At 48.8% G+C, this 69,880-nt stretch overlaps 2 protein-coding genes across 6 annotated transcripts; both read left to right on the forward strand.

Moving 5' to 3' along the window:
• Positions 1–3,108: 3,108 nt before the first annotated feature.
• On the forward strand, positions 3,109–35,871 carry CSPG5 (chondroitin sulfate proteoglycan 5). Of its 4 annotated transcripts, none has more exons than XM_082705200.1 (6): positions 3,109–3,321; positions 3,983–5,090; positions 7,865–8,053; positions 9,904–9,979; positions 20,627–20,721; positions 35,743–35,871. In XM_082705200.1, exons 1-6 carry the CDS (start codon positions 3,222–3,224, stop codon positions 35,801–35,803), a joined length of 1,629 nt encoding a protein of 542 aa, XP_082561326.1. In that variant the 5' UTR covers positions 3,109–3,221; the 3' UTR covers positions 35,804–35,871. The 4 variants fall into 4 exon arrangements, with proteins under 4 accessions (XP_082561326.1, XP_082561327.1, XP_082561328.1 ...); XM_082705201.1 differs by lacking the exon at positions 35,743–35,871 and adding an exon at positions 29,390–29,408 and having other exon boundaries at positions 3,110–3,321; XM_082705202.1 differs by lacking the exons at positions 20,627–20,721; positions 35,743–35,871 and adding an exon at positions 10,105–10,194 and having other exon boundaries at positions 3,110–3,321.
• Positions 35,872–53,813: 17,942 nt separating this feature from the next.
• On the forward strand, positions 53,814–65,933 carry ELP6 (elongator acetyltransferase complex subunit 6). Of its 2 annotated transcripts, XM_082749074.1 has the most exons (7): positions 53,814–53,995; positions 55,520–55,598; positions 56,988–57,058; positions 59,738–59,856; positions 61,457–61,658; positions 63,637–63,783; positions 64,906–65,933. In XM_082749074.1, exons 1-7 carry the CDS (start codon positions 53,942–53,944, stop codon positions 65,032–65,034), a joined length of 801 nt encoding a protein of 266 aa, XP_082605200.1. In that variant the 5' UTR covers positions 53,814–53,941; the 3' UTR covers positions 65,035–65,933. The 2 variants fall into 2 exon arrangements, with proteins under 2 accessions (XP_082605200.1, XP_082605201.1); XM_082749075.1 differs by lacking the exon at positions 56,988–57,058.
• Positions 65,934–69,880: the final 3,947 nt, after the last annotated feature.

Raw genomic sequence — 69,880 nt, forward strand, 5'->3', positions numbered from 1 at the left:
TGGGACATGAGTTGGGGTTATTGCCATCTTGTACCCCGTAAGAAATCATAGCATTGACTTAAATGCCCAGGTGTAGGTAGGTGCAGGGGGTTGGGGAGGGAGGCTAGGCTTCCATTCTGCCAAGTGAGGCCTGACCTCTGCATCCTGATTCCTCTTGAAACTAAGAAGCAAGGATGAAAACGTTTGAAATCAAGATCTTGGCTCAAGTCCTGGCCTTACCACATCATTAGCATGATCTCAGTGTCAGTTTGCAAATGTGCAAAATGGTTACGAGATTTGACAAATCAGAGTACTAGAAAGACTAAAAACTCACGGAAATGTTAGTAGTTACTACTAAGGACTTAAATCCTGGAACCACACAGCTTCCTGTTCAGACTGAAGTATGCCCCAACCATGGTAACTGGAGCAGCTCCTGCCCTGGACAGCAGCCCCTCGTTAAGCTAGAGGCTTTCTGTGCCCAAGGAGGCAGGCTGTAGCCATGGCAATGGGCCTTGTGCCTGCCTTGGTGCTGGAGGCAGGTTGCCAAACCCAATAGGAACCTCAGAGGCATGTGGAAGCCATTGCCTCACAAAAGCATCCTTGATGCCCAAATGCACAAGACTTGGATGTGGGGACATGGGTGTGGGCTCTGGACAGGGGTTAATCTCCCTTTCTTCGACTCTCTAGTTCCTACGTCTTAGATCTCTTATTTGGTCCACTCTAACCCCTGTGCCCAGAAAAAGTAATGCAGTCCCTGGACACTGTGGCTACCACTATCTCATAAAGGAGATGGGTTACTGACTCCCAAGGTCATGCAGAGCTGATGCTGTATCCTGCTTTTCCTGTCACATTCCATTGCCTGATGAGTTTCCCCATTCATCTCGAGGCGTTTCCAAACCTGGTGTGCTGTGCTCCGTTCTGAGGTCTAGGGGGAATCAGCGGATAAGTGGTTAAAAGAATTTGCCCCCAAGTTAGGGAAGGGGGTCATTGAGGAAGGGGACATTTCATATTTTATTTTATATAATATGCGTGTTATAATTCAAAAATTAAATTGAAGCCAGCCTGGCCGGTTGAGAGGGTGGGGCATGTGACTTGATCTCAGGGTGGGGAGTGCAGACCCCACATTGGCATGGACCCTACCTAAAAATTGTTTTTTTAATTGAACTTAAAAGAATATATTTAAATATTCAATAAAATACATTAAAATGAGAAAGTGGAGTAGCTGGGGTTTTAACAGAGAAATGGGAGAAGGGTCCCGTTCAGAACTTCCTAGTGAAAAACAAGGGAGTGGTCCTCATGCCCCAGCTGTCAAGGCCCCATTGGTGAGGCCTTACTCCAGACAGACCTGCCTGGGGAAGGAGGAGGTAGGCACGTCTCCACTCTCACAACCACCACGCAAGAGTCAGACCCAAATAGAGGAACACAGACTTGTACATAGGCCAAAAAAGAAAATACAGATGTAAGCCACAGACCAGGGAAGCAGAGATGGGGTTGGAGGGTGCGTTAGTGCCTCTGTGGCCAGCCAGCAAGTGCAAAGCCCAGCCTGGCCCTCTGCTCAGAGAAGACTGTATTCCAAACCGGTATTAACTGTCCCCAGAGGCAGCATGAAGCCATGGAAAGAACCTCACGAAGTCAGCCCCTTTGCAGGAAGCTCCAGACCCACGTTCTGTGGTGGGAGTATCTGGTGGGAGTTGTCTGGTTGGTGCATGTTTGCTTCTGCCGCCCTTCCAGAACCTCCCAGCGCCTGGTCCTGTGCACTCAGTGTAGACAGGCGATATCACCGGGAGGCTGGGGAGGCTTTGCAGAAGGGACAGGTAATGGAACCAAGCTTTCTGAGCCCGTTTTCCAGGCAGACTTGGAGGGCAGGGAACACCAGCCTGCCTAAGAGGCTGCTGTCACAGGACTGTCTGTGAAAGGAACACACTTTGAACCAAGGGAATGCCATCCAGAAACACGCACTAGGACATGAGGAGGTAGATACGCCAACTTGGTTACCTATGTGGCTCCCTAGAGACAGAAATGGGAGTGTCTCACAAATACCACGGTTGTCACATCTAAGGTGGTGACCCCGAATGTCATTTGGGTCAATAACACACCGGGAGGTGGGCCGTTGCTTTGCGGGATAAGCTACCAGGACTAGGTCACAACTCCCCACCAAGCATGTCTCCGGGGATGAGGGGTCCCTGGCTGAACACCGAGCTTCGGTCAGCCCGCACACTAGTCTGACACCGCTCCTGCAGCCCGCGCGTCCCTAGGCTGCGATCTTGGCTCCTTGGTTCAGCCCAGGACCTTGAGTTTGCTGGTCTGGGACACGTGTGTTGGGAGGGTGGTGGTGATGGATCCTGGGAGGAAGGAGCCAGGATTAAAGGGCGCTGCCTGGGCTACCCCGAGGAGAGAAGAAAGACGGGAGTCGCTGTAGTCTCAGAAGGGTCTTGCCCCCTGCCCCTGGGATGCGTTGTGGAGGGCCTGGCTGTGCGAGGTCTGAGCTTTGGCTGTGGACGGATTAGGTCTGATCCGATTAGAGCCTGGGCGGTCGGCTTCGCCCCCTTGCCTGGCGCTGCCGGCGCCTGCCCCGCCCCCGTGGGCACCCGCAGACGTCCCCGAGACCCTTCCCCGCCCCGAACACGGCATTGGCGCAGAAATCCGAGAGGCTCCGTGCGCCCCGGACTCGGCTTATTTCCACACCGCGAGCTCGGGCTTCCGCCCCCTGCGGCCCTCCCGAGCCCCGCCCCGAAGTTGCGGGTGTCTGGGCCCCCGCCTCCGTGCTCGCCGCGTGGCGGGTGGGTTCCTCGCAGGTGGGGGGGAGCCCGTACCAGCCCTCCACGGGGAGGGCTGGCCCGCCCCGCAGCTCTCCCGCCCGTGCACCTGTCGGCTAACGCCACGCGCGGCGCTGTGCTCCGCACCCACCCGCGCTACTCCACGTCCGTTTGTCTCGGCGACCAGAGCCGGGGGTCTGTCTGTCCACGGCAGGCGGACGGAGCAGGGCAGGCGTCAGAGCTACGTGCGGCGGGGCGGGCGCGGCGGGCGGGGTGGGGGCGGCGCTGAGAGCGGCAGCGGCGGCGCGGGAGGCGGGGAGGCGCGGCGCGCCGGGGACAGCGGCGGACGGCGGCGGCGGCATGCGGCTTCTCGCGCTGCCCACCGTGGGCTGAGACGGCCGCAGCGCGGGCGGGAGGCGCGGCGGCCGGCGAGCCGAGGGCGCAGCCAGCCGGGCAGACCGTGGACAGCGGTCGGCGCGCCGCGCCATGGGCCGAGCCGGGGGCGGGGGCCCGGGCCGGGGACCGCCGCCGCTGCTGCTGCTGCTTCTGGGGGCCACGCTGGTCCTCGCCGCCGGGGCCGCGCCGGGTAGGTACCCACTGCGACCGGGACCCCAGTGACTCTCGCACCTCACCCTGGGCCAGGGTCCCGCTGGCCTCGGGTACAGGCGGAGTTCGCGAGCTATGGCAAGGGGGCGGGGCAGCGCCTTGCTCGCGACGGGGGCGAGGGAAGGGGCGCGCGAGGAGGTGGGGTACTTGAAGGAGGCCGAGGGGTGGGGGTCGGCCCCGACCCGGGTGGGTGGGCAGAGGTGCCGGCTGGGGGGAGGGGACTGAGTGGGCGGGGCGTGAGGGTGCGACTTCGAGGCGGGACCTGGAGGTGATGGGGGCCCTGAGGATGCGACCTTAGGGCGGGGCCTGGAGTGGGGCGGGGCCTTGAGGGTGCAACTTCGGGGCGGGGTTTGGCGGTGGGGTGGAGTCCTGAGGGTCAAACCTCTGCCTGGGGCCGAAGGTGGGGGCTGCCCCGTTCACACTATGGGCCTTGTCGGGGGCGGGGCATGACGCCTGAGGGGCGGGGCCTGAGCGGGAAACGTCGGGCCGGGTGTGTTTCCCCTTGGGGGCGTGGCCTAGACGGTGGGGCGTGGCTTTGGGAAACCTGGTCCTGGCGTCTTCGGGTGGGCGGGGAGGCCGGGAGAGCTAGCGGCAGCGGGGGGCGGGGCCCTGACGTCGTGCCCCCTCCCTCCCGCCCACAGCGCGTGAGGCGGGCAGCGCCGTCGAGGCTGAGGAGCAGGTGAAAAGCGTCCTGGAGTGGGAGCCGCGTGCCAACAGCACGCGGGAGAAGGCCGGCCCACCAGCTGCTGGGGAGGATGAGACCTCATGGACTGCACCTGGCGGCCAGCCGGCTGTGGTGGGGCCTGGGGCCAGGCCAGAGGAGGCACTGGAGGCGTCCGCGGCAGTGACCGGCACCGCCTGGCTGGAGGCCGACAGCCCGGGCCTGGGTGGAGTGACCGCAGAGGCGGGCAGCGGCGACACCCAGGCCCTTCCAGCCACGCCCTCGGCTCCTGAGGAGGCCCTGGGACAGTCATCGATGCCCACTGTTACCCCCGAGGCTACAGAGGCAAGCGGACCACCCTCCCCCACTCCTGACGACAAGCTGAGCCCAGGCCCCGAGCTCCCCAAGGAGAGCCCCTTAGAGGTTTGGCTGAACCTGGGAGGCAGCACACATGACCCACATGGGCCAGAGCCCACATTCCCCGTTCAGGGCACACTGGAGCCCCAGCCGGCGTCAGATATAATTGACATCGACTACTTCGAAGGATTGGATGGTGAGGGCCGTGGCGCCGACCTGGAGAGCTTCCCAGGGTCGCCAGGAACCTCAGAGCACCACCCCGATAGCGGGGGAGAGACCCCTTCCTGGAGCCTGCTTGACTTATACGATGACTTCACCCCCTTTGATGAATCTGACTTCTACCCTACTACATCCTTCTATGATGACTTGGAGGAAGAGGAAGAGGAGGATGACAAGGATGCAGCAGGAGGTGGAGACCTGGAAGATGAAAGTGACCTTCTGGTGCCCACTGAGAAGCCTGGTCTGGGGCCCGGGACTGGCCAGCCCACCAGTCGGTGGCATGCCGTCCCCCCACAGCATACTCTGGGGATGGTCCCTGGCAGCAGCATCGCCCTCAGGCCCCGCCCAGGAGAGCCAGGCAGGGACCTGGCCCCAAGTGAGAATGGCACCGAGTGCCGCAGCGGCTTTGTGCGGCATAATGGCTCCTGCCGGTCAGTGTGCGACCTCTTCCCAAGTTACTGTCACAATGGCGGCCAGTGCTACCTGGTGGAGAACATAGGGGCCTTCTGCAGGTAAGGGTGTGGCAGGCAGGTGCACAGGGACTTATAAAAGAACTGAAAAGCATATGTGAGGCCTACTCAGCAAAGAGGAGGACATGATGGGCACAACTTCCAAGAGGTAGTGAGTTGCCAAGCCAAGAGGCTCCTGGGATTCCCAGGTCAAGAGATGTTCACGTGATATCTTCCACAGGAAGTTACTTCTTAAATGTACTTCCTGTGACCTCACTAGGAAAGACTCCCCAGAAGTAAGATTTTGTATTTCCTCCAAGTGTGTGCCCTATACCAAAGCACTAAACTATAAAGACAAAATGAAGGGACTTCTCTGAGGGTTTTGGAAAGCAGCCTTTACTGGCTCAAGGGGTCCCACTGGAGAGTTTTGGCTACAGTGGCACAAAGAGTAGGCTTATAAGCCTGCTCTGGAGGAAAGAAGGCCTCTGAGCATGCCCTCTGAGACACATGTGTGGTAGGAGGTGGACTCTGTCTACCCACAGGGCACCTGTTAGGGGGTGGACGTACAGAGTCACAGTGAGGAGCAGACCCCAAGAGGAGCCACTTAAGTAGGTCAAGTGAGGCAGAGTATCTTTCCTGGCATAGCAGATATGGGGTTCCTTGACTTTGGGTAGTGGCTTTTCCCTTTCTACTTGATCTTTTTCCTCCAGCGCAGAATGTTTTAAAGACTCAGAGAGTTTAGTGTCTCTAAGGACGTCTTCTGCAGCCAGCATCCCATGCCTCATCAGGAATACATCATACACCCGCCCTCGTGGCAAGGTCATTAACCTGCTGGGGAGCTCACTGGCTTATTCTGGAAGAATCCCAAGTCAGCAGTGATCTGGGTAGTTTGCTTGTCTCTGTCCTTTACAGACCCTGGAAGTGGGGTGGGACCCCCAGATTGCTCAGGGACTTGTTTCTGTTGGTCCTAGGAGGAACATTTCTGGAATCTAGGTGTTTCTCTAAGTGTCATTCCTGATGTTTCTTTTTCTTGGTCTTTTTGGAGGTATGTGAAGAATTCAAATTCTACAGGTCTTGATGTTCCGATAGAAAAATAATATATAGAAAATGTAAATGTTGTGCCTTTGGCATTAAAGCTGGCTTCCAGTTCCTTCTTTCCTATAAGCAATCATGAAATGATTAAGGTCAGTCATATAGAATGTGTCCACACAATTGAGATTGGAGTTGTCCAGTCATTGCTAAAAGAAGGATCTGCCATCAAGACATTATGGCAATAGTACCTTGCTAGTTGGCTAAGGGCTACCAGAAGCTACCCTGTGATTTTGCTCCTCAAGCTTTGGTTAGTGGGATGATAGTGATGCTTAGTGGGATTTACCCTGGGAGCTCTGAAATCTCTGTGTGAAATCATTGTCTTTCATCCTGCTGGAGGCCTGGGCTTTTCACCTTCAAAGTAGTCTTGCCATCACCGCATGAAATGGAGAGCCCACGATGCTTCTGGAGAGCTAGCAAAGTTCCCAGAAGCTCCTGGAGCTCTAGGGACTCCCGAGTGAGAAAGCAAGCTTGTCCTCAGTAAGCTGCCTGGCTGTGCTGACAGGGGATCCTCCAGTGGGGCCCGCTTCAGAGGACTTTTCCACAAGTCCCCCCACCAGCTCCCCTAGCTCACCTTCCCTCCCAGGGGCACACTCGGTCCTCCCTCCCAAAGATCCCTCCTCAGGCTGTGCATGCCCAGGCTCTGCTCTGGCTCAGAAACTGTTTTGCATTCCACTCACAGGAGACTCCGTTGCAGACTGCAGCACGCCTTTGTCTCTGTCACCCTGACCCACTGCAGGGAAATGAGCAGAGCGATGGCAGAACTTTTCTAGAACCATGGGTTAGTGGGATCGTCTTTGCTCACTGCGCTCAGACAGATAGCCTCCCAGGACTGCAGAGCGTCCGTTGGAAAAGAAAGACTTTCCTGTTAGTCATGTCTCTGCGCACTATTTCGGGCGTGGAGTAGTCAATTCTCCGAGGCGAGGCATAATTTCCCCTTTTCTGGACCCCTTTCTCTTGTCTGTCATTCACCCTGAGGTTCATGTCCTCCCTCCTTTGCCTGCCTCTGTATCCTTCCACATCTTTCCTCTTTGAAGCAGCCTGGTTCCCATGGAAACAGCAATGTCATTGGAAGAGTTGGAGCCTGGGAATGTCCCCAAGGGCAAGAGAAAGTCACTCAACAAAAGGACTGAAACCCACCCAGAGGGTTGATTCTCACTGTGCTTTCATGACCGTTCTCATGGTAATAGGACAGGAAGCTTTAGGGGCAGAATTTGGGGGGCTGCAGAGACAGGAGGAGACTACACATCCATCTTCGTGTTCGTCCTTGTCTGTCACTTCCTTCTATTTCAGCATCTGGGGAGCCTCATGAACTAGACGGGACTGCAGAACACCAGGAGAGGTTTTCCCGGGTAGAGTGGGTTGACTACTTTTGGAGCCAGAGGTCCCATTAATCTTGTTTTTCACCCAGAGCCAAGGGCAGGGGATGCTGAGAGAATCCTATGATTGTCCTCCTTGAGGCTGCGAGGTAGAAAACCAGGGTTCCCACCCCCCCTTCCACACAGTCCCTTAACAGTCACGTGAGCAACCTGTTCACTCCGTCCCTCGGCACTCTGGTTGTCTCATTTATGTCCTGGACTCCAGTGCTGTCCTGCCCACTGCGTGGGGGTGGTCACGCAGAACCTCCACCCCAGTTGTTCTAGACCCTCATGGGAGTGGGCTGCTGAGGTGAATGCGGGGCGAAGGGGCCAGGCCCTTGCTGTGGCTGCCAGCCTGTCCGCTCAGTCTCACTCTGTCGCTGCCCCCAGGTGCAACACGCAGGACTACATCTGGCACAAGGGGATGCGCTGCGAGTCCATCATCACCGACTTCCAGGTGATGTGCGTGGCCGTCGGCTCAGCCGCCCTCGTCCTGCTCCTGCTCTTCATGATGACTGTGTTCTTCGCCAAGAAGCTCTATCTGCTCAAGACGGAGAACACGAAGCTGCGAAGGACCAAGTGAGTCTGAGTCCGCCAGCCGCACCCTGCCCCTGCGGCTGCCCCCGCCATCTGACCCCGGGGACCTGGCCACGGGGGTTCCTGGCACCTGCTGTGCCTCCCTAGTTGTGTTTTCTATCCCAGAGGCTCCCCCAGGTTGATCCCTTCCTGCACGGAACATGCTGGCATTGTGGCAGAGCCTGAGCCCCTGGGGCACACCGTCCAGCGCCGTGCCCAGTGTCCTCTGCCCCATGACAGAGGGCGCTTAAGGAAAAGACACCCAGCACCCTCCTGGCCGTGGTCCCCCATGTACGTAACTGCGCTCAGTCCTCCCACGGCGGACTGCACCTGCTCCATGGCTCTTTGCCGGGCACGGCCAGTGTGAGGATCTCGCTCACGAACTGCGAGGAGTAACCCCAGCTCCCTCAGACCTGCCGTCTCCCAGGCCCGACTCCTCCTGACTGAACGCTGGAGAGAAGAGCTTGGGCAGCGCATCGCCATGCCCAGCTTGTCGGTGCCTGGTCCAGACAGAAGTGCAAGGGATTTAGGGAAGTCCTCTTGACCTCTCCTAAGTAAAGTTTTGGGGGTGGAGGGGCCTAGGCTAGGCTTCCTCTGTGGTGGATTTTCAGGGCCCCATGGGAATAGAGTCTCCTTCCAGCTTCTCTCTTAGCAGACGAGTGACTTCTGTGTGCATGTGAGATCCACATGTGTTTCCCTCTAAGTCCAGGCCTTGCACACTTGGCCGTGGCCTTATGCACTGTGAGAGAGTCACTCTGTCCCTGAGCAAAGTAAGGAATGCTCTGAAGTGTCACGGGAGTCCCAAAAGGAGGAGGTTGCGGTTCAGCTTCCTGGAGGCCTGAGAGACAGTTGATGCAGAACTGTCCCCCACTTTCGACCTGTTGCCCCCTCACTCCCCTCCCCCGCTAACCCGAGACTCCCTCCAGAGAATGCTCCTGAAGTACTTTCCCTGGGATCCTGGGAAAAGGACAAAAGGCCATCTGTTGCTCCTTTGCTGGGTAAACTCCTGCACTGTGCAGATGCGGGCGGCCGCCGGGAGCCTTTCAGTGACCCGTCCCGACGCTGCAGGGGCCTCTCCATTGTGTCTGTGCGCTGAGGCGGGCCGGATCCGTGCATGTCCTCATCAGCCAGGACCCTGGGTGGCAGGGGGAGGAGAGGGCCATGCTGCGACCACCTACCAGGGTAGCTGCTGAGGAGGCCAGGGGAGAGAAGGAGCAGCTGGCAGGGCAGTGGAGAAGCAAGAGTAGTGGCCAGGGACAGTACCACGTTCTAGGCCTTCCTCCATCAACAGGCTTTGTGTTCTGCACAGAGCCTGACCCCCGGGGCACCGTCAGCTCCCAGCATGCCACCCTCACTTCCTGCACGTTTTTGCTTGCTTTTGGGATCACGCTCCCCGTCCTCCGTGTGCAACAGATACTGCTGCGGTGTACTGCCTCTGAGATGTGCATCCCCCCCCCCGCCCCCACATATTAGCGTCTCTGAAACTGGACTGCGTCTCACAATCACTGGCATCTTATCATCACGGTTGGCCAGATGGCAGTCACGATGCGGTTGTAAACGCCTGGCAGTCACAGTCCTGGCCAGAGCTGTTCATATCGTTGTCAGTGCTTTATCTGAAGTCTCCGTGAGCCACTTCCAGTCTAGAATAAAAACTCTAGGTGATAAGAAAGTTTCTGGGTCACGCTTTTAAGGGGCAGAAGTTTTTTTTTTCCTCTGCGGTGCATCGAATAATGGCACTCCTTATTACGGTCCGCGGTGTCTGATGAAATATGCGTTTGACCTGCGACGCTTTGGGCAGGCTTGGCCGTGATCGTCGCACTCACGTTTTCCCTGCTCTCTTCCGTCCCAACCAGCAAATTCCGGACCCCGTCGGAGCTCCACAACGATAACTTCTCCCTCTCCACCATTGCCGAAGGCTCTCACCCAAACGTAAGGAAACTTCACCACAGTCCCTGTACCTCCTTTCCCCCCTACACATGCCCGCACCTTGGCTCCCCGTGATGACTTGTCTGTCACCTGTGACTTGTCTTTCCCACCCTCTCCCTTATCCATAGGCCCTGCCCAGGCCACTGCCCTTGTCTTTGGGCTACTTCCGAGCTGGGGACGGCTCCTCCCAGCTCTGGAGATGAGCGTGGGGAGACCAGTTTGGGTGGCGACGTGGGACTAGGACAGGGACGGTGCGCCGCTTCCTTGACAGACAGCTCTAGGGGGTACCAAAGATCTTTTTTCCAGGATGACTCGGGATTTTTAGCTTTATCTAGACTTTAGAAGTTTGATTTTTCCTTCCCAGGGTCTTTCTGCTCTCTGTATGGAGAAGAAAGACTGTTTTCGTCGTGAGGGAATGTCCTCGTGGTCACTGAAGTGAATGGCGGTTGCTCTTCGGAATGGCTAGACCAGTGTCCTTTACACTGTCCAAGGAGGCATATTTACGCTGGTTAAAGCTGAGGGGGGCACAGAGCACTGGTGTAATAGTAAGTCTAGGGGTAAATTCTGTTCTTGGGAGGATGGGCTCGTAAGTATCAGTTGAGACTTAAGAGAAGGTCTCAGTCGAGCAGTTTCTAAAGATCCTGGCCTTCTAGTGTGTCTTCTGGACCACACTAACCAGTAAAGAAAGTACTGGATACTGTGAGAGAAAATCTCATAAATAAAGCAGAAACCGCCCAAGCTCCAGATCATGTCACATCCGAACCCGGGACTTCGGCATGTGACACAGGCCCCGTACCACACAATGAAGGCATCAATACACAGATAAGGGAGCGAAACTCAGACTCACAACCTGCCTGCAGCTGGGAAGCTTGCGGAAGAGCGGCTTGTGCTGCTGTGGGGACAGCATGGAACTAGACCACTGTTTTCCTCTGATAGATGGGGATGGTGCAGCCCCAGGAAGGGAAAGAGAGAATAACAGTAAATGTGACCTTGTTCACCAAACCCCAGGGAAGAACTTGGCCTGGTGGAGAAGGAGGAAAGGGGTCGACTTTAAAGAAGAAATCAAAGAGGTTAGTTTAGGATAATTTGTTAGTCTTTGATACAAAGGGTAGAGAAGCAGATACGATTTTACTGGGTATGCACCAAGATACTAATACGTTCAAGACCATCTAATAACCCAGGACGCCAGATGTCTTATAAACGTTCAGATTGATAAGCACTTTAACCAGCCCTTGAGATAGGCACTTTGAGGGCAGGAAGAGCCTCCCTCGTCTCCATACACTCCATCCCTACCTTGTTTGGCCCCACACAGTGGTACATGTGTGGTCGCCATTTGTGGAACGCTGGCAAAAGATGGCCTAGCGGGGCCTTCTGGTTCCACTGTATGTGTGGGGCAGCCCACCAGACCTGTGCGGTGGTTCCTGGTTCCACTGTACGTGTGAGGTCACCTGCCAGACCTGTATGGTGGTTCCTGGTTCCACTGTACACGTGGGGCAGCCCGCCAGACCTGTCCGGTGGCTTCTGCAGGCAGGGTATTCCTTGTCCAGAGAGCAAGGGTCCTTAGGAAAGTTTCTGATGCATACATTGTCCATTGTTCTGGCATCCCAGGTGTAGACAGACAACTTTCCTCTTCCCGAAAAGGGAGAGGAAGGAAATAGCTCCTCTTGAAGGTCTCGGTGGCATGAACCAATACCGAGGCTTCCTTGGCCGACCTGACTTTGTAGAAGGTACGGCGTTTGTCCAGTAAGGCTCCCACTGACCTTGAGTTCAGAATACCACAAGGCTTAAAACTGGAGCCGCACACGGGCTGGTCCACCATGGGGGACTCCGCCTGAGAAGGGGCGGTCGGGGTAGTGCTCAGGACATCCCTCAGTGGAGGGGCAAGATGAGGCTCTGGGGGTCTCCCGCCCCTCCTGGATCTTGCAGGTTGTGTCAGCCTGGCATTTTGCGCTCCACTTGTGCCCCAGGGGACATCCTGTCCCTTCTGCCAAGGCTCTGAGTGTGAGAGGGGCCGAATCTCCTGTCCAGCAGGGCGTGTACCCCCCGATCTCCTCCCTTCAGCTCTTCGTTCTCTCCACCCAGCCTGCAAGTCAGACTTGATCGTATTCAAGACCTTGTGGGCACTGACGGTCCAGACAGTTGCCACTTCAGTTCGAAGTGAAGCCCGGTCGGGCACTTCCTTCCCCACCTGCAGTCATCCAGTGCTACTTACTCCTCACCTGGGCTCTGCAGCAGGCGAGCCGGTGGCGGCGTGAGCCCGTGAGCCTGCGTGCAGCCAAACAGCCAGCCCCTGGAAGGAGCATCGGGAGGGAAGGGAGAGCCTGTTCTCCTCTGCCTGTGCTATGGAGACCTGCGAGTTCTCCAGGAGCAATGGCCAGTGTGTGGGAAGCTCAGCGTGGCTAATGTCACCTGAAATCCACAGGCCAATGCCGTGCACCGCCCCGTTGGATCTCACAGCCGTGCTGTCCACGGAATGTCACGGATATGACACGGTCTTCCCAAGATTCCACAGACCTTCCGGATTTCAGTTTATTCCTTACTAGCGCATCTCTGTGGTGTCCCTTAGTGCTTCTGTGCACTCTCTCCCCATTTCAATCTTTCTTCCTTCCGAGGCTCTATTTCATGCCCCCTGCTGAGGGAGGTTTGTGTCTGGACAAGTGGGACTCCAGGCCTGAACCCACACCACTCCTGGCCTGAGGGATCCCCATTTGGCTGGAGTGGAATGCCAGGAAGGGGAACACGGAGCAGTTCCCAGGACTTAGGCCAACTAGAGGGCCAGCTCCCTTGCCCTGAGGGATTTCTGGCACTTCAAAGGCAGATGGACCTTCTGCTGAGGAATCAGCAACCCTAGGCTTGCTAGGATCCAGTTCTGGCAGAGACACTTGGGCTAGCACAGCTCTGTCTTGGTTCAGACACTCCCTCACCTGCCCTGTTTGTTGGAAGTACTTAGCTTGTCTAATAGCATTGTTTGGATACCTGTATTCCTTATTTTTAGAATATACTCATCCCACCTGTTGGCCCAGAAGTCCATTTTCTCATCTGTCTAGATCCCAGGAGCCACGCTTGGGCCCCCACCTTCAAGGCCTCACAGCTTTGATGCCCATGTCTGTAGGCACCCCTAAATATACTTTTCTTTTTCTTTTTTTTTTTTTTTAATTTTCTTTATTTATTTGACAGACAGAGATCACAAGTAGGCAGAGAGGCAGGCAGAGAGAAAGGAGGAAGCAGGCTCATCACGGAGCAGAGAACCCGATGAGGGCCTCGATCCCAGGACCCTGGGATCATGACCTGAGCTGAAGGCAGAGGCTTTAACCCACTGAGCCACCCAGGCGCCCCTAAATATACATTTCCTCACACGAATCCTATTTGCCTCCAAAGACTGTGTGATGGTGGTGGGTGGGGCAGTCAGAGGGAGGTGGTATTGAACAACATGAAAATGAGTCCCGTCTTTGTAAGAGGCCTGGCAAGTACCGGCCATCCTGTCCTACTCCAGATTTGCTATGATGCAAAGTCTGCTCTGCCTGGGATCTTTAAAGGCATAGCTCTCAAGCTTCCGAGCCCATTGTCTCTCACCAGACAACACGGAAGTACGCGGCATGAAAAGTACAGTTCTTCCTCATCCCGCTTCCCTCTCCATACAGCCTGTGTATGTGTGTGTGTGTGTATGAGTGCATATACATACTTAACATATCAGGGAGATTGTTCCATCTCATTACATCTATATGTGTGTCATTGACATTTTTTTTCTAAATCTCTCCCAGCAATAATAGAAAATGCCAAGGGCCTGAAATCTGCCTCAGTACCGTATGAAGTTCATTTCTTCTGGCCCTTGTGGCATTGGGAATGGGGAACATGTGTTCCCCTGTGGTCTGGAAATCATTCCTGAGGTCTTTGAAACTCTACCATACTGCTCGGTTCAAGATAGTCTTCTGGAAAAGTGCCAAGTGAGGCTGGGGACAGGGAGAGGCGATAGTGAGTTCTGTATGCACACGGTCCTTTTGAATACCTGTAGTGTCCTGTGTAAGCCTGGAGACTTTCTCCGCTTGCTTTCCAACCAGTCACTACCCCAACCCAGTGCCATAATGGGTCAAACTCGGTAGCAGTCAGCATGGGCAAGAACTCACCACAGTTGTACGGAGTAGGCCCTGCTCCCAAAGCATGATGATCGCCTTCGATTTCAGAAGTAGTTAAAGTCAGAAAAGTCTGAGCTATCTGGTCAGCAAGATACCCTATCCTTCTCACCACCCGTGCCTGTGGTCAGCAGACCTCCAAGCACTCACAGTAGCTCTCTGGGGTGCCTGAGAAAGAGCTGAGGCCCACCGATCACATGGGTGTGCAGGCCCATCTCCAAGATACGGTGGGCCCCATTCCAGACCACCACAATAAATAAATAGCAAAATTAAGCGAATAAAAGGAAAGTTGTTGTTTTGCGGTGCATGCAGAAGTCAGGTTTACACCATACTATAGTGTAGTAAGTGACCAACAAAACAGTGTACATACCTTCATTTAAAACCACGTTCTTGCTAAGGAATGCTAACCATCATCTGAGCAGAATTCCAGCGAGTCCTAATGACTGGTCACAGATCACATAACAATAGTAATGAAAAAGTTTAAGATATTGTGAGAATCACCAAAGTGTGACACAGAGACAGGAAATGAGCAAACGGCGTTGGAAAACGATGCCGATAGACTTGCTCAACCCAGGGTTACCACTGACCTTCAATTTGTATTAAAAAAAAAATTGCGGTGTCTACGAAGCACAAGAAAATGAGGCGTGCCTGTAAGGCCCGAACGGCCCTAAAGGAAGAGAGCCGTGGGAAAGCAGGGCATGGCTCAGAATGCCCAGAATGCAGAACTGGGGGACTGTGGACTGCTGTGGGTTTCCTGAAAGCCTGCAACAAGCAAATTCAGGTCCGGGTCCGGAGCTGGTCCGAGGGCTGAGGGCAGCACACACACCCAGGTAGGCAGGAACGGATGGTGAACCAGCAGTGCGAGTCCCATCCGACACGAAGGACGACAGGCCTGTTGAGGCAGCGGGACTCACCCGGGCGTGGGTTGAGGAAACACCTTTCAAGTTAGCATCTCTTGGTAGATAAACCCCTGCCGGGAAGGGGCACACATATCTCTGTCCTCTCGTCAGAGGGCGTGTAGTTTTCAGGGTGACCTTCCTAGAAAGCGGCTGCAAAGGCATCCGTTTGGTTCCTTTGAGTCTTAGAGTCTCTTTCTTTCTTCTCTCCAAAGCCTGGGGGGGTTCTTTGACCCCCTCTATCCGCCGTCTCCTTCCCGCCCCTCCCTCACCCTTTTCCCTCTTCCAGGATGATCCCAGTGCTCCCCACAAAATCCAGGAAGCTCTCAAGTCCTGCCTGAAAGAGGAGGAGTCATTTAACATCCAGAACTCCATGTCACCCAAGCTCGAGGGTGGCAAAGGTGACCAGGCGGACTTGGAGGTGAACTGTCTTCAGAATGACCTCACCTGAAGCAGAGCAAGAAGAGAGGGCATGGGGGGCGGGGGGCAGGGGAAGAAACGTGACCTCCTCTTGTACAGAGTCTATTTCTTGTAACCATTTGTTAAACGCTTTCTTTCTCTGGTCTCATGGCATGCCTTGATGTATTTTGTACAGGAGGGAGAAAACACAAAATAAGCAAAGAACCTGAACAGAACCGCATACGTTGGGTTGTTTTGTCTGTGCTGTCTGTACATTGCTTCTGCCGCTGTGATTTCTAAACCTACGCTTTTATTTCAACTGACTTTTTTTTTGTACTTTGACCCACCTTTTTTTGAAATAAGAGTAAACAACAAAGTTCTTGAAATAAAACTTTTTAAAAAGCCATTTTCTGGAAGTCATTGTGTCCACTCCCTACCCATCCTTGTCAGTCTGTGTTGAGTTCTTTTTTTTTTTTAAGAGGTTTTATTTATTTATTTGACAGAGAGAGAGATCACAAGCAGGCAGAGAGGCAGGCAGAGAGAGAGGGGGGAGGCAGGCTCCCTGCTGAGCAGAGAGCCCGATGCGGGGCTCGATCCTAGGACCCTGAGATCGTGACCCGAGCCAAAGGCAGAGGCTTAACCCACTGAGCCACCCAGGTGCCCCTCTGTGTTGAATTCTTAATAAGAATTCCTAATACGAATAAGAAATAAGAATAAATAACTTCTAATTTATACATGTTTGAAATCCCAGAGGTGCTCCATGCATCGCTTGGATTGCCATAACAAAAACACCACAGACTAGGTGGCTTCAACAATAGAAATTTATTTTCTAATGGTTTTGGAGGCTGGGTGGATGTCCAAGATCAAGGTACCAACAGAGCTGGTTTCTGACGGGGATCTCTGCCCGGCTTGCACACAGCCACCTTCTTGCTGTTTGCCTTTTTTCTGTGCACACGTGAAGAGAGGGAGAGGTCTCTGGTATCTCTTCCTCTTCTGAGAAGGACCCCAGTCCTATTGGATTAGGAAGACCCTGTCTCCAGATACAGTCACACTAGGGGTTAGGGCTTCAACATATGACTTTTGGGGTGACACGATTCAGTCCATGAGTCTGTAGTGCCTTATATATTAAGAATACCCTTTTCTAGGGGCACCTGGGTGGCTCGGTGGCTTAAGCCTCTGCCTTTGGCTCAGATCATGATCTCAGGGTCCTGGGATCAAGCCTGCATCGGGCTCTCTGCTCAGCAGGGAGGCTTCTTCCCCCTCTCTCTGCCTGCCTCTCTGCCTATTTGTGATCTCTGTCAAATAAATAAATAAAATCTTAAAAAAAAAAAAAAAAAGAATACCCTTTCCTCGGGGTGCCTGGCTGGCCCAGTCAGTAGCACACGTGACTCTTGATCTCAGGGTTGTGAATTCAAGCCCTACTAGGGATATAGAGCTTACTTTAAAAAAAAAAAAAAAAGAAGAAGAAGAAGAAAGAAAGAGAAAGAATACCCTTCCCTTCTTTCATAAACAGATGTTGAGCACTTAGCATGATGCTAAATGCCAGGAACTCTGGATAAATAAAACAGACCCTAATCTCAGGAAATTAACAATGTAACTTGAGAAACAGAATTATAAACAAATAATTATAGGGGCACCTCAGTGGATCAGTCAGTTGAGCGTCCCACCAGCTCAGGTCTGAATTTCAGGGTCCTGGATTGAGCCCCGCATAGGGTTCCACGCTCAGCAGGGGATCGGCTGGGGATCCTCTCGCTCTCCCTCTGCCCCTCCTACCCTATGTTAACAATCTCTCTCTCTCAAATAAATAAATAAATCTTTAAAAAATAAATATAATACATGGTGTCAACATATATTACAAAACTGGAAGCGAGAGTTTCGAATTCAGAAAGGCTTCCAGGAAAGAGCTTTAAATTGGACTTTGAAGGATGAGGAGGCGTTTTTCAGGATAACATGGGAAGAGAGGGTGTTCCAGGTAGAGGGAGGATATTCATGGAAAAGTCTTGCCATATGACCAGAAACTGTGAGAGGGAGGGGTCCTGAGTGATGAGGTTGGAAAGGGCAAGTTAGGACAGATTGCAAAGGGCCTTGAATACCATTAAACACAGCTAAGGCGAGGTCAGATTTGTTTTCTAAGAAGATAGCTCTGGAGACGGTGGTGAATGCAGACAGAATGGAGATCGTAAATGCAAGCAATAAATGAGGAGGGATTAGAGAGAAAATTAGGGAGTCCAAATGGCCAGAATTACTACTGGAAGAGTTTTCTAGAACTTTGCTTGTGTTCAGTCTGTGATAATTCCAGTAAATGGAATCTCTGTGAACGTGTTTCTGTTGCCTTGGTTTTGGCTAGTTCTCCCTGATCAGTCTTCCCCAGTGCCTCATTCTTTTTTATTTTGTGCTGGACATGGTATTTATAAAATACATTATTTATTTATTTATTTATTTATTTATTGAAAGATTTATATTTATTGAAATATTTTGCCTAGGATGATTTCTTCCTTTAGAGAGGGGTTTTTTGTTTGCCTCTGTCAAGTGCCCAGGGGCACTAGACTTCTGGAATCACATTTATTATTATTCCAGATCAAGGTTGGAAAGTCCCAGGTCACCGAAACCAGTCTGTAGACTTATCAGACTATGCAAGAGCTGGTTTGCTTTTGGTTCATCCTTACCTTTAAGGGCACAATTCTCTGGGGTCACAGCCCCAAACAGGCAGTGGTTTACCAGCTTTCCACCTTTGGTAGGCCCTGTACTCCAACGCTGCTGCCCACCCCGCAAGTCCCCAGACATTCAGAAACACAACTTAGTGTTCTAGCCCCCTCTTCCAAATGGGTAAGTGCCTCTGGGGAAGAAGTGGCCCTGAATGCTGGGCTCTCCTGTCTGAGTACCTCTCCTCTCTGGGATGTCAGCCTTGTAATTCTGCAGTATTTTGTTAGCTCTTTGATGCTTTTCAGATATTTGTACATCTTTTGGTGTCCTTAGTGAAAGGGTTGGTCTAAATTTACCTAGTCTCCCATTTCCTAACAACAGAAGTCCTCTGTTTTCATCTTGGGACTTTTGCCCAGATGACATTCAGCTGCTTCTGTGAGCTCAGTCTGCTCTTTGCTATCGGATAGGGCTGCAAATTAGGATGTTGGGTTACGGCCTGTGTGTATTACGGTTTCCTAACCTGATGCTTATCCACTTTGCGGGGGGGTGGGGGGGGGTTGGCATGGTTTTACTTAGGATTTCCTGTACTCTCTGAATCAGGGGACAGACCCGTCTTTCATGGCTAGGCACCTCTGGCTCCTTTCATAAGGAGGCCCAATCAAGAGGGATTGTATGTGAAAGTACTTTGTAAATTCTAAATCCCATCCAGACCTAAGGGTTTGTTAGTATCATGGTTTGTTTGTTTTTTTTTTCCGCACAACAGTATTATGGGATGCAGATCACCACCCTTGGCTCTATCCCATCTTCACCACACATGCAGGAGGGATAGGAAAACCCAGATCAGAAGGGGAGCAGGAGACAATGCAGGCCTATGGAGTTACCAGATGTCGCCAAGAGTCTTTGGCCCTGGGAGGAGGCCACCATGTTGGAATCAGATATATCGATGTCTCTCTGTGCTGGCCCTCTTTCCTGCCAGGGCGTTTGTGCCTCTCAGTGACTGTGCTCCGTGAGCCCAGCCAGCATCCTCTCTGGAGACCTCAGCTCTGCCCCTCAGGGATTACCTATGATTGACAGGTCCCTCTTCAGCACCCCGGCACTCTCAGGTGACGTTCCCCAGACGTCTTCTGTCTGCTTTTTCCACACCACTCCATAGCCCATCTTGTGTCCTCCTCTCTAAAGAAAGGGCAAACCAAAAATGTGGGAAACACAGGCATCGCGGAAGAAAGTTCATTTGTCTGGGGGCCTTCCGGCACTGACGGATCACTTCACTTTGGAGAAGTGTCCATGCGGTGCTGAGCCATCTGTCTCCACAAGGCATTTCCTTGACACATACGCCACACCTGTGTTTGTGTCCCGGGGCTGCTATAACAAATGAGCCCAGGCTCCATGGCTAAAACAACAGAGATGTGCTGAAAGCCACCGTTCTAAACTCAAAGTGTCAGTAGGGCCAACCTCCCTCTGACTGCTCCAGGGAAAAATCATTCCTCATCTCTTCCCAGCTTCCGAGAGCTGCCAGTAATCCCCAGCATTCTTTGGCTTATACTTACATCACTCTGGTTTCTGCCTCTATCTTCACATGGCCATCTTCCCTTTGCCTGTGTCTGTGTCTCTGTGACCTTCTTATAAGGACCCCCAGTCACTGGGTTGAAGGCCCACCCTCATCCAGTAGGACCTCCTCTCAACTTGATTACAGCTGCAAAGACCCTATTTCCACACGAGACCACCCTTACAGATAGTGGGAGTTAGGACTTCAATATCTGTTTTTGATGAGATGCAGCTGTGAACACACCTTTCTATTTAGAATACATTTCACATCCATGCTCTTCTCACAGGCTCACCGGAGCCGGGAGTTGGGGTCTTAAGACTGGAAAGCATCAGTGACAATATTAGAACCCAGACTTTAGGGGCGCCTGGGTGGCTTGGTGGGTTAAGCCTCTGCCTTCGGCTCAGGTCATGATCTCAGGGTCCTGGGATCGAGCCCCGCATCGGGCTCTCTGCTCAGCAGGGAGCCCGCTTCCTCCTCTCTCTCTGCCTGCCTCTCTGTCTACTTGTGATCTCTGTATGTCAAATAAATAAATAAATAATCTTAAAAAAAAAAAAAACCCAGATTTTAAACTTCTATTTCGGTGTCCTTTCCTCTGTGTGACATCACACCACAGACACAGTCCCTTGTCCTTTCTCATATAATTTATAGGAATGAAAGGTTAGTCTGGGCTCTGAAAGCTTGTTTGGAGGTTCTAGCAGGGGAGCGCAGCTACTCGTATACCCTTGACCGAAGAACGGTCCTCTTCTCTATCGGGGAAGGTCGTCCTCTTCGACCGAGCGCGCAGCTTCGGGAGGGACGCACATGGAGCGGTGAGGGAGGAAGGGGACACCCGCCTAGCCAGCCAGATCAGCCGAATCAACCCTGGCGATCAATGGGGTGACAGATGTCGCAGCCAGATCGCCCTCACATCCAGTCTGGGCTCTGAAAAGCAGCCCTAACACTGGACTCAGAGCTAGAAGGCCTCTCCATTGAGGGAGTCAAAAGAACTCTCGGAACCTCAGGTTCTTCATCTGTAAAAATCCTTACCTCTTCACAGGACTACCTAGGCACCAGGGATAAAGCGAAGAACAGAATGGACCAAAAGCCCAGCCTGATGGCGCTTACTTCCCAGTGTCATGATGTTCATACAAGGTATGTGAACATATTCTGAGAAGTGGAAGGGGCTGTACCGACCCACCCTCCAAACCTAAGGGAAAGGGGTATAAGGGCTACTTTATTGGTCAAGCAAGCAGTGAGTTGTGTGAACACCACCACTGCTGAGAATGACCTCGTAGCTTCTCCCCTAGCTCTGGGGCTCCCACAGGTACGTGAGAGGCTTTGGGGGAAGTGAGGGTCTCTGCCAGTTTGAACATGGAAGTTATAATGCCTCCTGGGTGTGTAACCATGAGATTACACAAAGTACGTGGGAGCAAAGAAGATAGGCCAAGTCACCCTGAGGGATCTGATGGCCAACCAGCCTCAGCAACACCTTGGCCAAGGGCTTATCAAAGCCAAAGGCAGAAATGTGTCTGTCACCACGGTCGGCCCCTGTACCTACACTGCGTGCAGTGCAGAGGTTTGTATCGAGGAGCAGAATTGCTAGGATGTAATTCAGCCTATCTCAACCTTTCCAAGATAATGTCCCAAGTGGCTCAGTCAATGAACAGCTCCCACCAACAACGGATGAGAGTTGCTTTTGCTGCACCGCCTCATCAGCACTTAGAGCCCCACGTTAGGAATAGAAATTACTTAAAGTCTTAAAAAATAATAATAATAGTAATAAAGAAAGAAAGAAGGGGTGCCTGGGTGGCTCAGTGGGTTAAGCTTCTGCCTTCAGCTCAGGTCATAATCTCAGGGTCCTGGGATCGAGCCCCACATTGGGCTCTCTGCTCAACGGGGAGCCTACTTCCCCCTACCTCTCTGCCTACTTGTGATTTCTCTCTGTCAAATAAATAAATAAATAAAATCTTTTAAAAAGAGAGAGAGAGATTCTCACATTTTTAAAAATATTTTATTTATTTATTTGACAGAGATCACAAGTAGGCAGAGAGACAGACAGAGAGAGAGAGGAGGAAGCAGGCTCCCTGCTGAGCAGAGAGCCCAATGCGGGACTCATATTAGGACCCTGGGATCATGACCTGAGCCGAAGGCAGAGGTTTTAACCCATTGAGCCACTCAGGCACCCCAGATTCTCACATTTTCAATTCTAGCCATTCTTAAGGCATGTAATGGTATATAATTGTGATTTTAATTGGCATTCTCTAGTGATCAGTGATTGCGTCCCTCCCCATATGTTTATTAGTCATCTACATTTCTACTTTTGTGAAGCATCTGCTTAACCCTTTAGACTGTTTTTCTATTTGACTATCTTCTATCACATTTATGAGCTGTTTTATAGGTCATATGTGTCACAGATATCTTTTCATCCTCTGTGGCTTGCAGTTTCGTACACCTGATGTTAAAGTAACATTAAACTTAATTTTTATGTAGTCAAACTTATCAATCCTCCTTTCCCATTACAAAATCCTTCCCAAAGAGCTTTGCCACCTAGGGTGCTCAAAGTCACATGAAGACACCGCTTATATCTTAATAGCAAGAAAAACGTCAGATAACCTGCACAATCGCAATTTTTTGGCCTCCTCTGGGAGCTGAGGTCACAAGGCAGCCAGATAAATTGAATTCCAAAGGGCGACAAGCCCCTTCCCAGAGACTCAGCACAGAGCCCTGGAGGGGGCGGCAGCACCATAAAAATGGGAAAGGAGACAGCCATATGTTAATGAATTCACAAAAGCAAAGTTTAGCCAGTCTGACAGTTCAGAATCTCAGAAAGATCTAGACACAAGGGTTGTCTATGGCCATTCACACGCTCTTTTCCACAAGCCTCAATTGGGTGCTCACAAGAAACACTGGGGGCGGGAAGCACGAGACCCGAGAGCACCCCAGTTCGTGGTGCACCGGAACAACACGACACCCACTTTCCAGACTCCTCTATCACTCAAAGCAAAAGCTTTAAGCTTCTGGAAACCTTGCTGTTCCCACAGCCAGGAAAAATGAACTGCCTCTGAGAGAGGGTAAAAGCAAAGCCACCTGCCTGGGCACCTGCCTGGGCAGGTGGGGCAGGAAGCCCTTTTCCCCACTCTAAGGTATCATTTCTGATACCTGTCGAGGGAAAAAGGAAGGAAACCCCACCCTGAGACTCCGGAGTTGCAAGATCTATCTACGAGTGTTGCTGAACTGGGAAAAATGAGAAAAACTGCCCCCATCACGGGTCTCTCTGTGATTAAGCCACAGCAGTTTGCTGCTGGCAAAATGGGAAAAGCATGAAGAGACCCTCCTTCTCTGAGGTTCAGGCACACAGGGCTTGCTGAAAGTGGAACTCAGAAATGCTGAGAAAAACATTCTAGCATCCCAGGCTTCACATGAATCAAAAGGTAGCAGCTGTTTGCCATTGAAGAAGTTAGAGCAAAAGCAAAATTCGAACTCAGCTGTACTGCTGAGTTGACTGCCCCAGTCCCTCTATGAACAACCCCACAGAAAAAGAGACATGCCCATATTTAGGCATCAACACTATTTACTTAAATCTCTACCATTCTTTTACACACAATATCTGGCATTTATTCCATACCTAGAAACAAAAAGAAGAAAAGAGAAACAAGCCACTGTCAAATGATAAAGGGGTCAAAACAACCAGACCCAGAGATGACCCAGGTAATGGAACTATGGGAGACTAATCTGTTAAAGGATGTGGTGGAAAAGGTGAGCTGTATGCATAAACAGATGGAGAATTTAAGCAGGAACATGAATATGAAAAAAAAAAGGAATCATAAAAATGCTAGTAGTAAACAGCAAAAAGATCACCACAAAACCAGAAATGAAGAGTCCCTTCGTGTATATTATTAATAACATAGAAAATAAACTTCAGAACAAGGAATTTTACAGGGATAAAGAGGGGCATCACATAATGACAAAGATGGTTTATCAAGAAGACATGACAATTTTAAAAGTGTATAAAACCTAATGACAGCTTCAAAATGTATAAAACAAAACCTGGTTGAAACCAAAGAAGAAATAACTAAACTCCACTTACAGTTGGAGTTTTCAGCACTCCTCCCTCAATATGTGGAAACCAAAATCACTGAAGGTACGAAAGACCTAAATAACACTATCAACTTGATCTAATTGGCCTTTCTATAGTCCTCCCCACAACTGCAGAATACACAATATTTCAAGTGTGCATAGATAGTGCATAGATAATGTTCATAGTCAAGATAGATGATATTCTGGGCTATAAGGATTCCTGGCTGGCTCAGCTAGTAGAGCATACAACTTTTGATCTCTGGGTTGTAAGACCCATGCTGGGTGTAGACATTACTTAAAAATATATATATATTTTAAAAAGAAAAAAAAGCTTTTAAGATGATATTCTGGGCTATAAAATAAATCTTGAAATGTAAATATATTGCAATCATACAAAGCATGTCCTGACTAAAATAGAATTAAACTAATAATCAGTAATAAGATATCTGGAAACACCCAGGTCCAAGAATTTGAAAATTAAACCCCACATTTTGACCCACCATTCAAAATCACAAGTGAAATAAAATATTTTTAATTGAATGAAAATGAAAACACAGCAGATCAAAATTTGAGGAGCACAGGTAAAGCAGTACTTAGAGGGAGATTTTTTAAAATTTTTTAAAAGATTTTATTTATTTATTTGACAGACAGAGATCACAAGTAGGCAGAGAGAGAGGAGGGGAAGCAAGCTGGCTGCTGAATGGAGAGCCTGATGCAGTGCTTGGTCCCAGGACCCTGGGATCATGACCTGAGCCAAAGGCAGAAGCTTTAGCCCACTGAGCCACCCAGGTACCTATGTCCTGTCAAGCCCCTGTGTCTGGCTCTCTGCTTATCAGGGAGCCTGCTTCTTTCTCTCCCTCTGCCACTTCCCCCCACTTGTGCTCTCTTGCACACACACACTCTCTCTCTCAAATAAATAAATAAAATCTTTTAAAAATATGAAATTCAATTAAGTTTAAAATACTGTCAATACCAAGTGCAGGAGAGGCTGTTGGAACCACTAGAACTCTCAAACATTGCTTCTGGGAAAGCACTCTGGAAAACAGGGTGGTGGTTTCTTATAAAGGTAAGTGTACTTACAACCTATGAATTGCATTCCTAGATACTCAACAGAAATAAAATATATGTCCGTAGATAGACCTGTGTATGTATGTACATAGCAGCTTTATTCACAATCACCAAAACTAGAAAACAACAAAAATGTACACCCACCATGAACAGATTAAGTGACATACAGTGGGATACTCTTCAGCCACAGAAAGGAATGAACTACTCATACACACAGTATGGATCAATCTGAAAAACAACAGGCTGAGTTGAAGCTAGAATCAAAAGGCTACATCCTGGGGCAGCTGGTGGCTCAACCAGTAGAGCACGTGACTGTTGATCTCAGGATTGTGAGTTTGAGCCCACACTGAGGGTAGAGTTCACTTTAAAAAAAAGAGAGAGAGAGAGCCTACATATTTGATCTGTTTATTTTACATTCTGGAAAAGGTAACAGTGTAGGGACAGAAAATACATCAGTGGCTGCCAAGATCTGAGGATAGAGGGAGAGAATTGACCGCTCAGGAATAAGGAAACTCACCCCAATGGAAATGTTCTGTAATTTGCTTGTGCTGGTGGCCGCACAACTTGCACATGCGTTAAATCCCATCAAACTGTATATTTTAAAAAGGTGAGGGGCACCTGGGAGGCTCAGTGTGTTAAAACCTCTGCCTTCGGCTCAGGTCATGATCCCAGGGTCCTGGGATGGAGCCCCTCATCGGGCTCTCTGCTCAGCGGGGAGCCTGCTTCCCCCTCTCTCTGTCTCTGCCTGCCTCTCTGCCTACTTGTGACCTCTGTCAAATAAAATTTTTTTTTTTAATTTTTAAAAAATCTTAAAAAGGTGAATTTTATACCGTGTGTTGGGAGTCCCCAAGATCACACCCAGTCATAAGGATTCACTAGCAGGATTTCTAAGATTCATCAGGTAGTCCTACCCACAGCTAAGATTTATGACAGAGATAGCATACAAAGCAAAATCAGCCAAGAGCAAAGGCATGGGGAGGGAGGTCCAGAGAGAACAAGGAGCAAGCTTCCAAGAATCCTTTCCCAGTGGAGTCAACAGAGCACATACTTAATTCCTCCGGCAATGAATTGTGACAAGAGATTTGAAACGTCGTCTATCAGGGATGCTCAAAGAGATTCAGTGGCCAGAGTTGTTACCGAGACCTGGTTATGTAGGCACCCACTGCTTAGCACATACCAAGATTCCAGTCTCCCAGAAAGCAAGCAGGTGTTCAGCGTAAACCACATTGTTTGCAGAAACCCTGTAGGCACAGTGAGCCACTTACTGGAGCACGTAGTAAGAACCCTTCTGAAATCTGGAACTCGGAGATGCCCACCACGGAACAACCCTGTAAGCAGTCCTTTCTTGGCGCGGCTATATTAACTCTTTTCTACACATATCTCAACAAACCTAACCCCAAAAAAGAAAGAAAAAAAAGAAAAAAAATTGTTCTCTTCCTTGAGATGATGAAAGCACTTTCCTGGGGTGCATGGCTGGTTCAGCAGGTGAAACATGCGACTCTTGATCTCAGGGGAGGTGAGTTTGAGCCCCTTGTCGAGTGTAGAGATTACTTAAAAGTAAATCTTAAGAAAAACTTTTTTTTTTTTAGATTTTATTTATTTATTTGACAGAGCGAGATCACAAGTAGGCAGAGAGGCAGGCAGAGAGAAAGGAAGGGAAGCAGGCTCTCTGCTGAGCAGAGAGCCCGATGCGGGACTCGATCCCAGGACCCTGAGATCATGACCTGAGCCGAAGGCAGCGGCTTAACCCACTGAGCCACCCAGGCGCCCAAGAAAAACTTTTTAAGGGCGCCTGGGTGGCTCAGTGGGTTAAGCCGCTGCCTTTGGCTCAGGTCATGACCCCAGGGTCCTGGGATTGAGCCCTAAGTCGGGCTCTCTGCTCAGCAGGGAGCCTGCTTCTCTCTCTCTCTCTCTCTCTCTGCCTGCCTCTCTGCCTACTTGTGATCTCTCTGTCAAATAAGTAAATAAAATCTTTTTTAAAAAAACTTTTTAAAATTATGGAATAATTCCATATTTTTAAATAAAAACTATGTGTTGTCTTTCACATCCAGGTCTGTAATCAGTGGTATGCCAGAGGTGACTGATACTAGTTTGGAATAAAGTGTTTCACTTTTCATGTATTTTGTGAGCCAATTGTTAAATACAGTGATTATTAAAAATTAACCTGTATAAACTTCAGTTAAATAGATTATGTTAAAAACAAGTGTAGTAACTGAGTGGCTCAGTTGGTTGAGCAACTGCCTTTGGCTCAGGTCATGATCCCGGAGTCCTGGGATCGAGTCCCACATCGGGCTCCCAGCTCCAGGGGGAGTCTGATTCTCCTTCTGACCTCCTCCCCTCTCATGCTCTCTCTCACTCTTTCTCTCTCAAATAAATCAAATCTTTTTAAAAAATGTAATAAAAAAAAAAACCCAAATACTCAAAACTCATCACTCCCTACTCACTTTACTATTATCTCTGCTCTTGGGGTTATTAGTGTCAATTGACTCTACATGTCAGAAATGCCGTCTGTACTGCTACCGCACATTTTCTTTCCTCTTCTTTTCTTTTTTTAAGATTTTATTTTTTTATTTGACAGAGAGATCACAAGTAGGCAGAGAGGCAGGCAGAGAGAGGGGAAAGCAGGCTCCCCGCTGAGCAGAGAGCCCGATGCAGGGCTCGATCCCTAGACCCTGAGATCATGACCCAAGCCAAAGGCAGAGGCTTAACCCACTGAGGCACACAGGCACCACTCCTCCTTGTCTGCATTCAGTGCCGTTACATTGGTTACTTAGTGTCAGCCGGGGTTGGAGTATTTACACCATGGAACTCACTAAACATGGACAATCCTGAGTCAGGCTTCCCACTCAGTGGGGAGTCTGCCTGTTCTCCTTCCGCCCCTCTCCCTGCTCGTGCTCTCTTTATCTCTGTCTCTGTCTCTCTCAAATAAATAAATAAAATATTTAAAAAGATAATGTTTTCCATAGGCGTTTTGCAGACATCATTTACCAAATTAAAGAAGATTCCTTCTATTTATATTTTGCTGGGAGTTTTTATGTTGAATGGATGTTAAATTTTATCAAAAGCTTTTTGGCATCTATTGAGATAATCATGTGATTTTTGTCTTTTATCCTCTAAATACATAAAATTACATTGCCTTTTCAAAGGTCGAACCAATTTTGGAATTTTGGAGTAACTACAATTTGGTTGGATGCATTAACCTTTCAATTTGTTGCCAGGCTGTCTTTTCTAACATATTTTTAGAAATTTCACATATAGATTCCTGAGTTAGATTGGCTTGTAACTTTCCTTTCCTTGTTAGGTGTTTGCTATCAGGGTTATTTCAGCCTTATAAAATGTATTGGGTAGTCTTCTAGAGATCCCAGACCTAATTCTTTTTTTTTTTTTTTTAAGATTTTATTTATTTATTTGACACACAGAGAGAGATCACAAGTAGGCAAAGAGGCAGGCAGAGAGAGGGGGAAGCAGGCTCCCCATTGAGCAGAGAGCCCGATGCAGGACTCGATCCCGGGATCCTGAGACAATGACAGGAGCCGAAGGCAGAGGCTTAACCCACTGAGCCACCCAGGCGCCCCCAGGTCCAAGTCTAATGTGAGGATCAGGGGCTCCGGCAAAATACCAAGCATTCTCAACCACCAGCAGGGCATTCCAGAATTCAACTCAGTTCTGACAGAATCTACTGGCCGATAGCATCAGATCCCACAGGTTGAGAATTCAGGCCTATGAGGCTAACCCCCAACCTCCACTTCAGGTATCAGTCACAAGTCTCAGGCTGTCACCTGTGCTTTGGTTACTGGCTACAGATTGGAGGTTCCAATGACCTTCTCCTTAGGTTTGACTGGTTTGCTAGAGGTGCTCACAGAACTCAAGGAAACACTTAAGTTTACCGGTTTATTAAATGGTGTGATGAAGGATATGAATCATTAGCCAGATGAAGAGATACACTGGGCAAAGTCCCACACAAAGGTGCTTCTGTCCTCAGTGGAGCTCCCGGCCCCCGGCTTGGTGACATGTGGAAGTGTTCCTCTTCCCCAAGCATGGACGCTCTCCAAAAAAGTACCAAAAAGCTGTTCTCTTTTTTATGGAGACTTTATGACATAATCCTGATGGACTAAGTCACTGGCCATTGGCTGATCCAATCTCCAGCACCCCTCTCTCCTGTTGCTATAAACAACCTTGTGTACGGTTTTGTGCAGACATAAGTTTTCAACTCCTTTGTGTAAGTCTCCAGAAGTGCTATTGCTGGATCATCTGGTAAGAGAATGTTGAGTTTTGTAAGAGACTGCCAAGCTATCTTCAAAGTGGCTGGACCACTTTTGCATCCCCACCAGCAATGTATGGGAGTTCCTGGTGTTCCACATCCTTGTCGATTCTTGGCATTGTCCGTGCTTTGGATTCTGGCTATTCTAATAGATGTGTGCTGGTATCTCGTTTCAGTTCACCTCTCCTTGATGGTACATGACATGGGCCATCGTTTCATATGCTTATTTGCCATCTGTACATCTTTGGTGAAGGTGTCTGTTAAGGTTTTCGGCCCATTTTTTAATCAGGTTTTTAAAAATTATTTTTGAGTTTTTTTTTAACTCCCCCTAGCCCCCAACCCCTATTACTATTGAGTTTTAAGAACTCTTTATATATTTCTGCTAATAGTCCTTTGTCATCATGTTTTTTGCAGATAATTTCTCCCAGTTTGTGGCTTATCTTCTAATTCTTCTGATATTGTCAGTTGCAGAGCAGAAGTTTTCCATGTCAGTGAAACCCAGCTTATGGATTATTTCCTTCAGAGATCATGTCTTTAGTATTGTATCTAAAAATGCTTCGCCATACCCTAAGTCATCTAGGTTTTCACTTATGTTATCTTCTAGGAGATTTTTTTTAAGATTTTATTTTTAAGTAATCTCTCCACCCAACATGGGGCTCGAACCCATGACCCTGAGACCAAGAGTCACACACTCTTCCAACTGAGCCAGCCAGCCAGATGCCCCATCTTCTAGAGTTTTATAGTTTTGTTTTACATTTCAGTTTATGATCCATTTTGAGTTAATTTTTATGAAGCATGTAAGATCTGCATCTGGGTTCTTCTTTTTTGTTGCATGTGGGTGTCCAGTGGTTCAGTACCATTTGTTAAAGAAGTTGACTTTGTTCTCTTGTATTGCCTTTGCTCCTTTGTCAGAGATATTATATTTATGTGGGTCTGTTTTGGGGTTCTCTATTCTGTCCCATTGATCTACCTGTTATTTTGCCAATATCTCACTGTCTTGATTACTGTAGCTTTATTATAATTCCTGAAGTTGAATAACATCTGTTCTTTAACTTCATGCTTCTCCAGCAATATGGTGTTGATTATTCTGGGTCTTTTGTCTCTCCGTATGAACTTTGGAATCAGTTTATTAATATCTGTGAAACAACTTGGTGGGATTACATTGAATCTATAAATCAAGTTGGGAAAAACTGACATCTTGACAATATTGAGCCTTTCTTTTTTTTTTTTTTTTTAAGATTTCATTTATTTATTTGACAGATCACAAGTAGGCAGAGAGGCAGGCTGAGAGAGGGGGGAAGCAGACTCCCCGCTGAGCAGAGAACCTGATGCAGGGCTCAATCCCAGGACCCTGAGATCACAACCTGAGCTAAAGGCAGAGGCTTAACCCTCTGAGCCACCCAGGCACCCCTATTGAGCCTTTCTATCATGAGCATGGACTATCTCTCCATTTATTGAGTTTTTCTTTTCTTTTCTTTTCTTTTTTTTAAGATTTTATTTATTTACTTATTTGAGAGAGAGACAGGACAGAGGGAGAGGAAGGCTCCCCACTAAGCAGGAGCCCAAGGCCAGAGACCCTGAGATCACAACCTGAGCCAAAGGCAGATGCTTAATCCACTGAGCCACTCAGGTGCCCCTTACTCAGTTTTTCTTTGATTTTATTCATCAAAGTTTTATAATTTTTCTCATATAGATATCATGTATTTTGTTAGATTTGTACCTAAGTATTTCATTTTGGGAGGTGCTAATATAAATAGTATTATGTTTTTAATTTCAAATTCCACTTGTTCATTGTTCCTATATAGGAAAGTAATTGACTTTTGTACATTAACCTTTTATCCTGCAACCTTGATATAGTTTATTAATCTCAAAAGCTTTTTTGTTGATTCTTTCAGATTTTCTGCAGATGTGATTACATTATCTACGAACAAAGACAGTTGAATATCTTCCTTTCCATCAGTGTATCTTTTTTTTTCTTTAAAGATTTTATTTATTTATTTGACAGACAGAAATCACAGGTAGGCAGAGAGGAAGACGGGGGCGGGGGGGGGAAGCAGGCTTCCTGCCGAGCAGAGAGCTCGATGTGGGGCTGGATCTCAGGACCCTGGGATCATGACCTGAGCCAAAGGCAGAGGCTTTAACCCACTGAGCCACCCAGGCACCCCAGTATATCTTTTTTTTTTTAATATTTTATTTATTTGAGAGAGGGGGTGCATGTGTAAGTGAAGGGAGGGGCAGAAGGAGAGAGAGAAAGAGAATCCTCACGTAAACTCCCCTCTGAGCACAGAGCCTGACTTGGGGCTCAATCCCAGGACCCTGAGATCATGACCTGAGCCAAAACCAAGAGTCAGCTGCTTACCCAACCGAGTCACCCAGGTTCCCCAATCAGTATTCCTTTTAATTCCTTTTCTTGCCTTATTGCCTTGATGTTGAAAAGATGCGGTGAGAGGGGATAGCCTTGTCTTGTTTCTGGTCTTAATGGAAAAGCTTCAAATGTCTCAGCATTAAAAAGATGTTAACTAGGGGTGCCTGGGTGGCTCAGTGGATTAAGCTGCTGCCTTCGGCTCAGGTCATGATCTCAGTGTCCTGGGATCGAGCCCCACATCGGGCTCTTTGCTCAGCGGGAGCCTGCTTCTCTCTCTCTCTCTGTGTGACTCTCCGCCTACTTGTGATTTCTCTCTCTGACAAATAAATAATAAATAAGATCTTTAAAAAAAAAAAAGATGTTAACTATAGGATTTGTGTAGATTATCAAACTGTGGAAGTTCTCTTTTTGTAGTTTACCAAGAGTTTTTACCAAGAAGAGTTATTGGAGAATAAGTCAGAGAAAGACAAATACCATATGATTTCACTCATGAATTTAAGAAATGAAACAGATGAACATAGGGGAAATTTTTTAAAGAGAGAGAAGCAAACCATTAAACAGAGACTCTTAACTATGGAGAACAAACTGAGAGTTGCTAGAGGGGACGTGGGCAGCGTGATAGGTTAAACAGGTTATGGGTATTAAGGAGAACATTTTGTTGTGCTAAGTACTGGGTGTTGTAATATATAAGTGATAAATCACTTAATTCTATTCCTGAAACTAATATTACACTATTGTAATACTAATGTACACTAATGTTAACTAACTGGAATTTAAATAAAAACTTGAAACAAGTTAATAGAGACAAACTAGGTATTATGAAAGGGTGGTATGGAGAATTTTAGTTCTCTTTTACTAAGTTATAAAATGTCCAATTATATTTCTAAAACCTTAATAAAATAGAAATTATTTTAAGAAGAATAGTTATTATGGGGCGCCTGAGTGGCTCAGTGGGTTAAGCCTCTGCCTTCCGCTCGAGTCGTGATCCCGGGGTCCTGGGATCGAGACCCACATCGGGCTCTCTGTTCCTCGGGGAACCTGCTTCCTACCTTCTCTCTGCCTGTCTCTGCCTACTTGTGATCTCTGTCAGATAAATAAATAAAATCTTAAAAAAATAATTTAAAAAGGGGGCACCTGGGTCGCTCAGTGGGTTAAAGCCTCTGCCTTCGGCTCAGGTCATGATCTCAGGGTCCTGGGATCGAGCCCCGCATCGGGCTCTCTGCTCAGCAGGGAGTCTGCTTCCCTTCCTCTCTCTCTCTGCCTGCCTCTCCACCTACTTGTGATCCTTGTCTGTCAAATAAATAAAATATTTTTTAAAAATTAATAAAAATGAGCTACTGAGCCACCCAGGTGTCCTAAACTTTTTTTAAAAAATATTTTATTTATTTATTTGAAAGAGAGAGAGAGAGCGCAAGCAGAGGGAGCAACAGGCAGAGGGAGAAGCAGGCTCCTTGCTGAGCAGGGAGCCTGATGTGGGGCTTGATCCCAAGGATCATGACCTGAGTCAAAGGCAGACGCTTAACCAACTGATGCTGAACCACCCAGGCCTCCCTGCTTACTTTGAATTTAATTTGCTCTTTGACTAGTTTCCTAAGGTGGAAGCTTAGATGATCGATTTTAGGTGATTGATTCATCTCTTCTAATAAATGCATTCAATGATATAAATTTCCCTCTAAACACTACTTTCACTGAATCCCCTAAATTTTAGTAACTTATGTTTTAATTTTCATCTAGTTTAAAATATTTTAAAATTTTTATTGAGATTTCTTCTTTGACTTGTGTTATTTAGAAGTGTATTGTTTAATCTCCATGTATTTTGAGGTTTTCCAGTTTTCTTTCAATTATTCATTTCTAATTTAATTTCATTGTAGCATGAGAGCAGACATTGTATACTTTCTATTCTTTTAAATTTGTTAAAGTATGTTTTCTGATCCAGAATGCAATCTTGGTGAATGTTTAATGTGAACCTGGAAAAAAAAATGTGTATTCTGCTGTTCTCAGTTGTTGTCTTACACAGTTTGGTGCTGTGTTGTTAGGTGTATAGATTCATTATAGGAATTTTTATGTTGAAGAACCTGGGTGGCTCAGTTGGTTAAGTGTATACCTTGGGATCAAGCCCTGTGTTAGGCTCCCTGCTCAGCAGGGTCCCTGCTTCTCCTTCTCCCTCTGCCCCTCCCCCCCTTCTCATGCGCACGCTCTCTCTCTCTCTCTCATAAATAAATAAAATCTTTTTTAAAAAATAATAATTTTATGTCCTTTTAGAATTGATCTCTTTGTCATTATGTAATGACCTACTTTGTACATAAAAACTTTCCATACTTTGAAACCTGCTGATTCTGAAATTAATACAGCTACACTTGCTTTATTTTGGTTACTGTTAACATGGTATATTTTTCTCCATCCACTTACTTTTAATCTATATGTTTCTTTATATTTAAAGTAGATTGTTGGGGTGCCTGGGAGCTCAGTGGGTTAAAGCCTCTGCCTTCAGCTCAGGTCATGATCCCAGGGTCCTGGGATCGAGCCCCACATTGGGCTTTCTGCTCCGCGGGGAGCCTGCTTCCTCCTCTCTCTCTCTGCCTGCCTTTCTGTCTACTTGTGATCTCTGTCTGTCAAATAAATAAATAAAATCTTTTTTTAAAACATTAAAAGGGACGCCTGGGTGGCTCAGTTGGTTAAGCAGCTGCCTTCAGCTCAGGTCATGATCCCAGTGTCCTGGGATCAAGTCCCATATCGGGCTCCTTGCTCGGCAAGGAGCCTGCTTCCTCCCTCTGCCTCTGCCTGCAATTCTGTCTGCCTGTGCTCGCTCTCCCCCCCCCGATAAATAAATAAAATCTTTAAAAAAAATTTTTTTTAAAAAGTAGATTGTTTATATACAACATATATGTGGGTCCTATTGGGTTCTTTTTCAATATTTTATTTACTTATTTATTTATGTATTTATTTAAGAGACAGAGCAGGGGAAGGAGCCGAGGGGGAAAGAATCTCCAACCGATTCCACATAGAGTGCAGAGCCCAACACGGGGCTCAATCTCATAACCCTGAAACCAGGACCTAAGAAGAAACCAAGAGTCAGACATTTAACCAACTGAGACACCCAGGTGACCCAGGTCTTATGTTTTGATCCATTCTGAAAGTCTCTTCTATTTTATTATTATTTTTAAAGATTTTATCAATTTATTTGCCAGATTGAGAGAGGGAGCACAAGCAGGGGGAGCAACAGGCACAGGGAGAGGCAGAAGCAGACTCCCCCCTGAGCAGGGAGCCTGATGCGGGACTTGATTCCAAGACCTCGAAGTCATGACCTGAGCTGAAGGCAGACGCTTAACCGACTGAGCTACCCGGGCGCCCCTGACATTCTCTCGTAATTGCTGCATGTAGACCACTGTCATTCAAAGTGATTACTGATAGACATGGGTTAATATTTACTACTTAAGTATTGTTTTCTGTATTGTATTCTGTATTGTATTCTGTATTTTCAGTATTGTTTTCTGTTCTCTTTATAAGAGCTCCACTAAAATGTAATTCACAAGCCATGCTACTTACCTATTTAGGGAGTACAATGCAATGGTGTTTAGTATAAACTCAGAGCTGTGAACACTCACCTCAATTTTAGAACTTATCCATTACCCTAAAAAGACACTCCACACCTATTTCCCATTTTTTACTTCCCCCATCCTGAGCAGCCATTCATTTATTTCCTGTCTCTGTAGATTTGCCTATTCTACATATTTCATCTAAATGGAATCACACTGGGGCGCCTGGGTGGCTCAGTGGGTTAAAGCCTCTGCCTTCCGCTCAGGTCATGATCCCAGGGTCCTGGGATCAAGCCCCACTTCGGGCTCTCTGCTCAGCAGGGAGCCTGCTTCTCTTTCTCTCTCTCTCTGCCTGCCTCTCTGCCTACTTGTGATCTCTGCCTGTCAAATAAATAAATCTTTAAAAAAAAATGGAATCACACAATACACAATCTTTTGGTGACCGACTTCTTTCACTTACCATGTGTTCTCTAGCATCCCCCATGTTGTAGCGGGTCTCAGTACTTCGATCTTTTTATGACCACATAATATTTATTTATTTATCCATGTATCAATTGACAGGCACATTTGGGTTTTTTCCTTTTTTTGTGTGGCTATTATGAATATGCCACTATAAACATTCATGCCTAAGGTTTTTGTGTGGACCTATGTTTTCATGTCTCTTAAGTAGAGTAAAATCATTGAGTCATATGGTAACTGCATGTTTAAAACTTTTCATGAACTGTCAGACTGTTTTTCAAGGCGCTGCACTGTTTTATATTTCCACCAGGGGTTTACGTGGGTTCCAATTTCTTCACATGCTTAACGATACATATTATCAGTCCTTTTTTTTTTTTTTTTAAAGATTATATTTATTTATTTGACAGAGAGGGAGAGAGCCCAAGCAGGAAAAGTGGAAGGCAGAGGGAGAAGCAGACTCCCCACTGAGCAGGGAGCCGGACGTGGAGCTCGATCCCAGGACCCCGAGATCATGACCTGAGCTGAGGCAGATGCTTAACTGAGCCACCCAGGTGCCCCTGTTACTTACATTTTCTATATCTTAATGATTTTTTGCCTGCTTTTTCTATTGATTGTGAGAAATGGGTTTAAAATTTTCCAATGTGATAGTGGGTTTGTCTGTTTCTCCTTATAGCTATATCAATTTTTGTTTTGCAAAATACAAGACCATGTTACGGGATGCATATAGATTTAGAACGATTATATCCTGTGAATTGAACCTTTATAGCATCATGGGGTGACCATCTCTATCTGTTGTAATGACTTTGGCCATTTTATCTGATGGTACCATAGTTATATCAGCTTTCCTTTGGTTAGTGCTTACAGAATGCATATTTCTTTTCTTCTCTCTTATTTTTCCTTTTCCTTTTCCTTTTCCTTTCTTTTCTTTCTTTTTCACTTTCAACCTTCCTGTATCCTTTTGTTTTAGATATTTATCTTGTAAACAGCATATGGTTGGTTTTACCAGGCTGGAAATATTTTCTTTTTCAACTGAAAGATTTAGTCCACTTACATTACAATTACTGATAAACTTGGATTTAAGCCTCCCACTTTACTATGAACTTTATCTTTATTCTCTGTTCCTCTTTTTTCTTCTTTTCATCTTTTAGATTTTCCCAATTTTTAATTTTTTTACATCAAAACACTCTATGCTTCTTTCTAATATCTAACAAAATATTTTTTTTCTTTCTTCTTTAAACTCTACACCCAACGTGGGGCTTGAACTCACAACCCTGAGATCAAGAGTCACATGATGCTCTACCACCTGAGCCAGCCAGGCACCCCTGACAAGATGTTTTTAAACAATCTCCTCTCAAAATCTGTGTGTTGAATTGGAGCTTCAAACTTGTCTTCATTATCATTTGCCCAGTTTGCAAAATGAAATGGTTATTTTTATCATTCCATGTTTTGCCACTCTCAGTATGAAAGTTATTAACTCTTTTTCTATATATTTAGCGGCTTCTCTAGAACACTCCTGACCAATTTCCCATCTTGTGCTCACTGGAAGTGTTCTACATTTATGCTGTCCTATAGAAGCCACTGGCTATACGTGGCTATTGAACGTTTGAAATGCAGCTTAATAAAACTGAGGACCTGGGAGCACCTGGCTGGCACAGTGGGTAGAGCACCTGACTCTCAGTCTCTGGGTTGTGAGTTCAAGCCCCATGTTAGGTATGGAGATTACTTAGACACACACACAAAAAATCTTCCCTGACGTGGCACCTGGGTGGCTCAGTGGGTTGAGCCTCTGCCTTCAGCTCAGGTTATGATCTCAGGGTCCTGGGATCGAGGCCCGAACTGGGCTCTTTGCTCAGTGGCAAGGTGGCAGAGATCACCTTGTCTGGCTTGCCAGTCAAGGAAGCTTTGGGAGCCTTCTTCCCCCACCCCGTCTCTCTCTGCCTGCCTTTCTGCCTACTTGTGATCTCTGTCTGTCAAATAAATAAATAAAATCTTTAAAAAAAAAAAAAAGAACTAAAAAAAAAAAGAGTCTTAAAAAAACAAAAACTGAGGAACCAAATTTCAAATGGTATTTTAGTTTTACCTAATTAAACACCCATACGTGACTGGCAGCTACCACGTCAGAAAGCGCAGCTCTCAAAATTGCAACACGCATTACTTTCTCTTCAAAGTCCGGTACTGGTGTCATTCTCACCCTTCTCCCAGACCATGCGGAAACCTTAGGACACGAACTCGCTGTTCCTCTCCTGATACACATGCTGCAGTCAATATTTTAACATTATCTCCAAATATTTGCAATTTCCAAAGACATTGTTGTTATCACTTTACACTGTGTCCCTTTGTTCAGTCCATTTCTTAGCCACTCTGGCCTTTCTTTCCTTGGATTTCCTTGAATTGCAAGCTCATTTTCACCTCAGCACTTGCTGTTCTGCTACGACGCTCGCCCTAGACGGCCTTCCCCGACGTCGTTGTAAGCTTAGCTCCTCCTCATGTTCAGGTCCCCGCTCAGCCGGACGCTCTTGAGGGCTTCCCTACACTGTACTGCGTAGTTTGCTGGCTGCCTATCCCACTACGATGTGGGATCCCGTTCCTAAGAACCTTCATCGTTATGCCTCCTCTGAGAGACCCCGTGCTTCAGGGTAGCTCCTGACTGGCAAGCCAGACAAGGGGATCCCTGCCACCTTGCCACGGGATGGTTTTAAGCTTGAGCCTGTGATGCTGCTCTGGTAAACGAGGGAAGTTCGCTGGAGGAATTCTGGGGGAAATTTCCTACCGCCACGAAACGATGATCTCTTTAGTGAATATGTCGTGCCTGAGTGTGATGCCTGGCCCTGCAGCAGCCACTTTGAGACCGTGAGGGTCACTAGCCTCCTTTAGGGTCCTCATAATATTTATCACTGTTGGACACTATTCTTAATTTTTATTTAACAAATATTTTGGGGTATTTACTGTCTGCCATACCCAGTTTGAAGTACGTTACAAATGTTAACTCTTGCATGAACTCTTTTAGTCCTTGTAACCACGCCATATGATAGAGGCTTTTATTGTCCCCACTTTCCAGAGGAGAAAGCTGAGGAACAGAGGTTAAATGGCTTCCTCCAGGTCCAAAAGCGGGCCTAGCACTGGGACTTGAACCTATGCCCTCCAACTCCAGACTCAGTGCTCATCACCACTGTCACCTCTCTGGTTTGCCATTAGTGGGGACTTGTTTGCCGACTTACAAGGAATAATTGTTTTCTGAGAGCAGAGATTCGTTCTTGTTCACAACAGTGGCTCCAGGGCCCTGCAGGCCGGCAGCAGGCTTTCCTGCGCGTTTGAGTACACGGATGTAGACCAGCTCCTTGTTCACAGCCACAGAGCCCCAGGCCTGGAATAGGGCTGAGCCGTCTCAGGGTTTGTTACCTGGGGCATGTGGAGCGAACCCATCTCTGGATCCCTGATGGATGCCCCATCTTCGGGGGCCCCAGGGGGGGCCTTGCAGAAGTCCCAACAGGCCTCAAAAGCATGACCCTTTCTTTGGCATTGCCTTGTTACAGGGGTGCTCTGGCGCTCCCCCCCTTCCTATCCCTTCCCTGCAGAGGGAGGGGAGCTGGCCGGCTTCCCCCTTGGCACCGCACACGCTCATTTGAAGTTCCTGAGGCCGGGCCCAGGGGGCGGCCCGAGTGGCCATCATTAATCACACGGCCCGCGGCTGGCTGCCCACGCGGCCGGCTTTGAGGGTTGGCCAGAGACTCTGGTGGGAACTGCTCACTGTCCTAATTGGGCTTCTCTCGGGAGGCGGCAGGTCCTGCTTCTCACTTGTCTTTGCCCTGGCTGCTGCCTCACCCTCTCAAGGAGGACAGCACGCTTCCTGGTCTGGCTGGCTCCGTGGCCAGCCAGGGCCGAAGTTCATCCTTGTTCTACAAATGGAGAAATAGAAGCCCTGGGGTAGACTGGGTCCCTGCCCAAGGCCAAGGCAAGGCCAAGCAAGGTTGCCAGGAGTAACCACCAGAGAGCCAAGGGACCCAGCTCTGTTCCTCACTCTGCTGGCAAGTGGAATGAGTTCCCACAGGAAAAAAGACCTCCCTTCGCCTCCTAGGGCCACCCAGGCCCTGCCAAGCGGCATCCGTGAAGATGTGTCTATGTGAGAATTGTTGCACCCCCGGCCCCCGGAGACCCTGCCAAACCCACAAGAAACAGACGAGAGCACGGCCAACGGAAGAAGATGGCAGGTCTCCTGTGACGCAGAGTGGGGCAAAGCTGGCTGCCCACATGGGTGCCTGTGGTTCAAGTCCCAGTTCTAGGTTCTCCTTCGGACCTGGAGGAAGTTATTTAACCCAGGTACTGGGACTTCCTGCTCTGTACCTCAACATTCACCCTGACTGGAAAACGAAAAGAGTTTTCAGACACTTGACGGCAGGACCAGGGGAGGCCTTCTCCGAGAGAGACCTGCAAGGTGCCTTTCATCAGCCAGACTCCGGTCAGGGAAGAGCTTAATTATCGGCAAGTCCTGGTCACCTCTCTGTGGCTTAAATCACCTCCAGAAATCCTGCAGGATCAGCAAGAAGGCCCTCATGACCTCCTACCGCAGCCCATTTTTCTTCTTCTGACACCTTCCCGACCTTCTGGTTAAACGGGTCATTTCCTGTTGAGCCCTCTGGCCTCCCCGAGTCACCCCCTGGGCCTCGTTCCACTCACTGAGCACTTAGAATGACTCAGGAAGTCTCTTCTCTGCTTTGACAGTCTTTTCAGGACCCAAAGGCAGCCCGAATGCTGTTCCTGAGCTTCTCTTCTCCCGGCTGAGTGTCTTCAGCCCTTCCGCCATCCTGCCTACGACAGCTCTCCCGGCCCCTGGTTTCCCGCGCGCTGTTCTCCGGACATCCTGGGGGTGTCCAGAAGGGGTCCCTGTACTCTAGATGTGAACGCAGAGGGCACACTTGCTGCAGGCCCACCCCTGCACCCGCAGGGCCAGAGCTGGAGCGCCAATGCGGATGGATCCACATCTGCAAGCTTACAAGTCACCATTTGAGCTAGAATTTCAGTAAGCTCTACTTTGATCTCCGCACCTTCCTGATGTCCTGGAAGGCTAAGCTTGCATTTAAAGGTTTGCTAAACTTGGAGTTCTGCCCCAGAACGTGGCGGGGCTGGGGGAGCAGCCCAGCTGCCTGGTCCTGCCGCCTGGTCCTCTTCTCAGCAGGTCTGCCCAACCTTCAAAGCAAGATATGCCAGGAACATACACGAGGACACGTGAGTCCTCGTGGTCCAGGTTTGCCCACAGCCACTGGCTTCTGTAGCCCCATCCTTCAGGGAGAGGTCCAGGAAAGCAGGCTGGGGGGCCACTGGGGCAAGAGATTCTGAGGCTCCAGGTACTGAGTGTGGTCTGGAAGGGGACAGTATGGATCCTGAGCAGGCATGACCTTGGCCCTGAGGGTCCTTCTTGCCTGGGTCTGAGGGCCTCAGTGACAGTCAGCCCGAACCGATACCCATGCATTCCCTTATGTCATTTTCCTGTCCCGAGGGATGTAACGGCTCTATCTGTTCAGTAGGTTTGGAGGACCCATGTCCTGGACTTGACCTTGGTCAGAAGCGAGTTTCCTGTTTCTAACTTGTTCGGCTTGTTTTGAGCCCCACAGTCCTGTCCTCCAGAGATACAGATGCGCTAACTGCCCATGTCTCTGCCACCCATGTAGGCTGAATGTGCCACCAGCACCCCCAAGCAAGCCCTTTGTAGGTCATCACGCAGCCCGGAGCCCTGGAGCCTGGCTTTCTCCTCTGGGGTCAGTCCCTCTCTGTCTCTGGGGGTCCCAAGGTATAGGGTTAGTGGCGCTGAAGGCCAGCTGATGATAGCTGGGGGTCGGGAGTGGTGGCGAACGGGGAGCATGAACAGCACTCCAGGAACGGTGAAGCTCCCACATGAGCTCCACTTCCTGGGGGCTGGGCTGGCTGCCTTGTCCAGCCATCAGTAGGGCTGTGGGCGGCAGGTTGCCGTAACCCTCGATTCCTTACGCTTTACTGAGTTGTGATTAGTAAACTCAATACTAGCTACCCTCAAGTCAGATACTAGGCAAGGTGCTCAAAGAGCATTACTTCATTTAATTCTTGTGACAACACTCAGATGCACGTAGGCATTCCTCTTTCTTCAAAAGGAGCTACCAGAAGCTCCGCGAAGTTAATCATCGAGGATGGGAGCATAGGGCCAGACCGATCTTTCTCCCCACCCCATCTTTTGATGTTTATTAGTTTGCCACAACTGTGCTTTTTTTTTTTTTTTTAACTGTGCATTTTTTTCTTAAGAAAACCCCTTAACGGGGATGCCTGGCCGGCTCAATGGGAAAAACATGTGACTTTTGAAATCAAGATCATGAGTTCAAGCCCCACACTGGACTCAGAGCCTACTTTAAAAGGAAAGAAAAAGAAAGAAAAACCTGGGGCACCTGGGTGGCTCAGTGGGTTGGGCCTCTGCCTTCGGCTCAGGTCATGATCCCAGGGTCCTGGGATTGAGCCCCACATCGGGCTCTCTGCTCTGCAGGGAGCCTGCTTCCTCCTCTCTGTCTGCTTGCCTCTCTGCCTACTTGTGATCTCTGTCAGATAAATAAAAAAATAAAATCTTAAAAAAAAAAAAAAGAAAGAAAGAAAAACCTTCACTAAGTCACATTATTCTCAAATACACAATTACAATAATGCCCCTTATCCCAGTATGACTTATACTTTTCTTTTTTTTACCAAATATACGGAGAGAGGGACATATAATGTTCAATAGTATATTTCTGCAAGGTTTTTTTCAGACCAGGATTTTTTTTAACCTCTTAACTGTCTTCCATAGTCATTCAAATATCTTTATGCTTTTTATTAATTCTTTAGGAAAAGCTATTTTGGGATTTCCATTTAAAAAAAAAAATCTAAGGGTGCAGTGTTTATTTTCTGGTTTCTCGGTGAAACAGTTTTCTTCCTCATCACATTTCCCATGTTTCTCCAGGAGCCCAGGAGAAGTGAGTCCTTGTGGGGGGAAGGAATGATGGAGGAGTTACTGAATGGACCAGCAGGGGTGTCAAGTGTATGACACGTGTCAGGTAGAGTGAGAAACCTTCGGATAGCTATCTGAATCTTTCAGCTCTAAGCCACAGGTTTGGGGATTAAGATCCACCCCCCCCCAAATTGCTAGAACTGACACAGGAACTCAGCAAAGTCACAGGATATAAAATCTATGCACAGAAGTCAGTTGCATTTCTATACACCAACAATGAAGCAGAAGAAGGAAAAATCAAGGAGTTGATCCCTTCTGTAATTAACCAAGAACCATAAGATACCAAAGAATAAACCCGACCAAAGAGGGGAAGGATCTGTACTCTGAAAACTACAGCACGCTCATGAAAGAAATTGAGGGAGATGCAAAGACATGGAAAAACACTCTATGCCCATGGATTGGAAGAACAAATATTGTTAAAATTTTTATGCTACCCAAAGCAATCTACACATTCAGTGCGATCCTTACGAAAATACCATGAGCATTTTTCACAGAGCTGGAACAAATAAGGCCAAAATTTGTATGGAACCAGAAAGGACCCCAAACTAGCCAAGGTAATGTTGAAATAGAAACCCCCCCCTTCCCTGCCCCATCCAACCTGTGCTGGAGCACCCTGCCCTCCCTTAGGATCACCTCTGGGACCAGGCAAGACTGAATCTGGCACCCCAGTCAGGAGGGACCTCACTGCACTCCTGTCCCGGGTTGCCCCCAACCCGTAGCCTCCCCGCCTCCCCCACCATTGTCGGCAGCAAAGGAATACGGCAGAGCAGGCTGGGGGTCAGAAGCTGCACGTGTGCATGTCGGGGCGTGAGGCTCCACGCTGGGTTCGCTCCCAGAGCATCACCCCTCCCATCTCTGCCCCTCTCCTGGGCTGCTGCAGTCTCCTGCCTGCCGTGGACTCCGTTCCCAGTCGTTCCTGCCCACAGGCCTGCAGTACTTTGAGGGGCCTTCCTTCAGACCAGTTTCCCAGGACGCACATGGCCCCTGCCTTGTCCCGGACTCAGAAGACACACACACAGCATCCCGACTCTCCCGTTACCAAGACACACTGAAATACCTGCCTGCGGTCGTGCCCGTGTCTTAGTGGTGCCTTGCGGGTAGGAGTCTGGTCCGACGGACTTGGTTGGCACGGTGGTCTGTCCAAGTGTAAACCTAAGTCATGTCCCACCCTGCCCAGGGCCCTGGGTCTACTAGCAGAGGCTGAACTGTCTTCACAAACACATATATATTTTTTAAGTTTCTTCCTTTCATCTTTAAAATTCACATGAAATTCGCATTGGACTTCATTTATTACATGGCTCTGTTGATTTCAATTTTAAAGGATTGAATTTGCAGTGCTCACATGTTAAAATCTTCTCCCCCCAACTAAATTTTTTTTTAAAGATTTTATTTATTTACTTCACAGACAGAGATCACAAGTAGGCAGAGAGGCAGCAGAGAGAGGGGGGGAAGCAGGCTCCCCACTGAGCAGAGAGCCCAATGCGGGGCTCGATCCCAGGACCCTGAGATCATGACCTGAGCTGAAGGCAGAGGCTTTAACCCAATGAGCCACCCAGGCGCTCTTCCCCCAACTAAATATTTAAGTAAAACCAACGCCCAGGTCGTCCCTTGGCCTCCTGAAGTCCTGTCTTCCTGGGGTAAATGTGCCCCATGACAGATGCCCAGGCCTCCAGCACAGGTTACATTTTACTATGTCCTTGCGACCCTTGCTGTGAACTCCACCTGCCCCCCCCCATCCTCAGACAGCCGTCCTCCCGAACCATCTCCTTCTCTTCTCCCAGCCTGATCCCAGTGCCCTGCCTGCCTCCTCCTCTCCCTTCAGAGTAAGCACGATCTTGCCAAGCTTCCCTGGGGTCCGGCAGGTGGCGTACACCTGCTGGTGGCCATACCAGTGCTGTGGCACTTCTTGCCTGGTTGGACGTGTCTGCCCCTCTACTCCTCTGACAGGGGCTCTGACTGTGCTTCCTGAAGGGACGGGTGAGCCCAGAAGGACCCTGTGACAACCCAATCAAGGTCAAGGAGCCATCTGGGCCCCAGGGGAGGGAGGCAGACCCTTGGGCCGGGCCACCCTGGACCACCTTCCCCGGGGCTGGCCAGTCTGACAGCTCCAGCATTAGAGACCCGAGTGATGATTACATTCAGCTGCGCAGCTGCTGGCCAGGGCGCCAGAGCTGTGTGGTGAGGACTGGGCTGGCATCAGAGTGTGGGACTCGAGGGGCGGCTGGCAGGGAAATCAGAGCAGCCCTTCTGCCCCTGGCTCCGGCTTTCCGCTGGTGACATGGAAGGGTATTAGGGTTCAGAACTCTCGACAATGGGCTTTTGTTTTCAGGACTACATCGTCATTGGCTTGCAGAGCCCTGGAGACAGGAACAAAAGCCAAGGGAGCCCTGCCAGGTCTCTCGCCCTCCAACCCCTGTGCCCTGCAGGAGTGCAGGGGGCCCCAACCCCACTTACGGTGGGTCCCTGGCCTCCAGCTCCATCCAGGAGCTCCAGAGCCCAAGGGACATGTCTGGCGACAGGCTGGCACAGGAGATTTCTCTGAGGCAGCCCCGGCTCGCAAGGGAATACCAGAATCCTGGAACGTCAGCATAGGAGGAGGCAACAGACACCTGCCCCAGCCTCTGCTAAAACTTACAGGGAGGAAACTGAGGCCCAGAGAGAGGCTGTGACTTGCCCAGGGTCACTCAGTGAGGGAAGGCCTGAGCTGGGCTAGGAAGAAGGCCTTGCCCTCCAGAAAGGCACCGAGGCCAGTGTCTTCCCACCACTGGTCAGTTTTGCCTGCTCTAGAATTGCTTATAAATGTAATCCGGCGGTACGTGCTCTTTTGGAGAAGACTTCCTTCTCTCAGCAGGATGGTTTCGGGTGTTGATGGTATTTTGTTCTTCTTATTGCTGAGTATATCCCACAATTTATCTACTCACCAGCTGATGGGCACTTGGTTTGTTTCCAGCTTCTTTCTCTTACAAAGGAAGCTGTTATGAACATTTAGGTACAAGTCTTATTTTTCTAAAAAAAAAAAATTGTCACAGAGAAGATAGAGACTATTGTGACAAACACATTTTTTTAATCAAGAGTAAAATCTCGTCACATTTGCTTCTGGTTTTTTTTTTTTCTTTTAAGCAGAAAATACACATATAGTGAAGCCTCCTGATATGTCCTCCCTTTTGCCCCCTCCCCAGAGATAACCACCAGCCAGACTTCAGCTTTTTTCCTGTGTACGCAGCTGGCAGTTTTTCTAGGTACAGTCATTCATTCCTCTTAACAAATATTGAGCACCTACCATGTGCAAAACCCCGATCTAGCCCCTGGTGATGCAGCCATGAACCCAACAGGCAAAAATCCCTGCCTTTGGGAGACGTTAACTAATTAAAATATATCATATGTCATGTTAGTGGTAAGGCCTGGGAAGAAAAATCAAGAGAAGGGAGAAAAAGTGAGGAGGTAGGGAGTGGCTTGAAATTTTAAATTGGATCATTAAAGAAGGCCCCACCAGTTTCTAGGGCTGTGTAAGAAATAACCCCAACCCCAAACCAAGTGGCTTATGCACAAGAATCCTACACCACCTCTCCTGGCTTCTGTGGGTCAGGAACTCGAGAGCAGCTCAGCTGGGTGGCTCTGATTTGGGGTGTCTTATGAGGTTGCAGTCAGGGGGTGGGCGGGCTGGAACCATCACCTTGAGGACTTCACTCACACACCTGGTCCCTGGCCTGGGTGAGACCCGGGCAGCTGCAGACTGGCCCAGGCGGGGGCTCTCTGGGCATCTCTGTCTCTCTGTTGTCTGTCCTCCTGTGCCCTCCAACAGTCAGGGCTCCAGAAGCATGTAAGTGGGAGAGAACCAGGAGGAAATGGAATTGCCTTATGGAGCCAGCTTTGGAAATCAGGGTCACTTCTGCCATCACCTTGGTCAAGGCCATTACAGAACTCCATCTGGGTTCAAGCGACGGAAACACAGGCATCGCCCCCGTGCCCCCGTGGAGTATCAGCATCGTGTTGTAAGATTACGCAGAATAGGATCTATACTGGTGTGTGAGAGCTCCCGCCTGCCCCAGAAGACAGCCTGTGTAGGGGTCCCTAGGAGGTGAGCGGCAAGCAAAGGTAGATCACACTCCTGAGCAAAGCCCGTTCCAGGTAGAGGGAACCAGCAAGAGTTGGAGGTAACTATCTGGAGTGTTCAAGAGCCAGCAAGAAGGCTAACTGGGTGGAGAGGAGTGAGTGATGGGGAGGCTGGTAGGAGAGGCGAGGTCAGAAATGCAACCTCAGGGGTGCCTCGGGTGGTTCAGTCGGTTGAGTGTCTGCTTTTGGCTCAGGTTATGATCCCAGGGTTCTGGGATCGAGTTCCACATCAGGTTCCCTGCTCAGTGGGGAGTCTGCTTCTCCCTCTGCCTGCCACTCCCCCTGTGGTGCTTGCTCTCTCTCTCTCTCTCTCTGACAAATAAATAAATTAAAAAAAAGTTTTAAATTAAAAAAAGAAGAAGAAATGTAACCTGGGCCTTCCGGTCCCTGCAGGGGCCCAGCTTTTTTCAGAACGTGAGGGGACCCATAGAGGGATTTGTAGCAGAGGAGTGCTATGGTCTGACTCAGGTTTTTGTTGTTGTTGTTCTTGTTTTTGTTTTAATTGTTAATATATCAAAAGGCCCGCTTTAGTGACATGCTGGTCCCACCAGAAAATAATCGCAATAAGCCTTTGTCAGGAACCTGCTCAAGCTGACCAACCAACTCTTATTTCTAAACCTTTGTGTGTACACGTGTGTCTTTCACTTATTTTTACTTTTTAAAATGATTTTATTATTTATTTGAGAGACAGAGACAGTGAGAGAGAGAGCACAGGCAGGGAAGAGGACCTGTAGCTCATTTGTATAGCTGGATGATATGCTTTCTAGAAGGTTGCAGAAAATGAAGGAGGAGCATTCTTCCCCAGGCTTCCCTAAAAACCGAGCTGGGATGAGGTTGCTTACTGGGAAGGGGACCCACAGCAGGGAGAGACAGAGTGGGGGAGCCTGGGCAGGGCTGTATGGTCTGCAGGGTAAAAGCATGCAGAGTGCCCCCTCCTCAGAAATGTGCACCTGCAGGACAGGGGACTGGAACCTTTTTCCATTGGTTTCTGTCCTCACTGGTTGATGTGGGGGGGGGGGGGAGAGCATGTTGCCTGCACCCTGGAGCCCTCATCTGAGCCTTCTTGAAATTGGAGGGGCCCCAGGGCATGTGAGACTTTGCTTGGGGTGAGTCTGAGCACACAGAGGGAGTCCAAAGCTGGAGGAGAGTCTGTGAGGTGCTGTGACAGCTGAGCTGAGGGCTGAAGGCGGGGACTTCAGGAGCCACACTGGCCAGGACGTGGGACTGATGCCCTCCAAGTGTGGCTTCGGAGGGCATGGGGTGCAGCGGCCTTAGAGGGAGGGGGCAGCAGGCCAGCGGGGGCTGAACCAGGCTGACCCTGAGGACTGGGAGAGGGAGAAATCTTAAAATGCCATGCAGGGTGGAGGAATGACCAGCGGGGAGCCATGAAAAGTCTAGGCCACAGGCACAGGCGCCAGGGTCCTGGGATCAAGTTCTCTGCTCAGCAGGGAGCCTGTTTCTCCCTCTTCCTCATTCATTCATTCATTCATTCATTCATCCATCCCATTCGTTTAGCACCTGCTGTATCACTGGGAGAGGCCCTCTGCAGCCCAGGCCGAGCCTGCTGGATCTGAGAGCCGGAGGTCGTCGCCTGATGGCTCTTCCTGCAGATCTTTCTGGAAGGGGGGTCTGCCTAGTGCAGCTCCGTAAACACACGGGCCGAGCTCAGGGACGAGGAGCTGAGCCGCGTGGAGAATGAGCCCTACATACAGGGAACAGAGAAGCACAGGCCCTGCGTGGCCTTGCCTCTGAGGCCTCCAGAAGCACGGTGGGCTGGCTGGACGGAGGGAGCGGCGGGAGAGGACGTCAGGGCGGGACTGGGCCAGCTCCGCGGGTGTTGCGGTCTCCCCCTCTTACTCAGAGCAGGAGAGGCGCTATGGCCAGAAGAGGGGTAGGGAGGCGAGGACATTACAGAGGGAGGGCGACTCCGGAGCAGGAGAGCCCATGAAGAGTCCACTGCCAGGCTTCCAGGGAGGGGAGCTAAGGACTGTCGCCCGCGGGCACCCTGGAAAGGCTCAGGACTGCAGCGGTTTCGGGTTCGCGAGGGACTCGGGCGCCCTGCCTCTTTAGACAGTGTCTGCTGCCCTCTGGTGGACGTGCGGCGATTGCCCAAGCCCACTTCCAGTTTTTGCTTTAGCGGGCGGTCTGTGGGTCCTGTGGGTTCATCTTCAACTCGGGGCTGTAAAAATAGGTCCTGGAAGCGCCAGGCAACACTTGGCAGAAACAATTCATCAGGTTAGCCACAGGAAGGCAAAGGAAAACTATGGTGTGGTTGCAACAGTATTTGGAGTGGAGCTGGAGCAGGACTGTGTGATGTTTTCTACCAGCGGTGGTCAGACAGAAGTGGGGCAGAGGGTGCATCTATCTTCTCCCTTTTGTTTCTCCAGTCCTTTCCACACCCTTGGACCCAATTTCCCGCATCAAATCCTTCGGTTTGAGTTTTCCAGATTTGTGTTGGTTTGTTCAACATGTGCATAAACTACGACCAGGAGCAAATCCAGCTCTCCGGGGACCCGAAGTTTATACAATGGGAGAGAGAAATTCTCATTAAGGAAAGGAATAGAGGGGCGCCTGGGTGGCTCAGGGGTTAGGCGTCCAGCTCTTTTTTTTTTTTTTTTTTTTTTTTACTTATTCATTTGAGAGAGAGTGAGAGATCACACATGGAGAAGGAGAGGGAGAAGCAGACTCCCTGCTGAGCTCGATCCCAGGTCCCTGGGACCATGACGAGCTGAAGACAGACGGTTAACCAACCCAACCACCCAGCTCTTGATCTAAGCTCGGGTCTTGATCTCAGGGTCCTGAATTCAAGCCCAGCGTTGGGCTCCATGCTGGGCATAGAGCCTATTGGAAAGAACGAACAAATGGAAGGGAGGAAGGAAAAGGAAAGAAAGAAAGAAAGAAAGAACGGACGGACGGACAACACTGTGAATAATATATGAGATTTATGAGCTTCATGGTAAGTTCACCTTTCCTCTGACCCAACCATTTCACTCTAGATACATACCCTGGCGAGGTACCAAAAGACATGAATGAGTATGTTCACAGAGGTACTCTTTGTCAAAAGAAAATGCTGGATTTAACCCATCGCTATTGATAGAAAAATGGAGAAGTACAAGAGGAGTCAACATTTTATATTGAAAAGATACCTATTCTCAAATTATATCTAATGATTCAGTACAATACCAATCAAATTACAGCAAGGTTGAGTAGAACATACTACTTCCAAAACTGATGTACATCCCTTACTTCACACCAAACACAAAAACCAGTTACAGATGGATTAAAGATTTAAACATGAGCGTGCATCAGTGGCTCAGATGGTGCCTGTCTTTGGCTCAGGTCATGATCCTGGGGTCCAGGACCCCATCAGGCTCTCTGCTCAGTGGGGAGCCTGTTTCTCCCTCTGCCTCTCTCTCTTTCTCTCTCTGTCTCTCATGAACAAATAAATGAAATCTTTTTTTAAAATTTTAAAGGGGCACCTGGGTGGTTCAATGGGTTAAGCCTCTGCCTTGAGCTCAGGTCATGATCTCAGGGTCCTAGGATTGAGCCCTGGTTGGGCTCTCTGCTCAGCAGGGAGCCTGCTTCCCCCTTTCTCTCTGCCTTGTGATCTCTGTCAAATTTTTTTTTAAAAAGGCTCATCTCAGCGGGGAGCCTGCTTCCCCTCTCTTTGCCTGCTTCTCTGCCTACTTATGATCTCTCTCTCTCTCTCTGTCACAAAATTCTGGTTCATCTAGATAATTCACAAACTTCTACTTCCATCAAAAGTGGAGTAGAAAGGACGAGATTTTCTTTCTTGCTTAAAAAAAAGAAGGAAAAGATGATGTATACAAACATATGCAACAGCAACTTGAAAGACATTGGATATCAGGTGACCAAGGACAGCATCCTTGAGAAATGTACAAAGAACAAGTGACCCCTGGGGTTGTTTCCAGATAGGAAGGAGGAACTAAGGTGAAATACTCCTTGAGTTAAAAAGATGAAGCTAAGAGGCACCTGTGGATTAAAGCTCAGTGGATTAAACCTTTTGCCTTTGGCTCAGGTCAGGATCCTAGGGTCCTGGGGTTGAGCCCCATGTTGGGCTCCCTGCTCATTGGGGGTCTACTTCTTTCCCTCTCTCCTTCTGCCCCAACCCCTGGCTCGTGTTCTCTCTCTCTCTCAAATAAATAAATAAAGTCTTTTTTAAAAAAATTTTTAAAGATATTTATTTATTTATTTATTTGATAGACAGAGATCACAAGTAGGCAGAGAGGCAGGCAGAGAGAGAGGAGGAGGAAGCAGGCTCCCTGCTGAGCAGAAGCCCGACGTGGGGCTCAATCCCAAGACCCTGAAATCATGATCTGAGCCGAAGGCAGAGGCTTAACCCTCTGAGCCACCCAGGCGCCCCTAAAAATTTTTTTAATTAAAGTGTGCCTGGGGGGGGCACCGGGGTGGCTCAGTGGGTTAAAGCCTCTGCCTTCGGCTCAGGTCATGATCCCAGGGTCCTGGGATCGAGCCCTGCATCGGGCTCTTTGCTCAGCAGGGAGCCTCCTTCCTCCCCTCTCTCTGCCTACTTGTAATCTCTGTCTGTCAAATAAAATAAATAAAATCTTAAAAAAAAAATAAAATGTGCCTGGGTGGCTCATTTGGTTAATTGACTGCCTTCAGCTCAGGTCATGATCCTGGAGTCCTGGGATTGAGTCCCACATAGGGCTCCCAGCTCTGTGGGGGGAGTCTAATTCTCCCTCTGACTTTCCCTCTCATGCTCTCTCATTTTCTCTCTATCGAATAAATATTTTAAAAATTGTTTTTTAATTAAAAAAGTGTTAGAACATTGGGGCACCTGGGTGGCTCAGTTTAAGCCTCTGCCTTCAGCTAGAGTCGTCATCTCAGGATCCTGGGATGGAGCCCCACATCGGGGGTCTCTGCTCAGCGGGGAGCCTGCTTCCCCTCTCTTTGCCTGCTTCTCTGCCTACTTATGATCTCTCTCTCTCTGTCAAATAAATAAAATATTTTTTTAAAAAGTGTTAGAACATAATTACAGGATTTGGTTTGTTAGGTGATTGAGAGGAAGGTTTGGTATTGGATGTTGTCAAAACAGGGTTAATTCTATGATCAGGTACCTTAATCTCATCTACAGGGAGGGCAGACAAGAGTGAGGCTAAAGCTGTGATGGTAAAGTAGCAGTAGTCATTAGCTGGGAGCGGGGATGTCTGGTTGTTTGCGGCTTGGACTTGCTCTTATTTTGTGTTCAACGTAACTATGGAGTGGACTAGTTTTGTCGTGACCCATCATAATCAGCCTGATGTTGTTTTATGAAATTGTTTATGCGAAACAGGACAACACCAAGAACTAGCCCCTGGATGCCAGGGGCTGCTCTTCTCTCTTTCACATACTAGTAAGCATATAATGCCCCATTCCTGGCTGGAGGATCTAAGTAATTTTGACAGGGAGATTTCCAGCCCAGGTGGGGAATTTCAAATAAGTAATTACATACATGAAATTTATTTATTTTTAATTATTTCATTTATGTATTTGACAGAGAGAAAGGGATCACAAGTAGGCAGAGAGGCAGGCAGAGGGAGAGGGAGAAACAGGCTCCCAGCTGAGCAGGGAGCCCAATATGGGCCTCGATCCCAGGACCCCGAGATCATAACCTGAGCCAAAGGCAGACGCTTAACGAACTAAGCCACCTACGTGTCCCCAAAAACTTTTTTTTTTAACTGAGGCATATACATACAATATTATAGTAGTTTCAGGTGTACAATATAATGATTCACCATCCTATACATTTCTCACTGCTCGTCAAGTTAAGTGTACTCTCCTTTTGCGTTGTTGCATCCGAGAGAACAAGATGGCTCACCAGGAGCTCTACTGGAGCCATCTGAGGAAAGATGTCCAGGGTTCTTGCCACATCTGCTCAAACCAGCAAGGTCTGATCCAGAAAAATGGCCTCAATATTTGCTGCCAGTGTTTCTGTCAATATGCGAAGGAGACAGGCTTTATTAAGCGGGATTAAGTAAACTTCCTTGAATGGGTCATCCAAAATACCTACCTTAATGCCAATTCATTGTACATAAAATAAAAATGTATTTTTTAAGATTTTTATTTATTTGGCAGAGAAAGATACAGCGAGAGAAGGACAAGTAGTGGGAGAGGGAGAAGCAGGCTTCCATGTAGCAGGGAGCCTGATGTGGGGCTCAATCCCAGGATCCCAGGATCATGACCTGAGCCAAAGGCAGACATTTAAAGACCGAGCCACCCAGGCACCTAAAAATATTTCAATTATGAGTGTTTTAATGTGGAAAAAAAAAAAAGATAAGTGTACTGTTACCTTCTTTATCTATTTTAACACCTCCCCCCGGCCCCCACCCACTTCCCCATCCACATCTATCTTAACCTTGTGGTATGCACTGGAAACCTTGGTTCTCTTTATGGTCCTGGCCAGATGTTGACGCCCTACACACAATTATGCTCTGTTTCCAGCCTATCGACAAACACCATTTCATTTAAATTTCACTTGAACTCCATCCTTTCCCAAATCCTGAAACTGCCTTTCCTTTGCTCCGTGAAGTCCCAGGACTCTACTAGTATGTTACTTCTCTCCTTGGCAATGAGTCAATAAATGTGATTTGGTGCTCTGAGGCTCACTGTGGTACACGAGAACTATATATAGTAAGATATAAATGCTATGGAAAAAAGAACGCAGGGGTTAAGTGTTGGGGAAAGGACAGTTTGCAATTTAAACAGAATCGTCAGAGAAGGCCTCGAAGATTAGTGATATCTGAGCAAAGACCTGGAACAAGTGGGGGATTTTTTAAATCTTCCGAGTGTCTGGGAGAACAGCATTCCAGGAGGGAGGCACAGTTGGTGCAAAAGCCCTTAGTGGGAGCATACAAGGTGTGCTCCAATCACATTTTCACAGCGAGCCTACCTTGATAACCTCTTTAATTCCTAACCTATCCTTACCCCACCGTTACCCCCTTACCCAGCTTGTGCTCCCCAACCCCCAAGAACTCTTCCATACACAATCCCGTGATTATTACGTTCGTTTTCTGTTTTGCGAGAAAGCGCGGGCATCCTCACCCATCTCGCTCCCTAACTAGCCCGAACTTAGAAACTTGGGAGGACACACAGCAGGAGCTCGAAAGGTACGGGTGGAGGGGCTGACTGCACTGTCCCGAGGCCCGGGGCTGGGGAGAGAGCGAGGCCAAGGGAAAGCGGAAAAGACCCGTCTCGCGGGCACTCGAAGACCACCGCCCAGCAGGCCCAGCCTCCAGAAGTCACCGCAGGATCTGCGCCCCCGCCCCTACCCTAGCCGGAAGGGCACCCTCGCGCGTGCGCCCGCAGCGCCCAGGTCCAGGTGCCCGCCTGATTGGCTGCAGCGACGCCAAGAAGCGGTGTTGCGCGTGCGCGCTTCCTCCGCGCGGGCCCGAGTGGTGTGCAGCTCCCTGGTCTCTGTCGTCCCCGCAGCAGCTCCGACTCCCGGTCTGGGACAGTAGTGCCCGGAGCTCGGGATGTTCCCAGAACTCAATAACCTTCTCAACACCACCCCTGACAGGGCGGAGCAGGTAAGAGGCCGCGCGGCGAGAAGGGGGCGGGCCCCGGAGCTTGGCGGAAGACCGCATGCCCGGATGAAGCGCACGTGGACTCTTGGGAAAGACGCGACGTCCGCGGGGCACCGAGGCGCCTGGGAGTTGTAGTCCGGGGAGGGCCGACGGGGGACCTGGGCTCGGCGCGGGCGCTTACGGAGGGTGGGCGTCTCTCAAAGTGCCTTGGAAGCTTGGCCGCCTCTGCATTCGTTTACGTTCCCAGACCTGTACCCGGGAGCCCTGGGCGTGCTCACTGGCTCCCGGCGCCCAGAGGAGGAGGTTGTCTGAGAGTCGGAGTTTGATTCTCCCCGTTTCCCAGGAGACTAGCTTCTCATTCGCCCTGAGTTTCTCTCTCTGGCCCTGCGGCATTGTGCAGGTCGCAGTGAACGCTGCTCCTCTTCCTCCTCATGGTCTTGGATGCTGCTCTTCCAGGTTGCTCTCAGCCAGCGTCGGCTTCTGTCAAGTCGGCCTGGGGCACGACAGCTCCGCCACTTTGTTTTCTCCGCACTCCGGGGCATCCCGAAATTTTTCACATTTTAGCCCGGGGCTTACATCTTCCAGGAAACCAACCTGATTTATTTTACAAACTCTGTCCTCCCAAGAAAATGGAAAGCTCCACCAGGCAGCCAAGACAACCATGTGTACCAGTCGGACCTTTTTAGGAACCTGTGGTGTCAGTTGCCCAAACCTGCAGATGGCACTGGCGACCTTCCTAGTTACCTCGGGCACCTCCAGAGTGCTCAGCCCAGGGCCGGAGTGGAGGAATGGGGGGTCAGAGTGGGCACCAGGAAATGACAGCACTAGAGGTAACCCTCAAGGTCTGATCGTGCAATTTTTCAAATTTTATAAGTGAAAGAAAACTCACAACATGAAAGTGTCCTATCAGATACCATTTGATCCCAACCTTCCCTTTGACGGGGAACTAGAGGCGGCTGGAGCAAGGCAGCCAGCCCCTGTGGAGTCCATCTTTAGATATAGTCTTTCCAGGACTTTCCATGACCAGAGCTCTCATCTAGGGCCACTGGGATGAGAACCTTGTTACTGGAGGTCTGCCAACTATTACTTCTCCCCTCTGCCCCCACCCTATTGGACAGAATTGGTATCAGAATTAGAAATAGGAATTAAGTTGGCTCAGATTAGTTTTATGAACGCCCATTCCCATCTTGGCAGGCTGTGATTTTTATTCGATTCTGACAGTAAAAGCTTCTTTTGTTCAGAGTCTTGTTCTCCCCAGGACTGGTCCCTGAGGTACCACGGTGAATGAGGAAGATGAGGCACTTCATTCTGCTTGCCTTGGAGAAGTAGAAGCCGAGATATGTTTACCTATAACAAGTGATTTAATCAGTCACTTTAAGCAATCACTTCAAGTATTGTTTCTTTCCCTTGTTTTGACTTATTTCCTTTTTTTTTTTGGTAATCCATGTGTGTGTCTCTGTGTGTATAAGATACTGACCTCTTTCCAGGGAGTCTAATTCACCTTTTTGTGTTCCTCTTAACTTTTAGGGGAAACTGACTCTACTCTGTGATGCCAAGACCGACGGCAGCTTCCTTGTGCACCACTTTCTCTCCTTCTACCTCAAAGGTACAGGATTCATTGATGTTGTAGAAAAAGAAACCTAAGGCAAAACACAATGGGAATAGCGTTAACCAACAAGGGCTTTGGTGTTTGGGTAGCCAGATGGCTGTTTATTAGGTCATAGGTTACTTGACCGCCTTGCTCCCTGCCCATCCTCCCAAAGGGTGGTACGTACTCTCTGTATCCATGTCATATCTTCTCTTCTCCACCAAGCGTGTGTGCAGTCTCACGGAGACTCTTGTGGCCTCCTGATTTAGTTGCTCCTTGATCCTTGTGTACTTGAGGTCCTTAGGACCTGGATCCATTGACAAGTTGCCCGGGCAGGAGATGCTTCCTAAAGAACGTAGGGAGGGAAACTGTAGGGCCAGCACAATTTATAGAAGTAGATTAGAAGAAGAAAACAGACGATGAAAAAGAGACTCATTTATCAACTGATTGCTTCTTGAGCCCCTGCTGAGCCAGGCCAAGATAGAGGGTAGACATTTGGCACTCTTAGTTGTAATAATTCACAGCTTTGAAAATTGTTTTCTTTTCCAGATGATGTTATTGTCCGCACTGAAAGAGCAAGAGAATCTACGGTTAAATTATTAGAACTAATTGTGTTCCATAAGGTAGCTAGGGCCTAATAACTTCTTAGATATAAGACCAGTTTTGAAAAAAAAATTAGTTGTATTTCTGTATGCCAACAATAAACAGAAAACATTATTTATTTGTTTGTTTGTTTTTAAAAGATTTTATTTATTTTTCAGGGAGAGATTGGAGAGCACAAGCACAAGCAGGGGGAGTGGCAGGCAGAGGGAGAAACGGGCTCCTTGCTGAGCAAGGAACCTGATGTAGGATTCTACCCCAGGACCCTGGGATCAAAACCTGAGCCAAAGGCAGACCCCTAACTGACTAAGCCACCCACGCATCTTCAAATAGTGTTTTTTAAAAAGCACAGTTGGATGAGGCATCTGGATGGCTCAGTGGGTTAAGCCTCTGCCTTTGGCTCAGGTCATGATCTCAGGGTCCTAGGATCGAGCCCCACATCGTGCTCTCTGCTCAGTGGGGAGCCTGCTTCCCCCTCTCTCTCTGCCTGCCTCTCTGCCTACTTATGATCATTCTATCAAATAAATAAAAATCTTAAAAAACAAACAAACAAACCACAATTGGTTTAAAATAGAACAAAGTAAGGTATACCTAGTAGTACACGTAACAGAATTACATCTCAGGTTCGATGAAATAAGACATATATGAGAAAATGTGCGTCTTAGAATGAAATTGGGTATGTCATATTGCAAGGCCCCTTGAGTCTGTCTAGACCTGCCCCAGTGCTTTTGTTTCCAGAAGTATGAACTAGATGAGAGTGATTGTAAGTGAAGACTTCACTAAAAATCTGTTTGCTTTGTTTTCTAGCTAATTGTAAAGTCTGCTTTGTGGCACTCGTCCAGTCCTTCAGTCACTACAATATCGTGGGAAGGAAGTTGGTAAATATTGTAGACCTCCGAGGTGCAGTCCCTGAGTATGTGGGTCATGCCGGTGTGAGTGGGGTCAAGGCTGGTCTCCCCTCTCTGGGTTCTAGAGAACTTAGCAAGAGAGTGACTAAGGAAATCACAGGGTGCTGAACCCCTTATCTGAAGGGCTAAGGCAGCATCTCTTCCTGTTTTATTAATTTAGTTTTTAGAACCACATCTGTTGTTAATCCAGTGCAACTCTACTGACTCTGGACCAGTTACGATTTTCTCCTTCTAGTGTGGGCTTTAATCTTAGTTTTGCTGAGTTGAAGATCACAGCTTGTTCTACCCCCAAACTGAGTGCCTCCTGTCTTTCTCTCAGTTTAGAGCTTACATCTCCCCGGATGTGGGAAGAGGTGCTTTTGTCACCAGCTCCTTATCTTATCTTGGCCTGTCCCTCATCTTAATCGATGCAGGCAGGAAAGAATAAGATGGCCAAGAGGCTGGTGAACTTTCTGGCCTAACCTAGGCCATCACCCCTGACCTGTGACCGTGGGGGCTTACTGTTTTCCATTTTTGTTTTTGTTTTTGGTCTTGTTTTGTTTTTAGTAGGCCCGCCTCAGAGAGGGAAAGAAGCAGGCCACTCATTAGCAGCAATGTATTGAAATGTCAGTTTTCCTACTGGGCCATGTCACCGCCTGATGTCACTGTGTTGGGGAGAAACTAATGAGAGCATAAGAGGAGGGTAGACTCTTTCCCATCCTCTGCAGAGAAAGAAGTTGTTCCTGTGTTAGAGGTCAGAGCATGAGCTCAGAGAGAGCAGTCATGTTAAGAACATGTTACAGGGGCACCTGGGTGGCTCAGTGTGTTAAAGCCTCTGCCTTCGGCTCAGGTCATGATCCCAGGGTCCTGGGATCAAGCCCCACATTGGGCTCTTTGCTCAGCAGGGAGCCTGCTTTCTCCTCTCTCTCTGCCTGCCTCTCTGCCTACTTGTGATCTCTGTCTGTCAAATAAATAAATAAAATCTTTAAAAAAAAAAAAAAAAAAGAACATGTTACATTCCACGTCTGTGAAGCATGTCTCTGTGACCCTAGCATCTGTGTTTCTGGATGAGAAATCAACGTTCGCTCGTGTCCAGATTGGTACCTTTGAGTTGTCGTCGACACAGCAGGACTGGCACACACAGCACTGGGCACATGGAGGGCTGGAGTGTGAGCCTCCGTGCTCTGGGTGTGTTACTGAACTGCTGTTAGGGGAACGGTAATGAGCGAGAGCAGAGGTGACAAGCAGGAGTCTTTCTGTCTGCCAGGGGTCACTGTGGGGCTGATGGCACTGCTTAGTGGAGGGCACCAGGGTGTGAATGAACACTTGAGACTTGGCCTAGGAGCATGAGGAGTCTAGAGAGTTCCATGTGACCTGTTTCTGCACAGATAGAGCAGTGGGCTGCCTATCTAGATTATATCCATCTTTGGGAGTTTGTCGAAATGCAGATCGTTGGGCGCTGCCCGCAGATCTTCTGGTTCTGGAAGTCTGGAGTGGCGCTCCAGGATCTGCCTTATAATTGGGTGACTTAAGATCTTCTCAGTCGGCTAGGTCATGAAGAGCCCTATTGAGAAGTTCTGGTCTAGGGGCCCCTGGCTGGCTCAGTCCAGGACCTCTTGATCTTTGAGGGATCAAGAGCCCCATATCAGGTATAGAGATTATTTTTAAAAATAAAAAAACTTAAAAAAAAGAAAAGGGCTGATCTAGAGAAGGGGTTGACCCATCTGTTTATGTATCATGTGTGGTTTCCCTCACTCTACAGAGCTGAGGAGTAATAGCACAGATCGTGGCCCACAAAGCCTATGTTGCCACCTCCGTTGTCCACCTCCGAACTAGTGCGTCAGGAGTTCGTGTCGCCCTAGCTCTCGTGGGAGTGCCGCCTCTGAGGAAGAGGGAGGAGAAGGAGAGCCTGCTGCTGATGAGATCGTCCTCTGTGGCCAGCAGCCTGGCAGTCGGTCTGGGAGCTGTGTTACTGAGAACCTCAGAGCCCCGCTGAGGTCCTGTGCCGCTGAGGCGCACCTGACAGGGTTTGTGAGGTCCAGAGCCAGCATCTGGCCCTTTCTTCTGCAGCCAGCACTTTTCAGACCTTGGTCATTCTCCCACCATTTTTTTTTTTTAAGATTTTATTTATTTATTTGACAGACAGAGATCACAAGTAGGCAGAGAGGCAGGCAGAGAGAGAGGAGAAAGCAGGCTCCCTGCTGAGCAGAGAGCCAGATGTGGGACTCGATCCCAGGACCCTGAGATCATGACCCAAGCCGAAGGCAGTGGCTTTAACCCACTAAGCCACCCAGGTGCCCACTCCCACCATTTTACTGTCATTATTATCATTTCTAAATGTGCTTAACTTGGTAAATACGTACATTTGAAGAGTTTATGATAGACTTCATGATACTATTGCAAATTAAAGCCAAGTATTGAGCCATGATGAAAACAGACGTGTAAGCAAAACGTCAGTTCTTTGCGAAGTGACCATTAAATATAAAGGCACAGTGGGGCTGGTGGGTTGGGGACACCCAGTGGAAAGAAGGCACGGGCCCCAACCAAAGGTGGACAGCTGCACGTTTACGGGGCTTAGAATGTGTCCTGTGCCCTCTTGTGAGCTGGAGTCTGGCCGCTGGGGTGGGTTCGCCTGCAAGGCACCGTGATTCACTCTCCCGTGTTGTTCAGGGTGTCAGCCTGACTGCGGCCCAGGAATGTGGGCAGCTTGTGTTCCTCGAGGGACTTAAGTCTTCGGTGGATGTCTTCTTCCGGGCTCAGGCAGAGCCACACCCCCTGCAGTTCCTCAGGTCAGTCAGCCCCGACCCCTGCCCAGAAGTACCCAGTGTGGGGGGGGGCCCAGATCAGGCTTGCTCTGTGATTCCTTGTCCCTGGCATGTGGCATGTGAGGGGACGGAGCTGCCTCCAGAAGGCAGACGCTTCCCTGGTGTTGTGGCTTCATCAGAGAGCCCTTGGCTCATGGACCTCATGGGCCAGAGGGCGTATGGCTGACCCAAAAGTTATAGAAAGTGTTATTTGCTGGGAGTATGGCAGAACAGTATGTTTTTTCCAACCCTGGCTCAGAGCCTTAGCACATACCTTTGTTCTGTTTTTGGCTCAATATACAGGGCTCAGCAAAGTACGGCCTGTGGGTCAGCTACCTGTTTTTGTAGATAAAGGTTTTTTTTTTATTTTATTTTATATTTTTATTTATTTGAGAGAGAGATCACAAGTAGGCAGAGAGGCTGGCAGGTGGTGGGGAAGCAGGCTCCCCACTGAGTAGAGAGCCTGATGCGGGGCTCGATCCCAAGACCCTGAGATCATGACCTAAGCCAAAGGCAGAGGCTTAACCCACTGAGCCACCCAGGTACCCCTGTAGATAAAGTTTTATTAGAATAGCTGCATTCCCTTGTTTGCATATTGTCCTGGCTGTTTTGCACTCCAGCGGTAGGGTTGAGTTGCTGAGGCAGACACCATAGGACCCACAAGCCTCAAATTTTACTGTTGCCCTTTAAGAAAAGATCTGTTGACCCTGGGTTTGCTATTCTGAGACTGGTTTTCCTGTTTCTTGTCCTTTGTGAGTGTCAGACATAAACACAGCTCTGTGCAGACCCCCCACGTGGCTACTCTCCTTTGCTCCACAAGGGAGTCCCTGCTTGAGCTTTCCCCGCCTCCCACAAGACCGGGCCTTGTGTAGTGGCTGGAAGGCGGTGTAGAGTCAGAAGGCCCCATACCCCGACCCTGTGCGTGTGATCTTGCACATAGCCTTTACCATCTCCGAACCTGGTGTCTTCTTCGGAATGATGGGCCTGGTTACACTTCACCCCCCAGGCTGTGGGAAGTTGCTGTCCTTGCTGTTAGTGGAGCTCAGACCTGGGGTGTGGGCTGGTGCCTAGGCCCTGTGCTCTGGTGCTTTTTGAGCCTCTGTTGCTGGGAGGTGTCTGCCCCGGGTAGACACTGGGGAGGCTTGTTCAGAAACAGGCGGAATCTGTTTGGTACACAAACAGCCCTTAGACCTTGGTCCCTCACCGCTAGGTCACCTGAATTGCTGTTTAGCTTTTTGTCCCCATGACGGCCTCCCGGGAAGGCTTCTCCTGCCTGCCTAATCCAGGTTAATCTTCCGATGCTTTAGCTCTTAGGTGGAGGGGTGGCATGGTGTCTCATTAGGGAGGCTGTTTATTTTGTGTCCCCCAGTGCTTTGTACCTCCTAGGCCTCAAAGAGTGTTTGAAGTACAGCCCGCTCGTGTGTGCATGCATACCTTTTCTTTACAACCAGATCAGGAACCCCTTTGGCCGAGGCCTGTGATCCAGTTCTTTGCCTCCCCTCTGCCTGTTTTTGTGAGGCTTCTCGGTCCCAGATAAACATTCGTAGAGAGAGAACTCGCTAATGAGTCGTGCTTGATGTTCCAGGGAGGCCGATGTGGGGAACCTGCAGAACCTGTATGAGTTTGTCCGAGAGGCTCTGAAGCCCATGGAGGATGGACAGGCCGCCTGGAGGTACCCGGTCCTGCTGGTGGACGACCTCAGTGTGCTGCTGAGCCTGGGCCTGGGGGCAGTGGCTGTGTTGGACTTCATGCACTACTGCAGAGTTGCTGTGTGCTGGGAACAAAAGGTATTGATCGGCCTGCTCTTTGTGCTCCCGCTCTGACCTCCATGGGCCTAGGCGGGTCCACACCTCCCTTGCTTGCGGTGCTCTTTCTTGTGGATTCACCTTGGGGTTTGGCTTTATGCTGGTAGGCCCAGAAATCTTTTGGTCTACCATCCTCCACTCCCCTACTTGCCACTGTTAAAAAATAAGGGCCTCCAAATGAAAAGGTTGACCGGTACTGTCTTGACGGTAGCCGGTCGTGTGTGGTACTACAGCAGTCCTAGCTCCGGCACACGTTGCTTCATGTCCCGGGAGAAGTCATTGTCACTCTGCATGGACTTTGAAGATCAGTTAAGGTATAAACTGCTGTAAAAAAATTGTGAGATGTGATGCAAGTATAGGACATAACTGTTAACTGTCAAATGATGAGGCAAAAATGGGGATTTTGCCAACACAGAGCAATGGGAGTAGACCCATCTATATGATATAGGAATGGCTTTGGTGCCTGCCTCACGGGAACCCAATGGCAGGAGTTTAGTGACACGAAGTTTGCAACACACCCACACAGCATCTGGCTCCCGGCGGCTGTTCTTCAGCATGTGATGGTGCCCCTGGCAGGTGCCTGTGGCCCTCAGCGCCGTGCGGTCAGGCTGCGGTGCTGGGCAGAGGGTGAGGTGAGCTAGTAGAGTCAGCCGGGGCTGTATGTTCCCAGCAGGGCATGTTGAACCCTCCTGTGCAAGGGCCTGCTTGGCAGCCAGGCTCGGGGGAACTCCAGGGACCAGAGGGCTGCAGTCACAGGCGCCGGGAGCCTGGCAACAGAAAGAACGGGAGGAGGAGGGACCGGAAGGGGCGTGGAGGGAGCCATCAGCCACACGGCGGCAGGCATACTGCCTGCAGCTTAGCTTGCTCTGTGGCCTGCTGCTACCCTCGGTTTGGAAAAATACCTCTTTCAATTCAAAAAGTATAACTTGAGAATAGTTTAAGAAAGAAAAAAGTAAGTAGCACAAAGAGTAGTACAAAGTAGCGGTCTCTTCCCCCACGTGGATATCTTTCCCGAGAGTCTGTGCAATTGTGAACATGTTTTATGTAGTGTGTGTGTTTCCTGTTGTGTGTTTTTCTTCCCGTCACTGGTCACCTGCCATGCCATTTCATAACACACCTGTATTTTGGTGTCTGTTGCCTAAGAACGGAACACTTGAGTCTGCTTTCTTCTTCTTTTTTTTTTTTTTTTTAAGATTTTATTTATTTATTTGACAGACAGAGATCACAAGTAGGCAGAGAGGCAGGCAGAGAGAGGAGGAAGCAGGCTCCCTCTCTGAGCAGAGAGCCCAATGCGGGGCTTGATCCCAAGACCCTGGGATCATGACCTGAGCCGAAGGCAGAGGCTTTAACCCTCTGAGCCACCTAGGCACCCCTGCTTTCTTCTTTTTAATGACTGGAGAGTGTGCCTCTGAAAGGACTTACAGCGTAGCCCCTTCAGCGGGTCGACCTCCCCCTGTGGTTCTGGTTGGCCAGCTCCTGCCTGCCCTTCTGCCTCTGCTCACATGCGGCCATCTCCTGACCCTCTCCGCTGGGCCTGATAGGATGCCTCTTCCTGGGCTCCCTCAGTCCCCCATGCTGCCTTTTCTCCTGGCCTGTGTCCTGTGTCATTTCCAGGCCCACACCACTGCCCTCTGATCTCCTCTGCGGTCTGGCCCGTGCTGAGCACTCAGGAACCGCCGACCGGAAGAACGGGAGCCTGGCAGAAAGGCGGCACTTTCTGCTAACATGGAGAACCACAGGCCAAGTTGAGCTTAGTTTAAGAGGGATTGAGCTGGTTGGATGTGCTGGCGAGGCTGGAATTAGGGTCTTGGAGCGTAAGCAGGCATCCTTCTTAGCCGCAGCAGTAGCATGGAGGCTGATCAGGGTGAAGACGTGCAGGGGATTGGAGGCCCTGAAAGCTCGGGGCCCTCCGATGGCCCTGCCTGGAGGAGCAGCTTCTCAACTTGACTCTCTGTTGCAGGGAAACATCGTGGCCCTGGTACATGACAGTGGAGACGCCGAGGACGAGGAGAATGACATCCTCTTGAATGGCCTTAGTCACCAGAGCCACCTGATCCTGCGGGCCGAGGGCCTGGCTACGGGCTTCTGCAGGGATGTGCACGGACAGGTGCGCAGGGGCTCATGGGGCACAAGTTACTGCTTCTGTGCCTGAGCCAAGGCCTTGCGTGGGATGGTGTCGGGCCCTAGGGGTTGTTGGGTTGGGGTGTTCCTTCGGGTACAAGGGAAACCTTAGGAGTCGTGTGAATGCAAGACAGAGTCTGTTCCAGATGGGGCTAGCCTCACACAGCGGTGCACATTTTCCACGGTGGTCCCATTTGTGCCCGAAGTGGGACTTCTAAAAAGGAGACCGCCATCTGGAGCAGAATTCTGCTGTCCAGCAGTGGAAGGCCTCTGCAGGGCCACAGCAGGCTTGGTATACTCGGCAGTGCTGCTCCTTTTAAGCTACAGACCTGGGAGGACCATCCCCGTGGCTGGGGGGTGCTGCCGCCCCGCTGCTGCCTCTGACCAGAATGTTTGAGAACTTGGGCAGAAGCTTAGAGTCTTGTCTTGGGAAGGACCCCACCCAAGGGGTTCTACCCCCACCCAAGGGGTTCTCTGCCTCCTAGAACTTCTGTCTTGGAATATCCCCCAAAGTCCCTGCCATGGCTTCCAGGTTACCTTGACATTGACCACTCTCGACGTATTAAGCATGGGTGAGAGTTTTGGCCCAGAGTTAGAAAAGAAAAGAAAAGGGCAAGCCCAGAGATGCTGTGTTGGTGGCACCTATGTGCACCGTGTGAGCAAAGGGTTCAGAGGAGGTTCTCCGAGGCCAGGCCCCCAGAGCGTTCTCGCATGCCTAGCATTGAGACATCATCAGAATAAACGTCTAGCCTTCCTGAGCCTGATTGAATGTACTGACTCTCATGAGCTGATTTTCAGAATCAGGATAGCCAACAAAACCACACATAGAAAAAAAGACCAAAAGAGAAAATAAAAACACTTAAGTGGTTTTTCCCTGGAGGGCTGTTTTTCTTTTTCCTTCTCTTACACATTTTCTGTAACGAGCAGATATCACTCCTAGACCGAAGGGTTAGTTTTAGTTAGCTGGTAATAAGCTTTGTTTCCGAAGTGGGTCGCATGGCTGCCTGGCATGTGACTGGGACCCCCTGCAGGCCTCGGTCGCTGGGGGTGGAGGAGGCAGGGACGTGGGAGCTCTGCTTCTCTTTCATTCTTCTCCTTGTCCCTGTAGCTGAGGATCCTCTGGCGGACACCATCACAGCCTGCGGCCCAGCGGGACCGGAGCCTCACTTACCAGTACAAGATACAGGACAAAAGTGTGTCCTTTTTTGCCAAAGGAATGTCTCCTGCTGTTCTGTGACCTGATTGAGGAGCACATGGAGTGACCTTGGACCATTTTCAGATGTGAAAGATAGAGTGATGGGTCAGAATGGACCTGTACACCTTTGAAGTGGCATTTCAGTCTGGACCGGCAGCCCTGCTGCGGTGCGGGGCAGCGGAATGGGGCCGTGATGGACGCCCTCGTTCCCCAGGGCCCTGGGCAGAAAACGCAGAGGGAGTGGTAACCCAGCCTCTGCAGAGAGAGACGCCACATGTCGAACCCAGGTGAAAATGGTGCTGGGAGCCTTCCCTTAAATACGCTTAAATGTGCTTTCACCTCGACCACCCAGCGGGGGTATGAATGTGCCAGCTAGGAGATGGTCCCGGGTGGCAGGCACCCGAGGGACGCCGTGGGTAATCGTGGCTGGCATGAGGAGAGCCCCATATCTTGGCTTCCTCGTGATGGGCTGTCACATTTCATTTTTACTTGCATCCTGCAGAGGTATTTGCCCTTCAGTCCAGTAAGAAAACCAGTTTAAAGAGGCTTGGCAGTGCACTCAAGGCTGGAGAGCAGCTGTAGGCACCAAAGCCTGACTGAAGTCTGTACTTGCTGACCGAGCCTCCCAGAAACCAGGGGCGCCACTCGGTTCACGGCTTCACTCCCTCCTGGTTCTGGGGTCCCTGGCACGTGATGCTTCCTGGCTTGGTGAGAGGGGTAAGGAGTGTTCTTGCTGCCAGGAGGGATGGGGCCTTGGCAAGTTGCTGCCTCCCTCACCTGCGAAGACCAAAGAGGTGAGCTCTAGCCCCAGTGTCCCATAGATGCCTGTCAGTCAAGATGGGCGCAGGGTAGACCCCAGGGGCAGTCCCTTAAAGTGTGTACATTTTTATTGTATGCAGATTATACCGCAATGAATTTGATTTTAAAAATAAATAAAATGAGGGGCACCTGGGTGGCTCAGTGGTTTAAGCTTCTGCCTTCGGCTCAGGTCATGATCCCAGGGTCCTGGGATCGAGCCCCACATCGGGCTCTCTGCTCTGCAGGGAGCCTGCTTCTTCCTCCTCTCTCTCTGCTTGCCTCTCTGCCTACTTGTGATCTCTGTCAGATAAATAAAAAAAAAATAATAAAAATAAAAAATAAATAAATAAATAAAATGAAACAAGAACACTGCTCTGCAGGGACTGAGGAAATTTATATCCGTTTTTAAAATTCCACTTCTCACATTTTTTAGTTTTTGTAAAAGGGAATAATTCATTACTCCTCCCCTCAAGTCATACCGTTGTGTTGGTTATCCTACTAATAACCAGTAATAGTAGCTACTTTTCTTCTCAAAATATCACAGACCTGATAGAATATTTGAAAATTATAGTTATTGAAGAATCTAATGATTTTTATGAATACTCTTCAGTATTAATACCAGCTTCATCTGAGCTACAGTTCTGAATGGGCATGGCACCCTGAATCTTTTTTTATATGAATGTTGTTATTCTGTTTTTTCACTTAATTTACAATTTAAATTCACAAATTTACTTACTTCACTTAATTAACTTCACTTAATTAATTTGTAAATTAATTAAATTTTTTATATAAGATTTTATTCATTTGAGGGGGGGAGCACAAGCTGAGGGAGAGGGAGAAGCAGGCTCCCCACTTAGCAGGGAGCCCGACTCAGGCCTCTGTCCTAGGACCCTGGGATCATGACCTGAGCCAAAGGTAGATGCTTAACTGATGGAGCCACCCAGGTGTCCCTGAGTTCACTATATTTTAACATTTAATGGTTATTGAGCATTTTATGGTGTCATTATCCTAATTTGCTCTGCTATTCTCTGAGGGTAGGTTCTGGGATTTGTAATTATAAATTGTGTTACAAATACTATTTTACTATTTTTAATCTCATTAAAGATGTTATTTTGGGGGTATCTGGGTGCTCAATTGGTTAAGCATCTGCCTTCAACTCGGGTCATGATGCTAGGGTCCTGGGATCAAACCCCACATCAGGCTCCCTGCTCAGTGGCAAGTCTGCTTCTCCCTTTCCTTCTGCCCTTCCCCACTGTTCATACTTTATCTCTGCCCTCTTCAAATAAATAAAATCTTTAAAAAAAAATTATATTGGGCGCCTGGGTGGCTCAGTGGGTTAAGCCTCTGCCTTCGGCTCAGGTCGTGATCTTGGGGTCCTGGGATCGAGTCCCACATTGGGCTCTCTGCTTGGCGGGGATCCTGCTTCCTCCTCCCTCTCCCTCTCTCTCTCTCTCTCTCTCACCTACTGTGATCTCTCTGTCAAATAAATAAAATCTTTTTTAAAAAATTATAAAGAAAAAAAAATTATAAAGATTTTGTTTTTAAGCAATCTCTGTCCCCAACATGGGGCTCGAACTGAAAACCCTGAAATTGAGAGTCGCATGCTCCAACTGAGCCAGGTGCCCTAGGAATTTTATATACTATACCTTTTTGAAGGTGGGATAAATACTTGTTTCCTGAAAACATTCATACAGTCATTCAACAAATATTAAGCACCTTCTATGTGGCAGGCTGCTGTAGGCACTGAGGGTATGACCATGACAGAGCAGGTCTCTGCCTGCAAGAAATTGAGAAGTAATCTATGTAGAGTTAGACTGTGCTAAGTGCTATAAATAAAACAGGGAAGGGGCACCTGACTGGCTCTGTTGGAAGAGCATGTGACTCTTGATCTCCGGGTTGTGAGTTCAAGCCCCACACTGGGTATAGAGATGACTAAAAAGAAAATAAACTTTAAAAAAGCAGGGGGAAGGGACCTATGAAAGTGAGGGATGATGAAATTTTAGTCTTCTCCCTGAAGTGGAGTTTTTGAATTAAAGCATGGATTGGGGCACCTGGATGGCTCAGTTGGTAGAACATGTGACTCTTGGCTTCCAGTCCTGAGTTCAAGCCTCATAGTGGGCGTGGAGCCTACCAAATTAAAAAGGCAGAACAAAACGTGGACCGGCCCTCCCGTGGTATCATATTGTCCTTCAGAATGATGGAGCCGGTTAACAGTGATCTGTAAGTTTTCCTCCACCAGCATTGGATTTAACTTATCTTTTACGAGTTCAACAGTTGTGTAGAGTTGTGTGAAAACGGACACTTCTTTAACTAGGCTGATTTTCTCTCTCTATTTTCCCATGTGTGGAGAATGTATTCCTCACCTTTAATCACTTATCAGTTAGAATCTGAGGTCAACCTTGTTTTATCCATTCTTTGTAATATTTTGGAAAGGATTTTATCATTTGTTCATGTATATATTTTTCTACTTTTATTTTTTTATTTTATTTTATTTTATTTTTAAAGATTTTATTTATTTATTTGACAGAGAGAGATCACAGTAGACAGAGAGGCAGGCAGAGAGAGAGAGAGAGGGAAGCAGGCTCCCTGCTGAGCAGAGAGCCTGATGTGGGACTCGATCCCAGGACCCTGAGATCATGACCTGAGCCGAAGGCAGCGGCTTAACCACTGAGCCACCCAGGCGCCCTGTATTTTTCTACTTTTAAAAACATTTTATCTTCAGAAAGATTTGTTTTCTATTCCAATATGCATTAGTTCAAGAAATATTTGTGGACTACCGGTTTTATTTAAGAGACCATTAAGATAAAGACAATCCTAAAGGCACCTGCTGTGCTCTGATGGGAGCTAGGAAACAGGCGTCTAAGTAATGTGACCCAGAGGAGATTGATGTTGAGGGCCATCAAAACAACTCAAGTAATGGACGGTGACAGGCTGATCGTCACAGGAAAGAGCAATTATTTCCCCGTCACTTTTTTGCTTTTGTTGAGGGAGCAGAGAATTGGGGAAGAAGTTATGGAGGCAATACTTTTTTTTTTTTAAAGATTTTATTTATTAATTTGACAGAGAGAAATCAGAGAGAGAAATCACAAGTAGACGGAGAGGCAGCCAGAGAGAGAGAGAGGGAAGCAGGCTCCCTGCTGAGCAGAGAGCCTGATGCGGGACTCGATCCCAGGACCCTGAGATCATGACCTGAGCCAAAGGCAGCGGCTCAACCCACTGAGCCACCCAGGCGCCCCTGGAGGCAATACTTTTTGAACAAGACCTTGGAATTACTCCCGTTTTGTCTCTGATGGTACCTTAGTTCTTCAGGATTTGGGAGAGGTATTTTCCTTCCCGAGTGGGATGAAGGTGCTGTGCTTTGTTTTTGTTTTTGTTGTTTCTAGCTTAAAATAATTTTTAAAATATCCTTCAAGTTAACTGATTTGGAATTTGCTACAGTATTGGGGTGCCTGGGTGGCTCAGTGAGTTAAAGCCTCTGGTCGTGATCCCAGGGTTCTGAGATGGAGCCTGGCATCAGGCTCTCTGCTCAACAGGGAGCCTGCTTCCCCCTCTCTCTCTGCCTGCATCTCTGCTAACTTGTGATCTCTGTCCATCAAATAAACAAAATCCTTAAAAAAAAAAAAAAAAAAGAATTTGCTACAGTATTATAATTTGTCTCCATGCTAACTAAATAGCCCAACAGGATTTACTGAAAAGTAGTAATCCTTTCTTGTTATGTAGTTTGGGTTTATTTATATGTAAAGTTCTTAAAATTGAGCTTTTCTGAAATTTGTTTTTACTAGGTATTGAAAGGTTAGTATATGTCTGCTCTCAGGAGCCTTTATTAAAAGGGTACCAGTCCCACTTATTTATCCAGATGAATTTCACCAACTTGGTACTAAACTCCATAAAGTATCCTTCAAGGATATTTTGTTCTCATTTTAAAAATTGTAGTTGTATCATTTTATTTAAAAAATTAGTGAAGAAATTAATACTCTCTTATTAAGTGCTTTTTATTATTGGAGAAGAAATGATCTGGTTTTATAGAGTTTTTTAGGTTTTTTGTTTTGTTTTAAGTAGGCTCCACACCCAGCATGGCACCCAACACAGG

Source organism: Mustela nivalis (assembly GCF_964662115.1).
Source record: "Mustela nivalis genome assembly, chromosome: 1".
Lineage (NCBI taxonomy): Eukaryota > Metazoa > Chordata > Mammalia > Carnivora > Mustelidae > Mustela > Mustela nivalis.

What these genes read in the sequence shown, in the direction of transcription:
- CSPG5 (XM_082705199.1), top strand. Translation starts at nt 3,222, where the DNA reads ATGGGCCGAGCCGGGGGCGGGGGCCCGGGCCGGGGACCGCCGCCGCTG. An exon ending in CGCCGCCGGGGCCGCGCCGG is followed by an intron (nt 3,322 to 3,982) that starts GTAGGTACCCAC and finishes TCCCGCCCACAG; the next exon opens with CGCGTGAGGCGGGCAGCGCC. An exon ending in AACATAGGGGCCTTCTGCAG is followed by an intron (nt 5,091 to 7,864) that starts GTAAGGGTGTGG and finishes CGCTGCCCCCAG; the next exon opens with GTGCAACACGCAGGACTACA.
- ELP6 (XM_082749074.1), top strand. Translation starts at nt 53,942, where the DNA reads ATGTTCCCAGAACTCAATAACCTTCTCAACACCACCCCTGACAGGGCG. An exon ending in CCCCTGACAGGGCGGAGCAG is followed by an intron (nt 53,996 to 55,519) that starts GTAAGAGGCCGC and finishes CTTAACTTTTAG; the next exon opens with GGGAAACTGACTCTACTCTG. An exon ending in ATATCGTGGGAAGGAAGTTG is followed by an intron (nt 57,059 to 59,737) that starts GTAAATATTGTA and finishes CGTGTTGTTCAG; the next exon opens with GGTGTCAGCCTGACTGCGGC.